The sequence below is a fragment of the Salmo salar genome, chromosome ssa18 (genome assembly GCF_905237065.1).
Source record: "Salmo salar chromosome ssa18, Ssal_v3.1, whole genome shotgun sequence".
Classification (NCBI taxonomy): domain Eukaryota; kingdom Metazoa; phylum Chordata; class Actinopteri; order Salmoniformes; family Salmonidae; genus Salmo; species Salmo salar.
The window spans coordinates 48,256,933-48,326,046 of NC_059459.1; the positions used below are offsets into that span (position 1 = coordinate 48,256,933).

Genomic DNA, 69,114 nt, shown 5'->3' on the forward strand with positions numbered 1-69,114 from the left:
TGCTCCCAGTCCCAGATATAGCAGAGAGGCTGTTCAGTGCTCCCAGTCCCAGCTATAGTAGAGAGGCTGTTCAGTGCTCCCAGTCTCAGCTATAGTAGAGAGGCTGTTCAGTGCTCCCAGTCCCAGTCCCAGCTATAGTAGAGAGGCTGTTCAATGCTCCCAGTCCCAGCTATAGTAGAGAGGATGTTAAGTGCTCCCAGTCCCAGCTTAAGTAGAGAGGCTATTAAGTGTTCCCAGTCCCAGCTATAGCAGAGAGGCTGTTCAGTGCTCCCAGTCCCAGCTATAGTAGAGAGGCTGTTCAGTGCTCCCAGTCCCAGCTATAGCAGAGAGGCTGTTCAGTGCTCCCAGTCCCAGCTATAGTAGAGAGGCTGTTCAGTGCTCCCAGTCCCAGCTATAGTAGAGAGGCTGTTCAGTGCTCCCAGTCCCAGTCCCAGCTATAGTAGAGGCTGTTCAGTGCTCCCAGTCCCAGCTATAGTAGAGGTTGTTCAGTGCTCCAAGTCCCAGCTATAGTAGAGAGGCCCTTCAGGGCTCCCAGTCCCAGTCCCAGCTATAGTAGAGAGGCTGTTCAGTGCTCCCAGTCCCAGCTATAGTAGAGAGGCTGTTCAGTGCTCCCAGTCCCAGCTATAGTAGAGAGGCTGTTCAGTGCTCCCAGTCCCAGTCCCAGCTATAGTAGAGAGGCTGTTCAGTGCTCCCAGTCCCAGCAATAGTAGAGAGGCTGTTCAGTGCTCCCAGTCCCAGGCTCAGCTATAGTAGAGAGGCTGTTCAGTGCTCCCAGTCCCAGCTATAGTAGAGGCTGTTCAGTGCTCCCAGTCCCAGCTATAGTAGAGAGGCTGTTCAGTGCTCCCAGTCCCAGCTATAGTAGAGAGGCTGTTCAGTGCTCCCAGTCCCAGCTATAGTAGAGAGGCTGTTCAGTGCTCCCAGTCCCAGATATAGCAGAGGGGCTGTTCAGTGCTCCCAGTCCCAGCTATAGTAGAGAGGTTGTTCAGTGCTCCCAGTCTCAGCTATAGTAGAGAGGCTGTTCAGTGCTCCCAGTCCCAGCTATAGCAGAGAGGCTGTTCAGTGCTCCCAGTCCCAGCTATAGTAGAGAGGCTGTTCAGTGCTCCCAGTCCCAGCTATAGTAGAGAGGCTGTTCAGTGTTCCCAGTCCCAGTCCCAGCTATAGTAGAGGCTGTTCAGTGCTCCCATTCCCAGCTATAGTAGAGGTTGTTCAGTGCTCCAAGTCCCAGCTATAGTAGAGAGGCCCTTCAGGGCTCCCAGTCCCAGTCCCAGCTATAGTAGAGAGGCTGTTCAGTGCTCCCAGTCCCAGCTATAGTAGAGAGGCTGTTCAGTGCTCCCAGTCCCAGCTATAGTAGAGAGGCTGTTCAGTGCTCACAGTCCCAGGCTCAGCTATAGTGGAGAGGCTGTTCAGTGCTCCCAGTCCCAGCTATAGTAGAGAGGCTGTTCAGTGCTCCCTGTCCCAGCTATAGTAGAGGCTGTTCAGTGCTCCCAGTCCCAGCTATAGTAGAGAGGCTGTTCAGTGCTCCCAGTCCCAGTCCCAGCTATAGTAGAGCCTGTTCAGTGCTCCCAGTCCCAGCTATAGTAGAGGCTGTTCAGTGCTCCCAGTCCCAGCTATAGTAGAGATGCCCTTCAGTGCTCCCAGTCCCAGTCACAGCTATAGTAGAGAGGCTGTTCAGTGCTCCCAGTCCCAGCTATAGTAGAGGCTGTTCAGTGCTCCCAGTCCCAGCTATAGTAGAGGCTGTTCAGTGCTCCCAGTCCCAGCTATAGTAGAGAGGCTGTTCAGTGCTCCCAGTCCCAGCTATAGTAGAGAGGCTGTTCAGTGCTCCCAGTCCCAGATATAGCAGAGAGGCTGTTCAGTGCTCCCAGTCCCAGCTATAGTAGAGAGGCTGTTCAGTGCTCCCAGTCTCAGCTATAGTAGAGAGGCTGTTCAGTGCTCCCAGTCCCAGTCCCAGCTATAGTAGAGAGGCTGTTCAATGCTCCCAGTCCCAGCTATAGTAGAGAGGATGTTAAGTGCTCCCAGTCCCAGCTTAAGTAGAGAGGCTATTAAGTGTTCCCAGTCCCAGCTATAGCAGAGAGGCTGTTCAGTGCTCCCAGTCCCAGCTATAGTAGAGAGGCTGTTCAGTGCTCCCAGTCCCAGCTATAGCAGAGAGGCTGTTCAGTGCTCCCAGTCCCAGCTATAGTAGAGAGGCTGTTCAGTGCTCCCAGTCCCAGCTATAGTAGAGAGGCTGTTCAGTGCTCCCAGTCCCAGTCCCAGCTATAGTAGAGGCTGTTCAGTGCTCCCAGTCCCAGCTATAGTAGAGGTTGTTCAGTGCTCCAAGTCCCAGCTATAGTAGAGAGGCCCTTCAGGGCTCCCAGTCCCAGTCCCAGCTATAGTAGAGAGGCTGTTCAGTGCTCCCAGTCCCAGCTATAGTAGAGAGGCTGTTCAGTGCTCCCAGTCCCAGCTATAGTAGAGAGGCTGTTCAGTGCTCCCAGTCCCAGTCCCAGCTATAGTAGAGAGGCTGTTCAGTGCTCCCAGTCCCAGCAATAGTAGAGAGGCTGTTCAGTGCTCCCAGTCCCAGGCTCAGCTATAGTAGAGAGGCTGTTCAGTGCTCCCAGTCCCAGCTATAGTAGAGAGGCTGTTCAGTGCTCCCAGTCCCAGTCCCAGCTATAGTAGAGGCTGTTCAGTGCTCCCAGTCCCAGCTATAGTAGAGAGGCTGTTCAGTGCTCCCAGTCCCAGTCCCAGCTATAGTAGAGGCTGTTCAGTGCTCCCAGTCCCAGCTATAGTAGAGGCTGTTCAGTGCTCCCAGTCCCAACTATAGTAGAGAGGCCCTTCAGTGCTCCCAGTCCCAGTCACAGCTATAGTAGAGATTCTGTTCAGTGCTCCCAGTCCCAGCTATAGTAGAGGCTGTTCAGTGCTCCCAGACCCAGCTATAGTAGAGGCTGTTCAGTGCTCCCAGTCCCAGTCCCAGCTATAGTAGAGAGGCTGTTCAGTGCTCCCAGTCCCAGCTATAGTAGAGAGGCTGTTCAGTGCTCCCAGTCCCAGGCTCAGCTATAGTAGAGAGGCTGTTCAGTGCTCCCAGTCCCAGCTATAGTAGAGAGGCTGTTCAGTGCTCCCAGTCCCAGTCCCAGCTATAGTAGAGGCTGTTCAGTGCTCCCAGTCCCAGCTATAGTAGAGAGGCTGTTCAGTGCTCCCAGTCCCAGTCCCAGCTATAGTAGAGGCTGTTCAGTGCTCCCAGTCCCAGCTATAGTAGAGGCTGTTCAGTGCTCCCAGTCCCAACTATAGTAGAGAGGCCCTTCAGTGCTCCCAGTCCCAGTCACAGCTATAGTAGAGATTCTGTTCAGTGCTCCCAGTCCCAGCTATAGTAGAGGCTGTTCAGTGCTCCCAGACCCAGCTATAGTAGAGGCTGTTCAGTGCTCCCAGTCCCAGTCACAGCTATAGTAGAGAGGCTGTTCAGTGCTCCCAGTCCCAGCTATAGTAGAGGCTGTTCAGTGCTCCCAGTCCCAGCTATAGTAGAAGCTGTTCAGTGCTCCCACTCCCAGCTATAGTAGAGAGGCTGTTCAGTGCTCCCAGTCCCAGCTATAGTAGAGAGGCTGTTCAGTGCTCCCAGTCCCAGATATAGCAGAGAGGCTGTTCAGTGCTCCAAGTCCCAGCTATAGTAGAGAGGCTGTTCAGTGCTCCCAGTCTCAGCTATAGTAGAGAGGCTGTTCAGTGCTCCCAGTCCCAGTCCCAGCTATAGCAGAGAGGCTGTTCAGTGCTCCCAGTCCCAGCTATAGTAGAGAGGCTGTTCAGTGCTCCCAGTCCCAGCTATAGTAGAGAGGCTGTTCAGTGCTCCCAGTCCCAGTCAAAAGCTATAGTAGAGGCTGTTCAGTGCTCCCAGTCCCAGCTATAGTAGAGGTTGTTCAGTGCTCCAAGTCCCAGCTATAGTAAAGAGGCCCTTCAGGGCTCCCAGTCCCAGTCCCAGCTATAGTAGAGAGGCTGTTCAGTGCTCCCAGTCCCAGCTATAGTAGAGAGGCTGTTCAGTGCTCCCAGTCCCAGCTGTAGTAGAGAGGCTGTTCAGTGCTCCCAGTCCCAGTCCCAGCTATAGTAGAGAGGCTGTTCAGTGCTCCCAGTCCCAGCTATAGTAGAGAGGCTGTTCAGTGCTCCCAGTCCCAGGCTCAGCTATAGTAGAGAGGCTGTTCAGTGCTCCCAGTCCCAGCTATAGTAGAGAGGCTGTTCAGTGCTCCCAGTCCCAGTCCCAGCTATAGTAGAGGCTGTTCAGTGCTCCCAGTCCCAGCTATAGTAGAGAGGCTGTTCAGTGCTCCCAGTCCCAGTCCCAGCTATAGTAGAGGCTGTTCAGTGCTCCCAGTCCCAGCTATAGTAGAGGCTGTTCAGTGCTCCCAGTCCCAACTATAGTAGAGAGGCCCTTCAGTGCTCCCAGTCCCAGTCACAGCTATAGTAGAGATTCTGTTCAGTGCTCCCAGTCCCAGCTATAGTAGAGGCTGTTCAGTGCTCCCAGACCCAGCTATAGTAGAGGCTGTTCAGTGCTCCCAGTCCCAGCTATAGTAGAGAGGCTGTTCAGTGCTCCCATTCCCAGCTATAGTAGAGAGGCTGTTCAGTGCTCCCAGTCCCAGATATAGCAGAGAGGCTGTTCAGTGCTCCCAGTCCCAGCTATAGTAGAGAGGCTGTTCAGTGCTCCCAGTCCCAGCTATAGTAGAGAGGCTGTTCAGTGCTCCCAGTCCCAGATATAGCAGAGAGGCTGTTCAGTGCTCCCAGTCCCAGCTATAGTAGAGAGGCTGTTCAGTGCTCCAAGTCCCAGTCCCAGCTATAGTAGAGAGGCTGTTCAGTGCTCCCAGTCCCAGCTATAGTAGAGAGGCTATTAAGTGTTCCCAGTCCCAGCTATAGCAGAGAGGCTGTTAAGTGCTCCCAGTCCCAGCTATAGCAGAGAGGCTGTTCAGTGCTCCCAGTCCCAGCTATAGCAGAGAGGCTGTTCAGTGCTCCCAGTCCCAGCTATAGTAGAGAGGCTGTTCAGTGCTCCCAGTCCCAGCTATAGTAGAGAGGCTGTTCAGTGCTCCCAGTCCCAGCTATAGTAGAGAGGCTGTTCAGTGCTCCCAGTCCCAGGCTCAGCTATAGTAGAGAGGCTGTTCAGTGCTCCCAGTCCCAGCTATAGTAGAGAGGCTGTTCAGTGCTCCCAGTCCCAGTCCCAGCTATAGTAGAGGCTGTTCAGTGCTCCCAGTCCCAGCTATAGTAGAGAGGCTGTTCAGTGCTCCCAGTCCCAGTCCCAGCTATAGTAGAGGCTGTTCAGTGCTCCCAGTCCCAGCTATAGTAGAGGCTGTTCAGTGCTCCCAGTCCCAACTATAGTAGAGAGGCCCTTCAGTGCTCCCAGTCCCAGTCACAGCTATAGTAGAGATTCTGTTCAGTGCTCCCAGTCCCAGCTATAGTAGAGGCTGTTCAGTGCTCCCAGACCCAGCTATAGTAGAGGCTGTTCAGTGCTCCCAGTCCCAGCTATAGTAGAGAGGCTGTTCAGTGCTCCCATTCCCAGCTATATTAGAGAGGCTGTTCAGTGCTCCCAGTCCCAGATATAGCAGAGAGGCTGTTCAGTGCTCCCAGTCCCAGCTATAGTAGAGAGGCTGTTCAGTGCTCCCAGTCCCAGCTATAGTAGAGAGGCTGTTCAGTGCTCCCAGTCCCAGATATAGCAGAGAGGCTGTTCAGTGCTCCCAGTCCCAGCTATAGTAGAGAGGCTGTTCAGTGCTCCCAGTCCCAGTCCCAGCTATAGTAGAGAGGCTGTTCAGTGCTCCCAGTCCCAGCTATAGTAGAGAGGATGTTAAGTGCTCCCAGTCCCAGCTTAAGTAGAGAGGCTATTAAGTGTTCCCAGTCCCAGCTATAGCAGAGAGGCTGTTCAGTGCTCCCAGTCCCAGCTATAGTAGAGAGGCTGTTCAGTGCTCCCAGTCCCAGCTATAGCAGAGAGGCTGTTCAGTGCTCCCAGTCCCAGCTATAGTAGAGAGGCTGTTCAGTGCTCCCAGTCCCAGCTATAGTAGAGAGGCTGTTCAGTGGTCCCAGTCCCAGCTATAGTAGAGAGGCTGTTCAGTGCTCCCAGTCCCAGGCTCAGCTATAGTAGAGAGGCTGTTCAGTGCTCCCAGTCCCAGCTATAGTAGAGAGGCTGTTCAGTGCTCCCAGTCCCAGTCCCAGCTATAGTAGAGGCTGTCCAGTGCTCCCAGTCCCAGCTATAGTAGAGAGGCTGTTCAGTGCTCCCAGTCCCAGTCCCAGATATAGTAGAGGCTGTTCAGTGCTCCCAGTCCCAGCTATAGTAGAGGCTGTTTAGTGCTCCCAGTCCCAGCTATAGTAGAGAGGCCCTTCAGTGCTCCCAGTCCCAGTCGCAGCTATAGTAGAGAGGTTGTTCAGTGCTCCCAGTCCCAGCTATAGTTGAGGCTGTTCAGTGCTCCCAGTCCCAGCTTTAGTAGAGGCTGTTCAGTGCTCCCAGTCCCAGTCCCAGCTATAGTAGAGGCTGTTCAGTGCTCCCAGTCCCAGCTATAGTAGAGAGGCTGTTCAGTGCTCCCAGTCCCAGCTATAGTAGAGAGGCTGTTCAGTGCTCCCAGTCCCAGCTATAGCAGAGAGGCTGTTCAGTGCTCCCAGTCCCAGCTATAGTAGAGAGGCTGTTCAGTGCTCCCAGTCTCAGCTATAGTAGAGAGGCTGTTCAGTGCTCCCAGTCCCAGTCCCAGCTATAGTAGAGAGGCTGTTCAGTGCTCCCAGTCCCAGCTATAGTAGAGAGGCTGTTAAGTGCTCCCAGTCCCAGCTTAAGTAGAGAGGCTGTTAAGTGTTCCCAGTCCCAGCTATAGCAGAGAGGCTGTTCAGTGTTCCCAGTCCCAGCTATAGTAGAGAGGCTGTTCAGTGCTCCCAGTCCCAGCTATAGCAGAGAGGCTGTTCAGTGCTCCCAGCCCCAGCTATAGTAGAGAGGCTGTTCAGTGCTCCCAGTCCCAGCTATAGTAGAGAGGCTGTTCAGTGCTCCCAGTCCCAGTCCCAGCTATAGTAGAGGCTGTTCAGTGCTCCCAGTCCCAGCTATAGTAGAGGTTGTTCAGTGCTCCAAGTCCCAGCTATAGTAGAGAGGCCCTTCAGGGCTCCCAGTCCCAGTCCCAGCTATAGTAGAGAGGCTGTTCAGTGCTCCCAGTCCCAGCTATAGTAGAGAGGCTGTTCAGTGCTCCCAGTCCCAGGCTCAGCTATAGTAGAGAGGCTGTTCAGTGCTCCCAGTCCCAGCTATAGTAGAGAGGCTGTTCAGTGCTCCCAGTCCCAGTCCCAGCTATGGTAGAGGCTGTTCAGTGCTCCCAGTCCCAGCTATAGTAGAGAGGCCCTTCAGTGATCCCAGTCCCAGTCCCAACTATAGTAGAGAGGCTGTTCAGTGCTCCCAGTCCCAGCTATAGTAGAGAGGCTGTTCAGTGCTCCCGGTCCCAGCTATAGTAGAGAGGCTGTTCAGTTCTCCCAGTCCCAGCTATAGTAGAGAGGCTGTTCAGTGCTCCCAGTCCCAGCTATAGTAGAGAGGCTGTTCAGTGCTCCCAGTCCCAGTTATAGTAGAGAGGCTGTTCAGTGCTCCCAGTCCCAGTCCCAGCTATAGTAGAGAGGCTGTTCAGTGCTCCCAGTCACAGTTATAGTAGAGAGGCTGTTCAGTGCTCCCAGTCCCAGCTATAGTAGAGAGGCTGTTCAGTGCTCCCAGTCCCAGCTATAGTAGAGAGGCTGTTCAGTGCTCCCAGTCCCAGCTATAGTAGAGAGGCTGTTCAGTGCTCCCAGTCCCAGCTATTGTAGAGAGGCTGTTCAGTGCTCCCAGTCCCAGCTATAGTAGAGAGGCTGTTCAGTGCTCCCAGTCTCAGCTATAGTAGAGAGGCTGTTCAGTGCTCCCAGTCCCAGTCCCAGCTATAGTAGAGAGGCTGTTCAGTGCTCCCAGTCCCAGCTATAGTAGAGAGGCTGTTAAGTGCTCCCAGTCCCAGCTTAAGTAGAGAGGCTGTTCAGTGTTCCCAGTCCCAGCTATAGTATAGAGGCTGTTCAGTGCTCCGAGTCCCAGCTATAGTAGAGAGGATGTTCAGTGTTCATTTGCAGAATGCTGTGTTGTTTTGATGTGTTGTCATCTTATATGCATGGAAAAAGCTCATTGCTTCCCATTAATTTCAAATTGCTGTGGCTCATATCTCACTTATCAATGTTTAGATGAGACAGTTACTTTACAGAATTTGAATACAGTTTACCGATACAGTATATAATTTCTGCACAATATATTTACCTTGTTGTCAATACCACTTCAGTTATAACTTAATCATATGTTTACATTCTGTATAACATATTTCTCTATAATGATAAACATGTCTCCTATATTCACAGAGAGCGTCGGTGGAAACGCTCAGCTCAGCATCGTCCCTCCCTGCCTGGTCTCTCTCTTTCTCCAGCGGGAGAGGATATACAGACAAGCCTGGTGCCCACATGGATGATGGATGTTGCGCAGCGTTAAAGTGTCGAGTGAGTGCGTGTGGAGACAAATGGATTCGGTTCAGAAGGTCGTCCTGATAAACCCTTCCGGTAAAGTTTAGCAACAGAAGCAGCATGGCACTAGTTCAAACTTGTAAAAGAAAGTGATGTTTATTTCGATGGGCGAGGGAGAAATAACTTGTAGTATTGATCACCATCTTGAATTTGTTCCATCCCACTTGATTTTATTACAGGTAGGATAGCAGCCTACACGATACATACCTTGTAATACTGGTAGTAACCGTCGGGGTGTCACCATGATACAGTCTACACTGCTCAATGGGGAGAGTTTGCGCTGCAAGCCGACATCACAACATTTTTTTATTTAACCTTAATTTAATTAGGCTAGACAGTTATATAATCACGGCCTGCCCAGGCCAAACCTGGACGACACTGGGCCAAATGTGCGCCGCCCTATGGGACTCCTATCACGGCCGGATGTGATACAGCCTGGGCCAAATGTGCGCCGCCCTATGGGACTCCTATCACGGCCGGATGTGATGCAGCCTGGGCCAAATGTGCGCCGCCCTATGGGACTCCTATCACGGCCGGATGTGATACAGCCTGGGCCAAATGTGCGCCGCCCTATGGGACTCCTATCACGGCCGGATGTGATGCAGCCTGGGCCAAATGTGCGCCGCCCTATGGGACTCCTATCACGGCCGGATGTGATACAGCCTGGGCCACATCAGTGTCATCGCTCCCACTGGAGATGGAAGTAGCTGGATATAGTGTAGCCAATATCAGGCCAGGGTGAAAGATAAAGCACATTGTACAACTATGGCATTAATATCGATCTAAAGAGACATTTTTGTAAAAATAAATAAATAAATAATACTATTACTCCGATATAACGGAATGATCCTGAACTCTCCCACGTCCCAATTTCGGCAGACACGTTTCAAATGATCACTGACATTTCTAGACATAAACACAAACCAGATAACTGGGAATCAGAACGACTGACTGAACCGAATCAGTTTGTCTCCACTCGACTCTCACTGCGAGACAAAACGTCATGAATGTCGGCATCGGGCGTGCCGGTATAACCTCTCCGGTCGCGGGCTGAACCACCTTGTTTTTTGTTGTTGTTGAATGAAACCGTAGCTCGCCTCGCGCTATAAATAGAAACTGACGGGCGTTGACGTCACCGTGGAAGCCGCATCACGTCGTTTTATTCGGTGCTGTGTGGCTGCAGATTATTTCTTTCTCCGGTAGCGCTTTCGGATGGGGACGGACAGAGTACTTCTGAAGGCAGCCCGTGAACAACCCAGCTAGATGCATAGTGGTGGTTATTGTTACATTGGGGAAGGGAGGAAAAAGGATTTAACGTTCAACAAGCTGGGCCGTGATACCAGTTAGGAAATGATCTTGCAGTATTTGCCAAAGCTAGCGGCGAGCAGTTCTTATTTTGTACAGTAGCCATCGAGCTACCTGCAATTATTGAATCGCACTGTGAACTCCTGACTGTAGTTTTGGGTTTGACCAGATTCACACTCACTCAGCCCTAGAGAACGGTAGGTGCTTCTGTTATGACATCTTGGCCAACTGGGACAAAGCCCAGGATGGTGGTGTCTGTCCTCTCTCTCTCTCTCTCTCTCTCTCTCTCTCTCTCTCTCTCTCTCTCTCTCTCTCTCTCTCTCTCTCTCTCTCTCTCTCTCTCTCTCTCTCTCTCTCTCTCTCTCTCTCTCTCTCTCTCTCTCTCTCTCTCTCTCTCTCTCTCTCTCTCTCTCTCTCTCTCTCTCTGTCTCTGTCTCTGTCTGTGTTATTTCATGGACAGAGCTGTGCTTGGCACTTTACACTGTAGTTGAGTCGAGATGCCACTTTTTTAACTCATTTTAATGTGGATCCAAATTATATCATGCAATGATATTATTCTTGTTACGTTATTTGATTGATATCATTATTTGAGTCCATTAAGAGTAAACTACAGCTGTCTGGTTGTAACAACACATTGTGGAGGTTTGGAAACATTTCAAGACTTTTTTTGTTGAAGCGCAAATAAATGACATCAGAGTGATTTATGACAAGCAGCAGACTCCCATCACCTACCTTATGAAGTTATTAACGAGTCAAGTATAATTATAAAACATGTCTGTAGCTAATTAGATTAGTTTTATTAGTCACATGCACAGGGTCGCAAATGTAAATGCAGAGTACAGTGATATTCTTAACCTCTGGTACACTCAGGCCCGTTTCCTTCTCTTTCAGAGTAGCGCCACTGGTGTTGACTGGGCCCGTTTCCTCCTCTTTCAGAGTAGCATCACTGGTGTTGACTGGGCCTGTTTCCTCCTCTTTCAGAGTAGCGCCACTGGTGTTGACTGGGCCCGTTTCCTCCTCTTTCAGAGTAGCGCCACTGGTGTTGATTGGGCCTGTTTCCTCCTCTTTCAGAGTAGCATCACTGGTGTTGACTGGGCCCGTTTCCTCCTCTTTCAGAGTAGCGTCACTGGTGTTGACTGGGCCCGTTTCCTCCTCTTTCAGAGTAGCGTCACTGGTGTCGACTGGGCCCGTTTCCTCCTCTTTCAGAGTAGCGTCACTGGTGTCGACTGGGCCCGTTTCCTCCTCTTTCAGAGTAGCATCACTGGTGTCGACTGGGCCTGTTTCCTCCTCTTTCAGAGTAGCGCCACTGGTGTTGACTGGGCCCGTTTCCTCCTCTTTCAGAGTAGCGTCACTGGTGTCGACTGGGCCCGTTTCCTCCTCTTTCAGAGTAGCGTCACTGGTGTCGACTGGGCCCGTTTCCTCCTCTTTCAGAGTAGCGTCACTGGTGTCGACTGGGCCCGTTTCCTCCTCTTTAAGAGTAGCGTCACTGGTGTTGACTAGGCCCGTGCCCCTCTTTACCCCAGCCCTTTCAGCTGGCCCCTCTTTACCTGAGTCCTATCAGCTGGCCCCTCTTTACCCGAGACCATTCAGCTGGCCCCTCTTTACCCGAGCCCTTTCAGCTGGCCCCTCTTTACCCGAGCCCTTTCAGCCGGCCCCTCTTTACCAGAGCCCTCTCAGCTGGCCCCTCTTTACCCGAGCCCTTTCAGCTGGCCCCTCTTTACCCGAGCCCTTTCAGCTGGCCCCTCTTTACCCGAGCCCTTTCAGCTGGCCCCTCTTTACCCGAGCCCTTTCAGCCGGCCTCTCTTTACCCGAGCCCTTTCAGCCGGCCCCTCTTTACCCGAGCCCTTTCAGCCGGCCCCTCTTTACCCGAGCCCTTTCAGCCGGCCCCTCTTTACCCGAGCCCTTTCAGCCGGCCCCTCTTTACCCGAGCCGGCCCCTCTTTACCCAGCCGGCCCCTCTTTACCCCAAGCCCTTTCAGCCGGCCCCTCTTTACCCCGAGCCCTTTCAGCTGGCCCCTCTTTACCCCGAGTCCTTTCAGCTGGCCCCTCTTTACCCCGAGTCCTTTCAGCTGGCCCCTACTAAACAACAAGTGTACATTTTAACAGTAGTGTAACGGCTGAAACAAACACAAAGCTTGTTTGGTCAAGAGTCCCTACTCTGTTGAAGAGCTGAACTGATTTGTTTTGGATGCAGGGCTGCGGATTAGAGCCAGTTTCCTCCTCCTCCTCCTCCTCTTCCTCCTCCCTCTATTCCCTGACCTCTGGATGTGGTTCTGCAGCAGCAGAGTGACAGATTAGTGGACCTCAGTGTTAATACTGTCCTGTTGCCATGTCATCACTATAGTAATAAGAATGTGAATAGCTGCTTATTAGAACCTCTTTCAGGGTTTTTTTGTTGTTGTTGAATAAACTGAGTGAAAATGAAGTCTTTAATTGAAATGTGTACCTACGTTAAGTTGTTCGTCTGTGTCGTTTAGGCTATCTACTACCTGACGTTGTATTATCATCCATTGCGATTTCAGCCTATTTTCTCTCCTGTCACACAGGGCCCTGAACAGCAGTATGGACTACGAGAGACCCAATGTTGAGACCATTAAGTGTGTAGTGGTGGGGGACAACGCCGTAGGGAAAACACGGCTGATCTGCGCTCGGGCCTGCAACACCACTCTGAACCAGTACCAGCTACTGGCCACACACGTCCCTACAGTCTGGGCTATAGACCAGTACAGAGTCTGTCAAGAGGTACAATACTTAACCCTTAACCCCTAACCCCAACACACATCCCTACGGTCTGGGCTGTAGACCAATACAGTCTGTCACTACCTGTCTCTCTACACTGCAGATCAAACAGCCCCACCTGTCGTTAAACAGCCCCACCCGTCATCAAACAGCCCCACCCGTCGTCAAACAGCCCCACCCGTCGTCAAACAGCCCCACCCGTCGTCAAACAGCCCCACCCGTCGTCAAACAGCCCCACCCATCATTAAACAGCCCCACCTGTCGTCAACGTTAAACAGCCCCACCTGTCACCAAACAGCCCCGCCTGTCATCGCCCACCCCACCTGTATTCTATGTAGAGTATTTAAATGGATCTGTATGAGTTCTAATATGTGTCTCTCTGTGTGACCCGCTGTAGGTGTTGGAGCGCTCCAGGGATGTGGTGGATGAGGTCAAATATGTCTCTCTCTCTGTGAGCCGCTGTAGGTGTTGGAGCGCTCCAGGGATGAGGTCTAATATGTGTCTCTGTGTGACCCGCTGTAGGTGTTGGAGCGCTCCAGGGATGTGGTGGATGAGGTCTAATATGTGTCTCTCTGTGTGACCCGCTGTAGGTGTTGGAGCGCTCCAGGGATGTGGTGCATGAGGTCTAATATGTGTCTCTCTGTGTGACCCGCTGTAGGTGTTGGAGCGCTCCAGGGATGTGGTGGATGAGGTCTAATATGTGTCTCTCTGTGTGACCCGTTGTAGGTGTTGGAGCGCTCCAGGGATGTGGTGGATGAGGTCTAATATGTGTCTCTGTGTGACCCGCTGTAGGTGTTGGAGCGCTCCAGGGATGTGGTGGATGAGGTCTAATATGTGTCTCTGTGTGACCCACTGTAGGTGTTGGAGCGCTCCAGGGATGTGGTGGATGAGGTCTAATATGTGTCTCTCTGTGTGACCCGCTGTAGGTGTTGGAGAGCTCCAGGGATGTGGTGCATGAGGTCTAATATGTGTCTCTCTGTGTGACCCGCTGTAGGTGTTGGAGCGCTCCAGGGATGTGGTGGATGAGGTCTAATATGTGTCTCTCTGTGTGACCCGCTGTAGGTGTTGGAGCGCTCCAGGGATGTGGTGGATGAGGTCTAATATGTGTCTCTCTGTGTGACCCGCTGTAGGTGTTGGAGCGCTCCAGGGATGTGGTGGATGAGGTCTAATATGTGTCTCTCTGTGTGACCCGCTGTAGGTGTTGGAGCGCTCCAGGGATGTGGTGGATGAGGTCTAATATGTGTCTCTCTGTGCGACCCGCTGTAGGTGCTGGAGCGCTCCAGGGATGTGGTGGATGAGGTCTAATATGTGTCTCTCTGTGTGACCCGCTGTAGGTGTTGGAGCACTCCAGGGATGAGGTCTAATATGTGTCTCTGTGTGACCCGCTGTAGGTGTTGGAGCGCTCCAGGGATGTGGTGGATGAGGTCTAATATGTGTCTCTCTGTGTGACCCGCTGTAGGTGTTGGAGTGCTCCAGGGATGTGGTGGATGAGGTCTAATATGTGTCTCTCTGTGTGACCCGCTGTAGGTGTTGGAGCGCTCCAGGGATGTGGTGGATGAGGTCTAATATGTGTCTCTCTGTGTGACCCGCTGTAGGTGTTGGAGCGCTCCAGGGATGTGGTGGATGAGGTCTAATATGTGTCTCTCTGTGTGACCCGCTGTAGGTGTTGGAGCGCTCCAGGGATGTGGTGGATGAGGTCTAATATGTGTCTCTGTGTGACCCGCTGTAGGTGTTGGAGCGCTCCAGGGATGTGGTGGATGAGGTCTAATATATGTCTCTCTGTGACCCGCTGTAGGTGTTGGAGCACTCCAGGGATGTGTTGGATGAGGTCTAATATGTGTCTCTCTGTGTGACCCGCTGTAGGTGTTGGAGCGCTCCAGGGATGTGGTGGATGAGGTCTAATATGTGTCTCTCTGTGTGACCCGCTGTAGGTGTTGGAGCGCTCCAGGGATGTGGTGGATGAGGTCTAATATGTGTCTCTCTGTGTGACCCGCTGTAGGTGTTGGAGCGCTCCAGGGATGTGGTGGATGAGGTCTAATATGTGTCTCTCTGTGTGACCCGCTGTAGGTGTTGGAGCGCTCCAGGGATGTGGTGGATGAGGTCTAATATGTGTCTCTCTGTGTGACCCGCTGTAGGTGTTGGAGCGCTCCAGGGATGTGGTGGATGAGGTCTAATATGTGTCTCTCTGTGTGACCCGCTGTAGGTGTTGGAGCGCTCCAGGGATGAGGTCTAATATGTGTCTCTGTGTGACCCGCTGTAGGTGTTGGAGCGCGCCATGGATGTGGTGGATGAGGTCTAATATGTGTCTCTCTGTGTGACCCTCTGTAGGTGTTGGAGCGCTCCAGGGATGTGGTGGATGAGGTCTAATATGTGTCTCTCTGTGTGACCCGCTGTAGGTGTTGGAGCGCTCCAGGGATGTGGTGGATGAGGTCTAATATGTGTCTCTCTGTGTGACCTGCTGTAGCTGTTGGAGCGCTCCAGGGATGAGGTCTAATATGTGTCTCTGTGTGACCCGCTGTAGGTGTTGGAGCGCTCCATGGATGTGGTGGATGAGGTCTAATATGTGTCTCTGTGTGACCCGCTGTAGGTGTTGGAGCGCTCCAGGGATGTGGTGGATGAGGTCTAATATGTGTCTCTCTGTGTGACCCGCTGTAGGTGTTGGAGCGCTCCAGGGATGTGGTGGATGAGGTCTAATATGTGTCTCTCTGTGTGACCCGCTGTAGGTGTTGGAGCGCTCCAGGGATGTGGTGGATGAGGTCTAATATGTGTCTCTCTGTGTGACCCGCTGTAGGTGTTGGAGCGCTCCAGGGATGTGGTGGATGAGGTCTAATATGTGTCTCTCTGTGTGACCCGCTGTAGGTGTTGGAGCGCTCCAGGGATGTGGTGGATGAGGTCTAATATGTGTCTCTCTGTGACCCGCTGTAGGCGTTGGAGCGCTCCAGGGATGTGGTGGATGAGGTCTAAAATGTGTCTCTCTGTGTGACACGCTGTAGGTGTTGGAGCGCTCCAGGGATGAGGTCTAATATGTGTCTCTCTGTGTGACCCGCTGTAGGTGTTGGAGCGCTCCAGGGATGTGGTGGATGAGGTCTAATATGTGTCTCTCTGTGTGACCCGCTGTAGGTGTTGGAGCGCTCCAGGGATGTGGTGGATGAGGTCAAATATGTGTCTCTCTCTGTGAGCCGCTGTAGGTGTTGGAGCGCTCCAGGGATGAGGTCTAATATGTGTCTCTGTGTGACCCGCTGTAGGTGTTGGAGCGCTCCTTGGATGTGGTGGATGAGGTCTAATATGTGTCTCTCTGTGTGACCCGCTGTAGGTGTTGGAGCGCTCCAGGGATGTGGTGCATGAGGTCTAATATGTGTCTCTCTGTGTGACGCGCTGTAGGTGTTGGAGCGCTCCAGGGATGTGGTGGATGAGGTCTAATATGTGTCTCTCTGTGTGACCCGTTGTAGGTGTTGGAGCGCTCCAGAGATGTGGTGGATGAGGTCTAATATGTGTCTCTGTGTGACCCGCTGTAGGTGTTGGAGCGCTCCAGGGATGTGGTGGATGAGGTCTAATATGTGTCTCTGTGTGACCCACTGTAGGTGTTGGAGCGCTCCAGGGATGTGGTGGATGAGGTCTAATATGTGTCTCTCTGTGTGACCCGCTGTAGGTGTTGGAGCGCTCCAGGGATGTGGTGCATGAGGTCTAATATGTGTCTCTCTGTGTGACCCGCTGTTGGTGTTGGAGCGCTCCAGGGATGTGGTGGATGAGGTCTAATATGTGTCTCTCTGTGTGACCCGCTGTAGGTGTTGGAGCGCTCCAGGGATGTGGTGGATGAGGTCTAATATGTGTCTCTCTGTGTGACCCGCTGTAGGTGTTGGAGCGCTCCAGGGATGTGGTGGATGAGGTCTAATATGTGTCTCTCTGTGTGACCCGCTGTAGGTGTTGGAGCGCTCCAGGGATGTGGTGGATGAGGTCTAATATGTGTCTCTCTGTGAGACCCACTGTAGGTGCTGGAGCGCTCCAGGGATGTGGTGGATGAGGTCTAATATGTGTCTCTCTGTGTGACCCGCTGTAGGTGTTGGAGCACTCCAGGGATGAGGTCTAATATGTGTCTCTGTGTGACCCGCTGTAGGTGTTGGAGCGCTCCAGGGATGTGGTGGATGAGGTCTAATATGTGTATCTCTGTGTGACCCGCTGTAGGTGTTGGAGCGCTCCAGGGATGTGGTGGATGAGGTCTAATATGTGTCTCTCTGTGTGACCCGCTGTAGGTGTTGGAGTGCTCCAGGGATGTGGTGGGTGAGGTCTAATATGTGTCTCTCTGTGTGACCCGCTGTAGCTGTTGGAGCGCTCCAGGGATGTGGTGGATGAGGTCTAATATGTGTCTCTCTGTGTGACCCGCTGTAGGTGTTGGAGCGCTCCAGGGATGTGGTGGATGAGGTCTAATATGTGTCTCTCTGTGTGACCCGCTGTAGGTGTTGGAGCGCTCCAGGGATGTGGTGGATGAGGTCTAATATGTGTCTCTGTGTGACCCGCTGTAGGAGTTGGAGAGCTCCAGGGATGTGGTGGATGAGGTCTAATATATGTCTCTCTATGACCCGCTGTAGGTGTTGGAGCACTCCAGGGATGTGGTGGATGAGGTCTAATATGTGTCTCTCTGTGTGACCCGCTGTAGGTGTTGGAGCGCTCCAGGGATGTGGTGGATGAGGTCTAATATGTGTCTCTCTGTGACCCGCTGTAGGTGTTGGAGCGCTCCAGGGATGTGGTGGATGAGGTCTAATATGTGTCTCTCTGTGTGACCCGCTGTAGGTGTTGGAGCGCTCCAGGGATGTGGTGGATGAGGTCTAATATGTGTCTCTCTGTGTGACCCGCTGTAGGTGTTGGAGCGCTCCAGGGATGTGGTGGATGAGGTCTAATATGTGTCTCTCTGTGTGACCCGCTGTAGGTGTTGGAGCGCTCCAGGGAAGTGGTGGATGATGTCTAATATGTGTCTCTCTGTGTGACCCGCTGTAGGTGTTGGAGCGCTCCAGGGATGTGGTGGATGAGGTCTAATATGTGTCTCTCTGTGACCCGCTGTAGGTGTTGGAGCGCTCCAGGGATGTGGTGGATGAGGTCTAATATGTGTCTCTCTGTGTGACCCGCTGTAGGTGTTGGAGCGCTCCAGGGATGTGGTGGATGAGGTCTAATATGTGTCTCTCTGTGTGACCCGCTGTAGGTGTTGGAGCGCTCCAGGGATGAGGTCTAATATGTGTCTCTGTGTGACCCGCTGTAGGTGTTGGAGCGCTCCATGGATGTGGTGGATGAGGTCTAATATGTGTCTCTCTGTGTGACCCTCTGTAGGTGTTGGAGCGCTCCAGCGATGTGGTGGATGAGGTCTAATATGTGTCTCTCTGTGTGACCCGCTGTAGGTGTTGGAGCGCTCCAGGGATGTGGTGGATGAGGTCTAATATGTGTCTCTCTGTGTGACCTGCTGTAGGTGTTGGAGCGCTCCAGGGATGAGGTCTAATATGTGTCTCTCTGTGTGACCCGCTGTAGGTGTTGGAGAGCTCCAGGGATGTGGTGGATGAGGTCTAATATGTGTCTCTCTGTGTGACCCGCTGTAGGTGTTGGAGCGCTCCAGGAATGTGGTGGATGAGGTCTAATATGTGTCTCTCTGTGTGACCCGCTGTAGGTGTTGGAGAGCTCCAGGGATGTGGTGGATGAGGTCTAATATGTGTCTCTCTGTGTGACCCGCTGTAGGTGTTGGAGCGCTCCAGGGATGTTGTGGATGAGGTCTAATATGTGTCTCTCTGTGTGACCCGCTGTAGGTGTTGGAGCGCTCCAGGGATGTGGTGGATGAGGTCTAATATGTGTCTCTGTGTGACCCGCTGTAGGTGTTGGAGCGCTCCAGGGATGTGGTGGATGAGGTCTAATATGTGTCTCTCTGTGTGACCCGCTGTAGGTGTTGGAGCGCTCCAGGGATGTGGTGGATGAGGTCTAATATGCGTTTCTCTGTGTGACCCGCTGTAGGTGTTGGAGCGCTCCAGGGATGAGGTCTAATATATGTCTCTCTGTGTGACCCGCTGTAGGTGTTGGAGTGCTCCAGGGATGTGGTGGATGAGGTCTAATATGTGTCTCTGTGTGACTCGCTGTAGGTGTTGGAGCGCTCCAGGGATGTGGTGGATGAGGTCTAATATGTGTCTCTCTGTGACCCGTTGTAGGTGTTGGAGCGCTCCAGGGATGTGGTGGATGAGGTCTAATATGTTTCTCTCTCTGTGTGACCCGCTGTAGGTGTTGGAGCGCTCCAGGGATGTGGTGGATGAGGTCTAATATGTGTCTCTGTGTGACCCGCTGAAGGTCTTGGAGCGCTCCAGGGATTTGGTGGATGAGGTCAATATGTGTCTCTCTGTGTGACCCACTGTAGGTGTTGGAGTGCTCCAGGGATGTGGTGGATGAGGTCTAATATGTTTCTCTCTGTGTGACCCGCTGTAGGTGTTGGAGCGCTCCAGGGATGTGGTGGGTGGATGAGGTCTAATATGTGTCTCTCTGTGTGACCCGCTGTAGGTGTTGGAGCGCTCCAGGGATGAGGTCTAATATGTGTCTCTCTGTGTGACCCGCTGTAGGTGTAGGAGCGCTCCAGGGATGTGGTGGTTGAGGTCTAATATGTGTCTCTGTGTAACCCGCTGTAGGTGTTGGAGCGCTCCAGGGATGTGGTGGATGAGGTCTAATATGTGTCTCCTTGTGACCCGTTGTAGGTGTTGGAGCGCTCCAGGGATGTGGTGGATGAGGTCTAATATGTTTCTCTCTCTGTGTGACCCGCTGTAGGTGTTGGAGCGCTCCAGGGATGTGGTGGATGAGGTCAATATGTGTCTCTCTGTGTGACCCGCTGTAGGTGTTGGAGTGCTCCAGGGATGTGGTGGATGAGGTCTAATATGTGTCTCTCTGTGTGACCCGCTGTAGGTGTTGGAGCGCTCCAGGGATGTGGTGGATGAGGTCTAATATGTGTCTCTCTGTGTGACCCGCTGTAGGTGTTGGAGCGCTCCAGGGAAGTGGTGGATGATGTCTAATATGTGTCTCTCTGTGTGACCCGCTGTAGGTGTTGGAGCGCTCCAGGGATGTGGTGGATGAGGTCTAATATGTGTCTCTCTGTGACCCGCTGTAGGTGTTGGAGCGCTCCAGGGATGTGGTGGATGAGGTCTAATATGTGTCTCTCTGTGTGACCCGCTGTAGGTGTTGGAGCGCTCCAGGGATGTGGTGGATGAGGTCTAATATGTGTCTCTCTGTGTGACCCGCTGTAGGTGTTGGAGCGCTCCAGGGATGAGGTCTAATATGTGTCTCTGTGTGACCCGCTGTAGGTGTTGGAGCGCTCCATGGATGTGGTGGATGAGGTCTAATATGTGTCTCTCTGTGTGACCCTCTGTAGGTGTTGGAGCGCTCCAGCGATGTGGTGGATGAGGTCTAATATGTGTCTCTCTGTGTGACCCGCTGTAGGTGTTGGAGCGCTCCAGGGATGTGGTGGATGAGGTCTAATATGTGTCTCTCTGTGTGACCTGCTGTAGGTGTTGGAGCGCTCCAGGGATGAGGTCTAATATGTGTCTCTCTGTGTGACCCGCTGTAGGTGTTGGAGTGCTCCAGGGATGTGGTGGATGAGGTCTAATATGTGTCTCTGTGTGACCCGCTGTAGGTGTTGGAGCGCTCCAGGGATGTGGTGGATGAGGTCAGTGTGTCTCTCAGGCTGTGGGACACCTTCGGAGATCATCATAAAGACAGACGCTTCGCATACGGAAGGTAAGACTCACACCTGGGGCGGGGCTGGGGCTGGGGATGGGGCTGGGGATGGGCTGGGGATGGGCTGGGACTGGGGCTGAGCTGGGGCTGGGACTGGGGATGGGCTGGGACTGCGGCTGGGGCTGGGGATGGGCTGAGCTGGGGCTGGGACTGCGGCTGGGGCTGAGGCTGAGCTGGGGCTGAGGCTGAGCTGGGGCTGAGGTTGAGCTGGGACTGAGGCTGAGCTGGGGCTGGGACTGGGGATGTGACTGGGTCTGGGGATGGGCTGGGACTGGGGATGGCCTGGGACTGGGACTGGGACTGGGGCTGGAACTGGGGCTGGGACTGGGACTGGGGATGGGATGGATGGGTTGAGGAGTATTTTTCTGGAATGGCTAAGGATGAGTAGGGGTGGGATGGGTAATGATGGGATGGGTATGGATGGGATGGGTATGGATGGGATGGGATGGGTATGGATGGGATGGGTATGGATGGAATGGGATGGGTATGGATGGGTATGGATGGGATGGGATGGTAAGGATGGGATGGGTATGGATGGGATGGGATGGTAAGGATGGGATGGGATGGGTAGGGATGGGATGGGATGGGTAAAGATGGGATGGGTAAGGATGGGATGGGTAAGGATGGGTAAGGATGGGTAAGGATGGGATGGGTAAGGATGGGTATGGATGGGATGGGTAAGGATGGGTAAAGATGGGATGGGTAAGGATGGGATGGGTAAGGATGGGATGGGTTAGGTAAGGATGGGTAAGGATGGGATGGGATAGAATGGGTAAGGATGGGATGGGTAAGGATGGGATGGGTAAGGATGGAAAGCGATGGGTAAGGATGGGATGGGATAGGTAAGGATGGCATGGGATGGGTAAGGATGGGATGGGATAGGTAAGGATGGGATGGGATGGGTCGGCCATTCTACTGGAGCTCTGTTCTACTCTGTTAGATGATGGGCCATATGGCTCCACTAGCAATATTGTATGGACAGAACCTGTAGACAGAATACTGTATGGACAGAACATGTATACAGAATACTGAATTGACAGAACCTGTGGACAGAACTTGTAGACAGAATATTGTTTGGGCAGAACCTGTAGACAGAATACTGTATGGACAGAATACTGTATGGACAGAACCTGTATTTAGAATACTGTATGGGCAGAACCTGTAGACAGAATACTGTATGGGCAGAACCTGTAGGCAGAATACTGTATGGGCAGAACCTATAGGCAGAATACTGTATGGACAGAACATGTAGGCAGAATACTGTATGGACACAACCTGTAGACAGAATACTGTATGGACAGATCCTGTACACAGAATACTGTATGGGCAGAATACTGTATGGGCAGAACCTGTAGACAGAAGTCCCTCTAGTCCTGCTAGGATAGGAAGTCCCTCTACTCCTGCTAGGTTAGGAAGTCCCTCTAGTCCTGCTAGGTTAGGTAGTCCCTCTAGTCCTGCTAGGTTAGGTAGTCCCTCTAGTCCTGCTAGGTTAGGTAGTCCCTCTAGTCCTGCTTGGTTAGGAAGTCCCTCTAATCCTGCTAGGTTAGGAAGTCCCTCTAGTCCTGCTAGGTTAGGAAGTCCCTCTAGTCCTGCTAGGTTAGGAAGTCCCTCTAGTCCTGCTAGGTTAGGAAGATACAATCTTCGGCAAAATCATTCGCAAGGAGATTCCTGCAAAAATATTATTTGAAGACTACATGTAACTGTTAAGAATAACAGTTACATGTAGTGGAGTTACTTTTAGTCATTTCCATATTAATTCAACATTTACCAATATTTTTTTTGGCAACATCCATATATGTCATTTTCATTCATGTTATAATATATTAACATTAAGATTCATATGTAAACAGAGCTTATCAAAAATTTTACTGAGTTACAATTCATTTAAGGAAATCAGTCAATTGATATTAATTAATTATCAATATTTGATACATTATGAATATGGTATTCAGGTGAGGTTATCTATGAGATTATCGGTTTACTGTTGTGCGCATTCAGTTTGCCTAGTCCTGCTAGTCCTGCTAGGTTAGGAAGTCCCTCCAGTCCTGCTAGGTTAGGAAGTCCTGCTAGGTTAGGAAGTCCCTCTAGTCCTGCTAGGTTAGGAAGTCCCTCTAGTCCTGCTAGGTTAGGAAGTCCCTCTAGTCCGGCTAGGTTAGGAAGTCCCTCCAGTCCTGCTAGGTTAGGAAGTCCTTCCAGTCCTGCTAGGTTAGGAAGTCCTTCCAGTCCTGCTAGGTTAGGAAGTACTTCCAGTCCTGCTAGGTTAGGAAGTCCCTCTAGTCCTGCTAGGTTAGGAAGTCCCTCTAGTCCTGCTAGGTTAGGAAGTCCCTCTAGTCCTGCTAGGTTAGGCAGTCCCTCCAGTCCTGCTAGGTTAGGAAGTCCCTCTAGTCCTGCTAGTTTAGGAAGTCCCTCTAGTCCTGCTAGGTGAGGAAGTCCCTCTAGTCCTGCTAGGTTAGGAAGTCCCTCCAGTCCTGCTAGGTTAGGAAGTCCTGCTAGGTTAGGAAGTCCCTCTAGTCCTGCTAGGTTAGGAAGTCCCTCTAGTCCTGCTAGGTTAGGAAGTCCCTCTAGTCCTGCTAGGTTAGGAAGTCCCTCCAGTCCTGCTAGGTTAGGAAGTCCTGCTAGGTTAGAAAGTCTTGCTAGGTTAGGAAGTCCCTCTAGTCCTGCTAGGTTAGGAAGTCCCTCTAGTCCTGCTAGGTTAGGAAGTCCTGCTAGGTTAGGAAGTCCTGCTAGGTTAGGAAGTCCTGCTAGGTTAGGAAGTCCCTCTAGTCCTGCTAGGTTAGGAAGTCCCTCTATTCCTGCTAGGTTAGGAAGTCCCTCTAGTCCTGCTAGGTTAGGAAGTCCCTCTAGTCCTGCTAGGTTAGGAAGTCCTGCTAGGTTAGGAAGTCCCTCTAGTCCTGCTAGGTTAGGAAGTCCCTCTAGTCCTGCTAGGTTAGGAAGTCCCTCCAGTCCAGCTAGGTTAGGAAGTCCTGCTAGGTTAGGAAATCCCTCTAGACCTGCTAGGTTAGGAAGTCCCTCTAGTCCTGCTAGGTTAGGAAGTCCCTCTAGTCCTGCTAGGTTAGGAAGTCCCTCTAGTCCTGCTAGGTTAGGAAGTCCCTCTAGTCCTGCTAGGTTAGGAAGTCCCTCCAGTCCTGCTAGGTTAGGAAGTCCTGCTAGGTTAGGAAGTCCTGCTAGGTTAGGAAGTCCCTCTAGTCTTGCTAGGTTAGGAAGTCCCTCTAGTCCTGCAAGGTTAGGAAGTCCTGCTAGGTTAGGAAGTCCTGCTAGGTTAGGAAGTCCCTCTAGTCCTGCTAGGTTAGGAAGTCCCTCTAGTCCTGCTAGGTTAGGAAGTCCCTCTAGTCCGGCTAGGTTAGGAAGTCCCTCTAGTCCTGCTAGGTTAGGAAGTCCCTCTAGTCCTGCTAGGTTAGGAAGTCCCTCTAGTCCTGCTAGGTTAGGAAGTCCCTCCAGTCCTGCTAGGTTAGGAAGTCCTGCTAGGTTAGGAAGTCCCTCTAGTCCTGCTAGGTTAGGAAGTCCCTCTAGTCCTGCTAGGTTAGGAAGTCCCTCTAGTCCGGCTAGGTTAGGAAGTCCCTCCAGTCCTGCTAGGTTAGGAAGTCCTTCCAGTCCTGCTAGGTTAGGAAGTCCTTCCAGTCCTGCTAGGTTAGGAAGTACTTCCAGTCCTGCTAGGTTAGGAAGTCCCTCTAGTCCTGCTAGGTTAGGAAGTCCCTCTAGTCCTGCTAGGTTAGGAAGTCCCTCTAGTCCTGCTAGGTTAGGCAGTCCCTCCAGTCCTGCTAGGTTAGGAAGTCCCTCTAGTCCTGCTAGTTTAGGAAGTCCCTCTAGTCCTGCTAGGTGAGGAAGTCCCTCTAGTCCTGCTAGGTTAGGAAGTCCCTCCAGTCCTGCTAGGTTAGGAAGTCCTGCTAGGTTAGGAAGTCCCTCTAGTCCTGCTAGGTTAGGAAGTCCCTCTAGTCCTGCTAGGTTAGGAAGTCCCTCTAGTCCTGCTAGGTTAGGAAGTCCCTCCAGTCCTGCTAGGTTAGGAAGTCCTGCTAGGTTAGAAAGTCTTGCTAGGTTAGGAAGTCCCTCTAGTCCTGCTAGGTTAGGAAGTCCCTCTAGTCCTGCTAGGTTAGGAAGTCCTGCTAGGTTAGGAAGTCCTGCTAGGTTAGGAAGTCCTGCTAGGTTAGGAAGTCCCTCTAGTCCTGCTAGGTTAGGAAGTCCCTCTATTCCTGCTAGGTTAGGAAGTCCCTCTAGTCCTGCTAGGTTAGGAAGTCCCTCTAGTCCTGCTAGGTTAGGAAGTCCTGCTAGGTTAGGAAGTCCCTCTAGTCCTGCTAGGTTAGGAAGTCCCTCTAGTCCTGCTAGGTTAGGAAGTCCCTCCAGTCCAGCTAGGTTAGGAAGTCCTGCTAGGTTAGGAAATCCCTCTAGACCTGCTAGGTTAGGAAGTCCCTCTAGTCCTGCTAGGTTAGGAAGTCCCTCTAGTCCTGCTAGGTTAGGAAGTCCCTCTAGTCCTGCTAGGTTAGGTAGTCCCTCTAGTCCTGCTAGGTTAGGAAGTCCCTCTAGTCCTGCTAGGTTAGGTAGTCCCTCTAGTCCTGCTTGGTTAGGAAGTCCCTCTAATCCTGCTAGGTTAGGAAGTCCCTCTAGTCCTGCTAGGTTAGGAAGTCCCTCTAGTCCTGCTAGGTTAGGAAGTCCCTCTAGTCCTGCTAGGTTAGGAAGATACAATCTTCGGCAAAATCATTCGCAAGGAGATTCCTGCAAAAATATTATTTGAAGACTACATGTAACTGTTAAGAATAACAGTTACATGTAGTGGAGTTACTTTTAGTCATTTCCATATTAATTCAACATTTACCAATATTTTTTTGGCAACATCCATATATGTCATTTTCATTCATGTTATAATATATTAACATTAAGATTCATATGTAAACAGAGCTTATCAAAAATTTTACTGAGTTACAATTCATTTAAGGAAATCAGTCAATTGATATTAATTAATTATCAATATTTGATACATTATGAATATGGTATTCAGGTGAGGTTATCTATGAGATTATCGGTTTACTGTTGTGCGCATTCAGTTTGCCTAGTCCTGCTAGTCCTGCTAGGTTAGGAAGTCCCTCCAGTCCTGCTAGGTTAGGAAGTCCTGCTAGGTTAGGAAGTCCCTCTAGTCCTGCTAGGTTAGGAAGTCCCTCTAGTCCTGCTAGGTTAGGAAGTCCCTCTAGTCCGGCTAGGTTAGGAAGTCCCTCCAGTCCTGCTAGGTTAGGAAGTCCTTCCAGTCCTGCTAGGTTAGGAAGTCCTTCCAGTCCTGCTAGGTTAGGAAGTACTTCCAGTCCTGCTAGGTTAGGAAGTCCCTCTAGTCCTGCTAGGTTAGGAAGTCCCTCTAGTCCTGCTAGGTTAGGAAGTCCCTCTAGTCCTGCTAGGTTAGGCAGTCCCTCCAGTCCTGCTAGGTTAGGAAGTCCCTCTAGTCCTGCTAGTTTAGGAAGTCCCTCTAGTCCTGCTAGGTGAGGAAGTCCCTCTAGTCCTGCTAGGTTAGGAAGTCCCTCCAGTCCTGCTAGGTTAGGAAGTCCTGCTAGGTTAGGAAGTCCCTCTAGTCCTGCTAGGTTAGGAAGTCCCTCTAGTCCTGCTAGGTTAGGAAGTCCCTCTAGTCCTGCTAGGTTAGGAAGTCCCTCCAGTCCTGCTAGGTTAGGAAGTCCTGCTAGGTTAGAAAGTCTTGCTAGGTTAGGAAGTCCCTCTAGTCCTGCTAGGTTAGGAAGTCCCTCTAGTCCTGCTAGGTTAGGAAGTCCTGCTAGGTTAGGAAGTCCTGCTAGGTTAGGAAGTCCTGCTAGGTTAGGAAGTCCCTCTAGTCCTGCTAGGTTAGGAAGTCCCTCTATTCCTGCTAGGTTAGGAAGTCCCTCTAGTCCTGCTAGGTTAGGAAGTCCCTCTAGTCCTGCTAGGTTAGGAAGTCCTGCTAGGTTAGGAAGTCCCTCTAGTCCTGCTAGGTTAGGAAGTCCCTCTAGTCCTGCTAGGTTAGGAAGTCCCTCCAGTCCAGCTAGGTTAGGAAGTCCTGCTAGGTTAGGAAATCCCTCTAGACCTGCTAGGTTAGGAAGTCCCTCTAGTCCTGCTAGGTTAGGAAGTCCCTCTAGTCCTGCTAGGTTAGGAAGTCCCTCTAGTCCTGCTAGGTTAGGAAGTCCCTCTAGTCCTGCTAGGTTAGGAAGTCCCTCCAGTCCTGCTAGGTTAGGAAGTCCTGCTAGGTTAGGAAGTCCTGCTAGGTTAGGAAGTCCCTCTAGTCTTGCTAGGTTAGGAAGTCCCTCTAGTCCTGCAAGGTTAGGAAGTCCTGCTAGGTTAGGAAGTCCTGCTAGGTTAGGAAGTCCCTCTAGTCCTGCTAGGTTAGGAAGTCCCTCTAGTCCTGCTAGGTTAGGAAGTCCCTCTAGTCCGGCTAGGTTAGGAAGTCCCTCTAGTCCTGCTAGGTTAGGAAGTCCCTCTAGTCCTGCTAGGTTAGGAAGTCCCTCTAGTCCTGCTAGGTTAGGAAGTCCCTCCAGTCCTGCTAGGTTAGGAAGTCCTGCTAGGTTAGGAAGTCCCTCTAGTCCTGCTAGGTTAGGAAGTCCCTCTAGTCCTGCTAGGTTAGGAAGTCCCTCTAGTCCGGCTAGGTTAGGAAGTCCCTCCAGTCCTGCTAGGTTAGGAAGTCCTTCCAGTCCTGCTAGGTTAGGAAGTCCTTCCAGTCCTGCTAGGTTAGGAAGTACTTCCAGTCCTGCTAGGTTAGGAAGTCCCTCTAGTCCTGCTAGGTTAGGAAGTCCCTCTAGTCCTGCTAGGTTAGGAAGTCCCTCTAGTCCTGCTAGGTTAGGCAGTCCCTCCAGTCCTGCTAGGTTAGGAAGTCCCTCTAGTCCTGCTAGTTTAGGAAGTCCCTCTAGTCCTGCTAGGTGAGGAAGTCCCTCTAGTCCTGCTAGGTTAGGAAGTCCCTCCAGTCCTGCTAGGTTAGGAAGTCCTGCTAGGTTAGGAAGTCCCTCTAGTCCTGCTAGGTTAGGAAGTCCCTCTAGTCCTGCTAGGTTAGGAAGTCCCTCTAGTCCTGCTAGGTTAGGAAGTCCCTCCAGTCCTGCTAGGTTAGGAAGTCCTGCTAGGTTAGAAAGTCTTGCTAGGTTAGGAAGTCCCTCTAGTCCTGCTAGGTTAGGAAGTCCCTCTAGTCCTGCTAGGTTAGGAAGTCCTGCTAGGTTAGGAAGTCCTGCTAGGTTAGGAAGTCCTGCTAGGTTAGGAAGTCCCTCTAGTCCTGCTAGGTTAGGAAGTCCCTCTATTCCTGCTAGGTTAGGAAGTCCGTCTAGTCCTGCTAGGTTAGGAAGTCCCTCTAGTCCTGCTAGGTTAGGAAGTCCTGCTAGGTTAGGAAGTCCCTCTAGTCCTGCTAGGTTAGGAAGTCCCTCTAGTCCTGCTAGGTTAGGAAGTCCCTCCAGTCCAGCTAGGTTAGGAAGTCCTGCTAGGTTAGGAAATCCCTCTAGACCTGCTAGGTTAGGAAGTCCCTCTAGTCCTGCTAGGTTAGGAAGTCCCTCTAGTCCTGCTAGGTTAGGAAGTCCCTCTAGTCCTGCTAGGTTAGGAAGTCCCTCTAGTCCTGCTAGGTTAGGAAGTCCCTCCAGTCCTGCTAGGTTAGGAAGTCCTGCTAGGTTAGGAAGTCCTGCTAGGTTAGGAAGTCCCTCTAGTCTTGCTAGGTTAGGAAGTCCCTCTAGTCCTGCAAGGTTAGGAAGTCCTGCTAGGTTAGGAAGTCCTGCTAGGTTAGGAAGTCCCTCTAGTCCTGCTAGGTTAGGAAGTCCCTCTAGTCCTGCTTGGTTAGGAAGTCCATCTAGTCCTGCTAGGTGAGGAAGTCCCTCTAGTCCTGCTAGGTGAGGAAGTCCCTCTAGTCCTGCTAGGTGAGGAAGTCCCTCTAGTCCTGCTAGGTGAGGAAGTCCCTCTAGTCCTGCTAGGTGAGGAAGTCGCTCTAGTCCTGCTAGGTTAGGAAGTCCTGCTAGTCCTGCTAGGTTAGGAAGTCCTGCTAGGTTAGGAAGTCCCTCTAGTCCTACTAGGTGAGGAAGTCCCTCTAGTCCTGCTAGGTTAGGAAGTCCCTCTAGTCCTGCTAGGTGAGGAAGTCCCTCCAGTCCTGTTAGGTAAGGAAGTCCCTCTAGTCCTGCTAGGTGAGGAAGTCCCTCTAGTCCTGCTAGGTGAGGAAGTCCCTCTAGTCCTGCTAGGTGAGGAAGTCCCTCTAGTCCTGCTAGGTGAGGAAGTCCCTCTAGTCCTGCTAGGTGAGGAAGTCCCTCTAGTCCTGCTAGGTGAGGAAGTCCCTCTAGTCCTGCTAGGTGAGGAAGTCCTTCTAGTCCTGCTAGGTTAGGAAGTCCTGCTAGGTTAGGAAGTCCCTCTAGTCCTGCTAGGTTAGGTAGTCCCTCTAGTCCTGCTAGGTTAGGTAGTCCCTCTAGTCCTGCTAGGTTAGGTAGTCCCTCTAGTCCTGCTAGGTTAGGTAGTATCTACTACTCTGCTAGGGTCTGGTTTGGTGTAGTCAGCTACAGTGTAGCATAAGAGACGTGAGTCCTGATGTTTTTGGCATGGACTGATGGCTGCATGCATAGTGTAGTGATCCTGTCTAATGAGCCGTGTTACATGTTAACCCTATTGGTGCGATGCCAGCGACCTGGGTTCCCTTCTCTGGCCCTCGGGACACTAAAATATTCATCTTGTTTTGATTTCCTGTAAATTAGTTATGTCGATCTTAGTATCCGACTGTGTGATCCTTAAATGATGCCCCAGACGGTCTTAATGGAACTGGTGCCTCCGAAGAGGTTTCATTGATTGGTCGATTGATCGTTGTCAAGCTGCCATCATCGTAACATCTCTGTTGATGTCAGCGGGACATGAGGTCTGTCTGTCTGTTTACATAGAAGGCAGTTTAAACCCACATCCCTCTAATCATTCATTATAACCTCTGTTATAACTGCTCACTACCTGACACATTGATCTGTCTGTCTGTTTACCTAGAAGGCTCTAATCATTCATTATAACCTCTGTTATAACTGCTCACTACCTGACACATTGATCGGTCTGTCTGTTTATCTAGAAGGCAGTTTAAACCCACACCCCTCTAATCATTCATTATAACCTCTGTTATAACTGCTCACTACCTGACACATTGATTTCTGACTCTAATCAAGGTGTACTGGTTCTAGACCCCATTTATAAGTTCTGTTTTGGCACCTGAGCCCAGGTTTGAGTGAGAGGGGACTTGGTTAGCACTTGTTTGCCTTAGTTCCTGTCTTAAGACTTAAATCTTTGTACTTAAAGGCACAGGCACATCGTGTTATGATGTGAAAACACGATATTCAACAACACCTCAAGAATATGAGTTGTCCCTAAATATTCCAGAGGCCAAATTGTACCTGTTTGGTTATAGGGTTAGTATAGTATCTAACCCTAACCCTAGTACTATTGTTGTGTTCTGTACCTGTTTGGTTATAGGCCTTCTACAGTATGATCTTAATGCAGGCCTTGGCCATGACAATACACTGTGGCCTTGGCAGTGAGTAGGTCCAGGGTATGACTGTGGCAGTGAGTAGATCCAGGGTATGACTGTGGCAGTGAGTAGATCCAGGGTATGACTGTGGCAGTGAGTAGGTCCAGGGTATGACTGTGGCAGTGAGTAGGTCCGGAGAGATGTTGGACAAAACCCACTGAGTCCATGATGGCTCCGAAAGCCTTTTGGAGTGGGTCTGTGGACTTTTCCATGTGAATATTAAAGTCACCAAAAACTAGAATATTATCTGCCCTGACTACCAGGTCTGATAGGAATTCAGGGAACTCAGTGAGGAACGCTGCATATGGCCCAGGAGGCCTGTAAACAGTAGCTTTCTGTGTGACTCTCTGCCTCTGATTGTCTGGTGTGTCTCTCTGCCTCTGATTGTCTGGTGTGTCTCTCTGCCTCTGATTATCTGGTGTGTCTCTCTGCCTCTGATTGTCTGGTGTGTCTCTCTGCCTCTGATTGTCTGGTGTGTCTCTCTGCCTCTGATTGTCTGGTGTGTCTCTCTGCCTCTTGATTGTCTGGTGTGTCTCTCTGCCTCTTGATTGTCTGGTGTGTCTCTCTGCCTCTTGATTGTCTGGTGTGTCTCTCTGCCTCTTGATTGTCTGGTGTGTCTCTCTGCCTCTTGATTGTCTGGTGTGTCTCTCTGCCTCTTGATTGTCTGGTGTGTCTCTCTGCCTCTTGATTGTCTGGTGTGTCTCTCTGCCTCTTGATTGTCTGGTGTGTCTCTCTGCCTCTTGATTGTCTGGTGTGTCTCTCTGTCTCTCTGATTATCTGGTGTGTCTCTCTGATTATCTGGTGTGTCTCTCTGCCTCTGATTTATCTGGTGTGTCTCTCTGCCTCTGATTTATCTGGTGTGTCTCTCTGGTTCCCGTCTGTTCTCTACAGGTCTGACGTGGTTGTGCTGTGTTTCTCCATCGCCAACCCCAACTCTCTGCATCACGTCAAGACCATGTGGCACATGGAGATCAAACACTTTTGTCCCAGGACGCCTGTCATCCTGGTGGGTTGTCAGCTGGACCTGCGTTATGCTGATCTGGAGGCTGTCAACAGGGCCAGGAGGCCGCTAGCCAGGTATAGAATCAGCATTACGTCATCATGTGGCTGTCGACAGGGCCAGGAGGCCGCTAGCCAGGTATAGAATCAGCATTATGTCATGTGGCTGTCGACAGGGCCAGGAGGCCGCTAGCCAGGTATAGAATCAGCATTACGTCATCATGTGGCTGTCGACAGGGCCAGGAGGCCGCTAGCCAGGTATAGAATCAGCATTACGTCATCATGTGGCTGTCGACAGGGCCAGGAGGCCGCTAGCCAGGTATAGAATCAGCATTACGTCATCATGTGGCTGTCGACAGGGCCAGGAGGCCGCTAGCCAGGTATAGAATCAGCATTACATCACCATGTGGCTGTCGACGGCCAGGAGGCCGCTGGCCAGGTATAGAATCAGCATTACGTCATCATGTGGCTGTCGACAGGGTCAAGAGGCCGCTAGCCAGGTATAGAATCAGCATTACGTCATCATGTGGCTGTCGACAGGGCCAGGAGGCCGCTAGCCAGGTATAGAATCAGCATTACGTCATGTGGCTGGTTTTGATTGACTAGATCTATACATTTTAGTTTTAGTTGACACTCTATGTGCAGTAACTACTGACATTTTAGTCTATTAAGCAAACTGGTTTACATACATTTAATAAAATAATTACTTTGTATTGTTCCGTATTGAGAATAGCTGTTATTTCCTCCCCACCAGGCCTATAAAGCCAGGAGACATCCTTCCTCCAGAGACTGGCCGGGAGGTGGCCAAGGAGCTGGGCATCTCCTACTATGAGACCAGTGTTTTCGACCAATTTGGCGTCAAGGACATCTTCGACAACGCCATTCGAGCAGCGCTCATCTCCCGTCGACACCTGCAGTTCTGGAAGTCCCATCTCCGGAAGGTCCAGAAGCCACTCCTCCAGGCGCCCTTCCTGCCACCCAAAGCACCGCCCCCTCTCATCAAGATTCCAGAGTGTTTCGTCAACAACAGGGAGGGTCCTGGCCTCCTATTGGACAGTCCTCTGTGTGCTGACGTCATGTTCATCCTCCAGGACCACATCCACATCTTCGCCCACAAGATCTACCTCTCCACCTCCTCCTCCAAGTTTTATGACCTGTTCCAGGTAGTGTCTCTTTGCCTGGTTCCTCTCTAGGTTCCTCTCTAGGTTCCATCCTTCTAGGTTTTGATTCCTAGCCACTGTGCTTCTGCCTCTGCATTTCTTGCTCTCTGTGGTTTCCGGCTGGGTTTCTGTAGAGCACTGTGTGACATAAAAGAAAAACGTTATAAATGTGATTGTTTCCAGATGGACTTCAGTGACGAGTCCCAGTGCCTGGTGGTGACGGAGCGACATGCCCGGGACTCTCTCCTCAGGACCCTTAGTCTGGACACAGATGAGGACGTGGCTGTGCTCCCCAACCACTCCCCCTGCTCCCTCAGGGCCTCTAAGAGTGACGGCACCCTGAAGATGATGAGCTTCTCTGGTAAGCACCGTCGCACCAAGCTGTCCTTGGCCTCCTGGAGCAAGGCCTTCTACAGCATCCACAAGGAGAGCGTGACCAACCCCGTGACGGGCTCCCCGGCTCACATGACGGTGGTGAAGATGGACTACTCCATCCAGCTGGGTCCGTTCAGTGCCGTGTTGAAGTTCCTCTACACTGGGGAGCTGGATGAAGAGGAGCGGGATCTGATGAAGATCGCCCAGATCGCGGAGGTCCTGGAGGTGTTTGACCTGAGGATGATGGTGGAGAACATCATGAACCGTGAGGGCTTCATGAACCAGGAGATCACCAAGGCCTTCCACGTCAGGAAATCCAACCGCATCAAGGAGTGTCTCAACAAGAACACCTTCACAGGTAAACCATGCTGCATCATAGATCAAAGTGTTTTGTGTTCTTGATGAGAGAGAATGTATCTGTTGCTTTTGAAATGTATTGACTAGGAAGTTATCATGTGTTTGGAACTTTGGATGGGGTTGATGTGATGTGTTCTGTTGTGTTTCTCTGGCGAACATGTCACCTTCAGGTTGTTGTTATAATGTCTCAGATGTCACCTTCAGGTTGTTGTTATAATGTCTCAGACGTCACCTTCAGGTTGTTGTTATAACGTCTCAGACATCACCTTCAGGTTGTTGTTATAATATCTCAGATGTCACCTTCAGGTTGTTGTTATAATGACTCAGACGTCACCTTCAGGTTGTTGTTATAATGTCTCAGACGTCACCTTCAGGTTGTTGTTATAATGTCTCAGACGTCACCTTCAGGTTGTTGTTATAATGTCTCAGACGTCACCTTCAGGTTGTTGTTATAATGTCTCAGATGTCACCTTCAGGTTGTTGTTATCCTGTTATGGCTAGGGGGCAGTATTTTCACGGCCGGAAAAAAAACATACCCGATTTAATCTGATTATTATTCCTGCCCAGAAACTAGAATATGCATATAATTATTGGCTTTGGATAGAAAACACCCTAAAGTTTCTAAAACTGTTTGAATGGTGTCTGTGAGTATAACAGAACTCATATGGCAGGCAAAAACCTGAGAAGATTCCATACAGGAAGTGACCTGTCTGACAAGTTCTTGTTCATCTTGGCTCTTTTTATTGAAGACTGAGGATCTTTGCTGTAACGTGACACTTCCTACGGCTCCCATAGGCTCTCAGAACCCGGGAAAAAGCTGAATGATATCGAGGCAGCCTCTGGCTGAAACACATTATCGCCTTTGGTAAGTGGCCGATCAGAGGACAATGGGCTTAGGCGCGTGCACGAGTCGACCCCATGCTTTATTTTCTTTCGTCTTTTTACCTAAACGCAGATTCCCAGTCGGAATATTATCGCTTTTTTACGAGAAAATTGGCATAAAAATTGATTTTAAACAGCGGTTGACATGCTTCGAAGTACGGTAATGGAATATTTAGAATTCTTTTGTCACTAAATGATCGTGCTCGTCACCCTTCTTTACCATTCGGATAGTGTCTTGAACGCACGAACAAAACGCCGCTATTTGGATATAACAATGGATTATTTGGGACCAAACCAACATTTGTTATTGAAGTAGAAGTCCTGGGAGTGCATTCTGACGAAGAACAGCAAAGGTAATAACATTTTTCTTATAGTAAATCTGACTTTGGTGAGTGCTAAACTTGCTGGGTGTCTAAATAGCTAGCCCTGTGATGCCGGGCTATCTACTGAGAATATTGCAAAATGTGCTTTCACCGAAAAGCTATTTTAAAATCGGACATAGCGAGTGCATAGAGGAGTTCTGTATCTATAATTCTTAAAATAATTGTTATGTTTTTTGTGAACGTTTATCGTGAGTAATTTAGTAAATTCACCGGAAGTTTGCGGGGGGTATGCTAGTTCTGAACGTCACATGCTAATGTTAAAAGCTGGTTTTTGATATAAATATGAACTTGATTGAACAAAACATGCATGTATTGTATAACATAATGTCCTAGGGGTGTCATCTGATGAAGATCATCAAAGGTTAGTGCTGCATTTAGCTGTGGTTTGGATTTATGTGACATTATATGCTAGCTTTCTGGCTGGGTACTCTGCTGACATAATCTAATGTTTTGCTTTCGTTGTAAAGCCTTTTTGAAATCAGACAGTGTGGTTAGATAAAGGAGAGTCTTGTCTTTAAAATGGTGTAAAATAGTCATATGTTTGAAAAATTGAAGTTTTTGTATTTTTGAGGAATTTGTAATTCGCGCCACGCCCATCATTGGCTATTGGAGCAGGTGTTCCGCTAGCGGAACGTCTAGATGTAAGAGGTTATAATGTCTCAGACGTCACCTTCAGGTTGTTATAACGTCTCAGACGTCACCTTCAGGTTGTTGTTATAACGTCTCAGACGTCACCTTCAGGTTGTTGTTATAACGTCTCAGACGTCACCTTCAGGTTGTTGTTATAACGTCTCAGACGTCACCTTCAGGTTCTTGTTATAACGTCTCAGACGTCACCTTCAGGTTCTTGTTATAACGTCTCAGACGTCACCTTCAGGTTGGTGTTATGTCTCTGTCTCAGACGTCACCTTCAGGTTGTTGTTATGTCTCTCTGTCTCAGACGTCACCTTCAGGTTGGAGGATGGAACCATCAATGCTCACAGACCTCTGCTCATCTCCTCCTGTGATTGGATGGCTGCTGTGTTCGGAGGGTCCTTCATGGAGAGTGCCAACAACGAGGTGAGTCTACGGCACAGAGTAATATCTAGTGTTGGGGTTCGGCTGCTGTGTTGGGTGGATCCTTCATGGAGAGTTAACGAGTCTACAGCACAGTCTGGGTTAGGGATATGTTTGTCCCAAATGGCACCCTATTCCATATGTAGTAATCTACTTTTCACCAGGGTCTTTTACTTACAAGCAAACACTAAAACAGGAAGTACCAGTCAGGAGTTTAACACATCAGCCACTGGCTTCATTAATAATTACATTGACTAAGTCATCCCCACGGTGACAGTATGTAGATATCCCAACCAGAAGCCATGGATTACTGGCAGCATGCAAACTGAGTTTAAGGCTAGAGCTGCCGCTTTCAAGGAGCGGGACACTAACCTGGACGCTTATAAGAAATCCCGCTACGAACCATCAAACAGCCACAGCGTAAATGGAGGACTAAAATCGAATCCTACTACACCGGCTCTGACGCTTGTCGGATGTGGCAGGGTTTGCAAAGTATCACGGATTACAAAGGGTAAACCCAGCCGCGAGCTGTCCAGTGACGCCTACCAGACAAGCGAAATACCTTCTATGGTCACTTTGAGGAAAGTAACGCTGAACCATGCATGAGAGCACCAGCTGTTCCCGACAACTGTGTGATCACGCCCTCCGTAGCCGATGTGAGTAAGACCTTTTAAACAGGTTAACATTCAGACGGATTACCAGGACTCAGAGCATTCGCTGACCAACTGGCAAGTGTCTTCACTGATATTGTCAACCTCTCCCAGAACCAGTCTGTAATACCTTTTTATTTATTTATTTCACCTTTATTTAACCAGGTAGGCAAGTTGAGAACAAGTTTTCATTTACAATTGCGACCTGGCCAAGATAAAGCAAAGCAGTTCGACAACATACAACAACACAGAGTTACACATGGAGTAAAACAAACATACAGTCAATAATACAGTATAAAAATAAGTCTATATACAATGTGAGCAAATGAGGTGAGATAAGGGAGGTAAAGGCAAAAAAATCCATGGTGGCAAAGTAAATACAATATAGCAAGTAAAACACTGAAATGGTAGATTTGTAGTAGAAGAAAGTGCAAAGTAGAAATAGAGATAATGGGGTGCAAAGGAGCAAAATAAAATAAATACAGTAGGGGAAGAGGTAGTTGTTTGGGGTAAATTATAAATGGGCTATGTACAGGTGCAGTGATCTGTGAGCTGCTCTGACAGCTGGTGCTTATACCTACAGTGCCTTCAGAAAGTATTCACACCCCTTGACTTTTTCCACAGTTTGTTGTGAATTAAAATGGATTAAATTTAGATGTTGTCACTGGCCTAAACACAAAATCCCATAATGTCGAAGTGGAGTAATGTTTTTAGAAATGTTTATACATTTAATTAAAGACGAAAAGCTGAAATGTATCAATAAGTATTAAACCCCTTTTGTTAAAGAAATTATAATTCAAATTAAATGAAAGCTGTAACAACAATCTGGAATAAGTCAATGGGGTATGAATACTTTCTGAAGGCACTGTGCATGTTTCAAACAGACCACCATAGTCCCTGTACCCAAGAATGCCAAGGTAACCTGCACTCACATTCGTAGCCATGAAGTGCTTTGAAGGGCTGTTCATGGCTCATATCAACACCATCATCATAGAAACCCTAGACCCACTCCACACTGCCCTCTCCCACCCGGACAAAAGGAACACCCACAGTGCTTTCGGAAAGTATTCAGACCCCTCGACTTTTTACACTTTTTTGTTACGTTAAATAATGTTTTTCCTCATCAATCTACACACAATATCCTATAATGACAAAAGCGAAAATAATATTTTTTATTTATTTTATTGCACATTTATACAAAATTAAATATAGAAATACCTTATTTACATAAGTATTCAGACCCTTTGCTATGAAACTCGAAATTGAGCTCAGGTGCATCCTGTTTGCATTGATCATCCTTGAGATTTTTCTACAACTTGATTGGAGTCCACCTGTGGTAAATTCAATTGATTGGACATGATTTGGAAAGCCACACACCTGACCAGGATCCATAGGTAATACCAGGATCCATAGATAATATAGGGAATGGGATGTTGTCTCCAGTTGACCAGGATCCATAGGGAATATGGGATGTTGTCTCCAGTTGACCAGGATCCATAGGGAATATGGGATTTTGACCAGGATCCATAGGGAATATAGGGAATGGGATGTTGTCTCCAGTTGACCAGGATCCATAGTGATTATGGGATGTTGACCATGATCCATAGGGAATATGGTATGTTGACCACGATCCATAGGGAATATGGGATGTTGTCTCCAGTTGACCAGGATCCATAGGGAATATGGGATGTCTCCAGTTGACCAGGATCAATAGGGAATATGGGATGTTGTCTCCAGTTCACCAGGATCCATAGGGAATGTGGGATGTTGACCAGGATCCATAGGGAATAGGGGATGTTGACCAGGATCCATAGGGAATAGGGGATGTTGTCTCCAGTTGACCAGGATCCATAGGGAATATGGGATGTTGACCAGGATCCATAGGGAATATGGAATGTTTTCTCCCGTTGACCAGGATCCATAGGGAATATGGGATGTTGACCAGGATCCATAGGGAATAGGGGATGTTGACCAGGATCCATAGGGAATAGGGGATGTTGTCCAGGATCCATAGGGAATAGGGGATGTTGTCTCCAGTTGACCTGGATCCATAGGGAATAGGGGATGTTGACCAGGATCCATAGGGAATAGGGGATGTTGACCAGGATCCATATGGAATGGGGGATGTTGTCTCCAGTTGACCAGGATCCATAGGGAATAAGGGATTTTGACCAGGATCCATAGGGGATGTTGACCATGATCCATAGGGGATGTTGACCAGGATCCATAGGGAATATGGGATATTGACCAGGATCCATAGGGAATATGGGATGTTTTCTCCAGTTGACCAGGATCCATAGGGAATATGGGATGTTGTCCAGGATCCATTGGGAATATGGGATGTTGACCAGGATCCATAGGGAATATGGGATGTTGACCAGGATCCATAGGGAACAGGGGATGTTGCCCAGGATCCATAGGGGATGTTGACCAGGATCCATAGGGAATAGGGGAGGTTGTCCAGGATTCATAGGGAATAGGGGATGTTGTCCAGGATCCATAGGGAATAGAGGATGTTGTCTCCAGTTGACCAGGATCCATAGGGAATATGGGATGTTGACCAGGACCCATAGGGAATAGGGGATGTTGACCAGGATCCATAGGGAATAGGGGATGTTGACCAGGATCCATAGGGAATAGGGGATGTTGACCAGGATCCATAGGGAATATGGGATGTTGACCAGGATCCATAGGGAATAAGGGATGTTGTCTCCAGTTGACCAGGATCCATAGGGAATATTGGATGTTGACCAGGATCCATAGGGAATATGGGATGGTGTCTCCAGTTGACCAGGATCCATAGGGAATAGGGGATGTTGTCCAGGATCCATAGGGAATATGGGATGTTGACCAGGATCCATAGGGAATAGGGGATGTTGTCCAGGATCCATAGGAAAAATGGGATGTTGTCTCCAGTTGACCAGGATCCATAGGGAATACGGGATGTTGACCAGGATCCATAGGGAATTGGGGATGTTGACCAGGATCCATAGGGAATAGGGGATGTTGACCAGGATCCATAAGGAATAGGGGATGTTGACCAGGATCCATAGGGAATAGGGGATGTTGACCAGGATCCATAGGGAATAGGGGATGTTGACCAGGATCCATAGGGAATAGGGGATGTTGACCAGGATCCATAGGGAATAGGGGATGTTGACCAGAATCCATAGGGAATAGGGGATGTTGACCAGGATCCATAGGGAATATGGGATGTTGTCTCCAGTTGACCAGGATCCATAGGGAATAGGGGATGTTGACCAGGATCCATAGGGAATAGGGGATGTTGTCCAGGATCCATAGGGAATAGGGGATATTGTCTCCAGTTGACCAGGATCCATAGGGAATAGGGGATGTTGACCAGGATCCATAGGGAATAGGGGATGTTGACCAGGATCCATAGGGGATAGGGGATGTTGTCTCCAGTTGACCAGGATCCATAGGGAATAGGGGATGTTGACCAGGATCCATAGGGAATATGGGATGTTGACCAGGATCCATAGGGAATAGGGGATGTTGTCTCCAGTTGACCAGGATTCATAGGGAATATGGGATTTTGACCAGGGTCCATAGGGAATATGGGGTGTTGACCAGGATCCATAGGGAATATGGGATGTTGACCAGGATCCATAGGTAATAGGGGATGTTGACCAGGATCCATAGGGAACATGGGATGTTGACCAGGATCCATAGGGATAAGGGGATGTTGTCCAGGATCCATAGGGGATGTTTTCCAGGATCCATAGGGAATAGGGGATGTTGTCCAGGATCCATAGGGAATATGGGATGTTGTCCAGGATCCATAGGGAATAGGGGATGTTGTCCAGGATCCATAGGGAATAGGGGATGTTGACCAGGATCCATAGGGAATAGGGGATGTTGACCAGGATCCATAGGGAATATGGGATGTTGACCAGGATCCATAGGGAAAAGGGGATGTTGTCCAGGATCCATAGGGGATGTTTTCCAGGATCCATAGGGAATAGGGGATGTTGTCCAGTATCCATAGGGAATATGGGATGTTGTCCAGGATCCATAGGGAATAGGGGATGTTGTCCAGGATCCATAGGGAATAGGGGATGTTGACCAGGATCCATAGGGAATATCGGATGTTGTCTCCAGTTGACCAGGATCCATAGGGAATAGGGGATGTTGACCAGGATCCATAGGGAATATGGGATGTTGTCTCCAGTTGACCAGGATCCATAGGGAATATGGGATGTTGACCAGGATCCATAGGGAATATGGGATGTTGACCAGGATCCATAGGGAATATGGGATGTTGACCAGGATCCATAGGGAATATGGGATGTTGTCCAGGATCCATAAGGAATAGGGATGTTGTCTCCAGTTGACCAGGATCCATAGGGAATAGGGGATGTTGTCTCCAGTTGACCAGGATCCATAGGGAATAGGGGATGTTGTCTCCAGTACATTGATTAAACCCCAGGTAGCAGTAAGAACAGTGACATGACAGGTTCATCAGAGTAACGAGTAAAAATAGACGTCATTTAGAGATCTTTAAATAGCCATTAGGACAAGGACACCGTCTGAACACAGAGTCCTGTTCTGTTACACTGCTAACAGGCTAACAGGCTAACACTACCTCTCTCTGAACACAGAGTCCTGTTCTGTTTCACTGCTCTCAGGCTAACAGGCTAACAGGCTAACACTACCTCTCTCTGAACACAGGCTAACAGGCTAACACTACCTCTCTCTGAACAGAGTCCTGTTCTGTTTCACTGCTCTCAGGCTAACAGGCTAACAGGCTAAAACTACCTCTCTCTGAACACAGTCCTGCCTGTTCTGTTTCACTGCTCTCAGGCTAGCAGGCTAACAGGCTAACACTACCTCTCTCTTTGACCATGGGGACATCTTTATTTTAGTGTGGTAGCTAGCTACAACCCGGCATCCTAGTTTCTACAGAGCCTCTGTAGTCTCTGCTGCTAGTCTTTACAGAGCCTCTGTAGTCTCTGCTGCTAGTCTTTACAGAGCCTCTGTAGTCTCTGCTGCTAGTCTTTACAGACCCTCTGTAGTCTCTGCTGCTAGTCTTTACAGAGCCTCTGTAGACTCTACCGCTAGTCTTTACAGAGCCTCTGTAGTCTCTACTGCTAGTCTTTACAGAGCCCCTGTAGTCTCTACTGCTAGTCTTTACAGACCCTCTGTAGTCTCTCCTGCTAGTCTCTAAAGAGCCTCTGTAGTCTCTACTGCTAGTCTTTACAGAGCTTCTACTGCTAGTCTTTACAGAGCCTCTGTAGTCTCTAATGCTAGTCTTTACAGAGCCTCTGTAGTCTCTACTGCTAGTCTTTACAGACCCTCTGTAGTCTCTACTGCTAGTCTTTACAGAGCCTCTGTAGTCTCTACTGCTAGTCTTTACAGACCCTCTGTAGTCTCTACTGCTAGTCTTTACAGACACTCTGTAGTCTCTACTGCTAGTCTTTACAGAGCCTCTGTAGGCTCTACTGCTAGTCTCTACAGAGCATCTGTAGTCTCTACTGCTAGTCTTTACAAACCCTCTGTAGTCTCTACTGCTAGTCTCTACAGAGCCTCTGTAGTCTCTACTGCTAGTTTCTACAGAGCCTCTGTAGTCTCTACTGCTAGTCTCTCCAGAGCCTCTGTAGTCTCTACTGCTAGTCTCTACAGACCCTCTGTAGTCTCTGCTGCTAGTCTTTACAGAGCCTCTGTAGTCTCTACCGCTAGTCTTTACAGAGCCTCTGTAGTCTCTACCGCTAGTCTTTACAGAGCCTCTGTAGCCTCTACTGCTAGTCTTTACAGACCCTCTGTAGTCTCTACTGCTAGTCTTTACAGACCCTCTGTAGTCTCTACTGCTAGTCTTTACAGACCCTCTGTAGTCTCTACTGCTAGTTTTACAGAGCCTCTGTAGTCTCTACTGCTAGTCTCTACAGAGCATCTGTAGTCTCTACTGCTAGTCTCTACAGAGCATCTGTAGTCTCTACTGCTAGTCTTTACAAACCCTCTGTAGTCTCTCCTGCTAGTCTCTACAGAGCCTCTGTAGTCTCTACTGCTAGTCTTTACAGAGCCTCTGTAGTCTCTACTGCTAGACTCTACAGAGCCTCTGTAGTCTCTACTGCTAGTCTTTACAAACCCTCTGTAGTCTCTCCTGCTAGTCTCTACAGAGCCTCTGTAGTCTCTACTGCTAGTCTTTACAGAGCCTCTGTAGTCTCTACTGCTAGACTCTACAGAGCCTCTGTAGTCTCTACTGCTGGTCTTTACAAACCCTCTGTAGTCTCTACTGCTAGTCTTTACGTAGCCTCTGTGGTCTCTACTGCTAGTCTTTACTGACCCTCTGTAGTCTCTACTGCTAGTCTTTACAGACCCTCTGTAGTCTCTGCTGCTAGTCTTTACAGACTCTCTGTAGTCTCTACCGCTAGTCTTTACTGACCCTTTGTAGTCTCTACTGCTAGTCTTTACAGAGCCTCTGTAGTCTCTACCGCTAGTCTTTACAGAGCCTCTGTAGTCTCTACTGGTAGTCTCTACCGCTAGTCTCTACAGAGCCTCTGTAGTCTCTACTGCTAGTCTCTACAGAGCCTCTGTAGTCTCTACTGCTAGTCTCTACAGAGCCTCTGTAGTCTCTACTGCTAGTCTCTACAGAGCCTCTGTAGTCTCTACCGCTAGTCTTTACAGACACTCTGTAGTCTTTACTGACAGTGTAACAGGGCATTTAGATGTTGTCAAATGATTTGTCTCTGTTCTTTCCTGTGTCTGTGTGTGTTTGTGTGTCTGTCTGCCTGTGTGTGTGTATCTGTGTGTGTATCTGTGTGTTTAGGTCTCGTTCCCAGGCACCAGTAGGGTGTGTATGCAGGCTGTTCTGGAGTATCTCTACACCAATCAGCTTTGTCCCATGGCAGAGCTGGACCCTATGGAGCTGACGGCCCTGGCTGACAGACTCTGTCTCCCCAGACTGACCGCTCTGACAGGTACTGACCATAACCCTGGTTAACAGACTGTCTCCCCCAGACTGACCATAACCCTGGTTAACAGACTGTCTCCCCAGACTGACCATAACCCTGGTTAACAGACTGCCTCCCCAGACTGACTGCTCTGCCCAGAACCATCTGTTTAGAGATTTGGGCTTTTAGAATGTAGAATATTGTTCTAATACTAGACCCTCAGTTACATAGCATTCAATATCCCCATGTAATGTCAATGGGGAGATAACATGGCTGCTGTGCATCACAATGCAGAACTCCCATGTTCCTAACTCACTAAGGGGGTGTTCCTACATTGGCTCCAATGTGTGAATGCGCTCAGTGCAGTCTGGGTCATTCATAAATTCATAGCGTCTAAATCCACTGGCTGAGGAGCAGGGTTGATCAGGACACTGGCTGAGGAGCAGGGTTGATCAGGACACTGGCTGAGGAGCAGGGTCGATCAGAACGCTGGCTGAGGAGCAGGGTCGATCAGGGGACACTGGCTGAGGAGCAGGGTCAATCAGGGGACACTGGCTGAGGAGCAGGGTCGATCAGGGGACACTGGCTGAGGAGCAGGGTCGATCAGGGGACACTGGCTGAGGAGCAGGGTCGATCAGGGGACACTGGCTGAGGAGCAGGGTCGATCAGGGGACACTGGCTGAGGAGCAGGGTCGATCAGGGGAGGGTCGATCAGGGGACACTGGCTGAGGAGCAGGGTCGATCAGGGGACACTGGCTGAGGAGCAGGGTCGATCAGGGGACACTGGCTGAGGAGCAGGGCCGATCAGGGGACACTGGCTGAGGAGCAGGGCCGATCAGGGGACACTGGCTGAGGAGCAGGGCCGATCAGGGGACACTGGCTGAGGAGCAGGGCCGATCAGGGGACACTGGCTGAGGAGCAGGGCCGATCAGGGGACACTGGCTGAGGAGCAGGGCCGATCAGGGGACACTGGCTGAGGAGCAGGGTCGATCAGGGGACACTGGCTGAGGAGCAGGGTCGATCAGGGGACACTGGCTGAGGAGCAGGGTCGATCAGGGGACACTGGCTGAGGAGCAGGGCCGATCAGGGGACACTGGCTGAGGAGCAGGGCCGATCAGGACACTGGCTGAGGAGCAGGGCCGATCAGGACACTGGCTGAGGAGCAGGGCCGATCAGGACACTGGCTGAGGAGCAGGGCCGATCAGGACACTGGCTGAGGAGCAGGGCCGATCAGGACACAGGCTGAGGAGCAGGGCCGATCAGGGGACACAGGCTGAGGAGCAGGGCCGATCAGGGGACACTGGCTGAGGAGCAGGGCCGATCAGGGGACACTGGCTGAGGAGCAGGGCCGATCAGGGGACACTGGCTGAGGAGCAGGGCCGATCAGGGGACACTGGCTGAGGAGCAGGGCCGATCAGGGGACACTGGCTGAGGAGCAGGGCCGATCAGGGGACACTGGCTGAGGAGCAGGGCCGATCAGGGGACACTGGCTGAGGAGCAGGGTCGATCAGGGGACACTGGCTGAGGAGCAGGGTCGATCAGGGGACACTGGCTGAGGAGCAGGGTCGATCAGGGGACACTGGCTGAGGAGCAGGGTCGATCAGGGGACACTGGCTGAGGAGCAGGGCCGATCAGGGGACACTGGCTGAGGAGCAGGGCCGATCAGGGGACACTGGCTGAGGAGCAGGGCCGATCAGGACACTGGCTGAGGAGCAGGGCCGATCAGGACACTGGCTGAGGAGCAGGGCCGATCAGGACACTGGCTGAGGAGCAGGGCCGATCAGGGGACACTGGCTGAGGAGCAGGGCCGATCAGGGGACACTGGCTGAGGAGCAGGGCCGATCAGGGGACACTGGCTGAGGAGCAGGGCCGATCAGGACACAGGCTGAGGAGCAGGGCCGATCAGGGGACACTGGCTGAGGAGCAGGGCCGATCAGGGGACACTGGCTGAGGAGCAGGGTCGATCAGGGGACACTGGCTGAGGAGCAGGGTCGATCAGGGGACACTGGCTGAGGAGCAGGGTCGATCAGGGGACACTGGCTGAGGAGCAGGGTCGATCAGGGGACACTGGCTGAGGAGCAGGGTCGATCAGGGGACACTGGCTGAGGAGCAGGGCCGATCAGGGGACACTGGCTGAGGAGCAGGGCCGATCAGGGGACACTGGCTGAGGAGCAGGGCCGATCAGGGGACACTGGCTGAGGAGCAGGGCCGATCAGGGGACACTGGCTGAGGAGCAGGGTCGATCAGGGGACACTGGCTGAGGAGCAGGGTCGATCAGGGGACACTGGCTGAGGAGCAGGTTCGATCAGGGGACACTGGCTGAGGAGCAGGGTCGATCAGGGGACACTGGCTGAGGAGCAGGGCCGATCAGGACACTGGCTGAGGAGCAGGGCCGATCAGGACACTGGCTGAGGAGCAGGGCCGATCAGGACACTGGCTGAGGAGCAGGGCCGATCAGGACACTGGCTGAGGAGCAGGGCCGATCAGGACACAGGCTGAGGAGCAGGGCCGATCAGGGGACACTGGCTGAGGAGCAGGGCCGATCAGGGGACACTGGCTGAGGAGCAGGGCCGATCAGGGGACACTGGCTGAGGAGCAGGGCCGATCAGGGGACACTGGCTGAGGAGCAGGGCCGATCAGGGGACACTGGCTGAGGAGCAGGGCCGATCAGGGGACACTGGCTGAGGAGCAGGGCCGATCAGGGGACACTGGCTGAGGAGCAGGGTCGATCAGGGGACACTGGCTGAGGAGCAGGGTCGATCAGGGGACACTGGCTGAGGAGCAGGGTCGATCAGGGGACACTGGCTGAGGAGCAGGGTCGATCAGGGGACACTGGCTGAGGAGCAGGGTCGATCAGGGGACACTGGCTGAGGAGCAGGGCCGATCAGGGGACACTGGCTGAGGAACAGGGCCGATCAGGACACTGGCTGAGGAGCAGGGCCGATCAGGACACTGGCTGAGGAGCAGGGCCGATCAGGACACTGGCTGAGGAGCAGGGCCGATCAGGACACTGGCTGAGGAGCAGGGCCGATCAGGGGACACTGGCTGAGGAGCAGGGCCGATCAGGGGACACTGGCTGAGGAGCAGGGCCGATCAGGGGACACTGGCTGAGGAGCAGGGCCGATCAGGGGACACTGGCTGAGGAGCAGGGCCGATCAGGGGACACTGGCTGAGGAGCAGGGCCGATCAGGGGTACTGGCTGAGGAGCAGGGCCGATCAGGGGACACTGGCTGAGGAGCAGGGCCGATCAGGGGACACTGGCTGAGGAGCAGGGTCTATCAGGGGACACTGGCTGAGGAGCAGGGTCGATCAGGGGACACTGGCTGAGGAGCAGGGCCGATCAGGGGACACTGGCTGAGGAGCAGGGCCGATCAGGGGACACTGGCTGAGGAGCAGGGTCGATCAGGGGACACTGGCTGAGGAGCAGGGTCGATCAGGGGACACTGGCTGAGGAGCAGGGTCGATCAGGGGACACTGGCTGAGGAGCAGGGTCGATCAGGGGACACTGGCTGAGGAGCAGGGTCGATCAGGGGACACTGGCTGTGGAGCAGGGTCGATCAGGGGACACTGGCTGAGGAGCAGGGTCGATCAGGGGACACTGGCTGAGGAGCAGGGCCGATCAGGGGACACTGGCTGAGGAGCAGGGTCGATCAGGACACACTGGCTGAGGAGCAGGGCCGATCAGGACACTGGCTGAGGCGCAGGGTCCTTTGTCTCCTAGCTCTGTGTACTTTGTGTACTCTGACTCTGCACCAGTTGGGAGATTCAGACGTGTATTTGTACCTGTCTCATTTGTAGTTAGGGTATTACTACAGTATTAAAACTGTAAGTACAGTGCTGCGTTAGCTGGGATTGCATACTGCTGGAGTGAACCCTTTTTTAAGCCCTTCTGTATTGTTTTTCTTGCGTGCCTTGTGACCGTGAAGCATCATCTATAGAATATTGCTTTCAACTCGGGTTCTGAAACTCTGTATAGTTTTTTTATAAAGGTTGTCTGAAGATGTTTCTACTGTCTGCTCCACAGAACACTATGCTGTGAGTGAGCTGGTGAAAGCCTCCAAAGATGGACAGGATATAGACGGCGAGGTACTCACCTATCTGGAACTGGCTCAGGTTGGTTTACTAGAACAGGATATAGAAAGAGAGGTACTTACCTATCTGGCTCAGGTTGGTTTACTAGAACAGGATATAGACGGAGAGGTACTCACCTATCTGGAACTGGCTCAGGTTGGTTTACTAGAACAGGATATAGACAGAGAGGTACTCACCTATCTGGCTCAGGTTGGTTTACTAGAACAGGATATAGACGGAGAGGTACTCACCTATCTGGAACTGGCTCAGGTTGGTTTACTAGAACAGGATATAGAAAGAGAGGTACTTACCTATCTGGCTCAGGTTGGTTTACTAGAGCAGGATATAGACGGAGAGGTACTCACCTATCTGGAACTGGCTCAGGTTGGTTTACTAGAACAGGATATAGACAGAGAGGTACTCACCTATCTGGCTCAGGTTGGTTTACTAGAACAGGATATAGACGGAGAGGTACTCACCTATCTGGAACTGGCTCAGGTTGGTTTACTAGAACAGGATATAGACGGAGAGGTACTCACCTATCTGGAACTGGCTCAGGTTGGTTTACTAGAACAGGATATAGACGGAGAGGTACTCGCCTATCTGGAACTGGCTCAGGTTGGTTTACTAGAACAGGATATAGACAGAGAGGTATTCACCTATCTGGCTCAGGTTGGTTTACTAGAACAGGATATAGACAGAGAGATACTCACCTATCTGGCTCAGGTTGGTTTACTAGAACAGGATATACACAGAGAGGTATTCACCTATCTGGAACTGGCTCAGGTTGGTTTACTAGGACATGATATAGACGGAGAGGTACTCACCTATCTGGAACTGGCTCAGGTTGGTTTACTAGAACAGGATATAGAAAGAGAGGTACTTACCTATCTGGCTCAGGTTGGTTTACTAGAGCAGGATATAGACGGAGAGGTACTCACCTATCTGGAACTGGCTCAGGTTGGTTTACTAGAACAGGATATAGACAGAGAGGTACTCACCTATCTGGCTCAGGTTGGTTTACTAGAACAGGATATAGACGGAGAGGTACTCACCTATCTGGAACTGGCTCAGGTTGGTTTACTAGAACAGGATATAGACGGAGAGGTACTCACCTATCTGGAACTGGCTCAGGTTGGTTTACTAGAACAGGATATAGACGGAGAGGTACTCACCTATCTGGAACTGGCTCAGGTTGGTTTACTAGAACAGGATATAGACGGAGAGGTACTCGCCTATCTGGAACTGGCTCAGGTTGGTTTACTAGAACAGGATATAGACGGAGAGGTACTCGCCTATCTGGAACTGGCTCAGGTTGGTTTACTAGAACAGGATATAGACGGAGAGGTACTCACCTATCTGGAACTGGCTCAGGTTGGTTTACTAGAACAGGATATAGACGGAGAGGTACTCGCCTATCTGGAACTGGCTCAGGTTTGTTTACTAGAACAGGATATAGACAGAGAGGTATTCACCTATCTGGCTCAGGTTGGTTTACTAGAACAGGATATAGACAGAGAGATACTCACCTATCTGGCTCAGGTTGGTTTACTAGAACAGGATATACACAGAGAGGTATTCACCTATCTGGAACTGGCTCAGGTTGGTTTACTAGGACATGATATAGACGGAGAGGTACTCACCTATCTGGAACTGGCTCAGGTTGGTTTACTAGAACAGGATATATACAGAGAGGTACTCACCTATCTGTCTCAGGTTGGTTTACTAGAACAGGATATAGACAGAGAGGTACTCACCTATCTGGAACTGGCTCAGGTTGGTTTACTAGAACAGGATATAGGTGAGTACCTCTGTCTATCTGGCTCAGGTTGGTTTACTAGAACAGGATATAGACAGAGAGGTACTCACCTATGATTGTTCTGCAGTTTACATTTGGGGATGATTGTTCTACCGTTTTAAATGCATTTTCCTTTGTTTTTCTTCCAGTTCCATAATGCTAATCAGTTAGCAGCTTGGTGCTTACATCACATCTGCACTCACTACAACAATGTCTGTGCCAACTATCGCAAAGAGATCAAGGCCAAATCTGCAGGTGAGTTAATCGTCCGTTGGTTCTGATCAGCACACAACCGGCCATCACAATCAATGAAAGCTGAACACTGAACAATATGGTTTTGAACTTTTATTAATGTGTTTCCTGTCAGATAGTAAGGCATCATTGACTGTCTGCTGTTTTTTTTGTTATTACCTTTCAATTTGTGATTAACCTCTTGGGGCTATGTGGGACGCTAGCGTGCCACCCGCGGTGCACCCTATCAACAGCAGGTGCATTTCAAGAGCGGCAAATTTGAAACCAAATAAATGTCAAAATTCAAATTTTTCAAACATACAACTATCTTACACCCTTTGAAAGATAAACATCTCCTTAATCTAACCACGTTGTCCGATTTCAAAAAGGTTTTACGGCGAAAGCATAAAGTTAGATTATGTTAGGAGAGTACATTGACAATAGCTGTGTGTAATGTTTTGTCAATTCAAAGACAGGCGTCACCAAAACCATAAAACCAGCTAAAATGATGCACTAACCTTTGACAATCTCCATCAGATGACACTCCTAGGACATTATGTTAGACAATGCATGCATTTTTTGTTCTATCAAGTTCATATTTATATCCAAAAACAGCGTTTTACTATGGCGTTGATGTTCAGGAAATCGTTTCCCTCCAATAACCGGCAGTCAAGTCAGCACCACAAATTAAATAATTAAAATTAGAAAACATTGGTAAAATATTATATTGTCATTTAAAGAATTATAGATTTACATCTCTTGAACGCAATCGACTTGCCAGATTTAAAAATAACCTTACTGGGAAATCACACTTTGCAATAATCTGAGCACTGCGCCCAGAAAAATACGCTTTGCGATACAGACTGACCGCCATGTTGGAGAGATCTAAAATCGAAAATACTATGTAAATAATCCATTACCTTTGATTCTCTTCATCAGATGTCACTTCCAGGTATCCCAGGTCCATAAAGAATGTAATTTTGTTCAAAAAAGCTCATAATTTATGTCCAAAAAGCTCCGTGTTGTTAGCACATGATCTAAGCCCGCCGGACTTCACTTCATGAACGAGGGGAAAAAATATATTTACGTTCGTTCAAACATGTCAAACGTTGTATAGCATATATCATTAGTGCCTTTTTTAACTAGAACATGAATAATATTCAAGGTGGACGAATGCATTCTCTTTTAAAACGTATTGGAACGAGGGTACCCAACATGACCACGCGCGCCAGAGTCTAATCGGCCATCACCGTTCCAAGGCTCTTGTTCGGTCAGATCTCACAGTAGAAGACTCAAAACACTTTGTAAAGGCTGGTGACATCTAGTGGAAGCAATAGGAAGTGCCAAAACATTAATAAGCCCCTGTGTGTTTCAATGGCATAGGCTTAAAGGTAATTCAACACATCTGGTATCCACTTCCTGTCAGAATCTGTCTCAGGGTTTTGCCTGCCAAATGAGTTCTGTTATACTCACAGACACCATTCAAACAGTTTTAGAAACTTTAGGGTGTTTTCTATCCATATATAATAAGTATATGCATATTCTAGTTACTGGGTAGGATTAGTAACCAGATTAAATCGGGTACGTTTATTTATCCAGCCGTGAAAATACTGCCCCCTAGCTTCAACAGGTTAATGAAGACCTATAAAACAAGGTGAGGGGACTTCCTAACTAACCAGTGACCTTAATGGATCAATCAAGTCCAAGGGACGAGTGAAAACCTTCTATGGAATGAGTTTGCCACCTGTGTTCTATACTACCCAGTCTGTGGTCGCTATGCTACATGTTGTCTGATGGTCTGTCGATGTTGTGTTTCCCTCCCAGAGAACCAGGAGTATTTTGAGAAGCACCGCTGGCCCCCGGTGTGGTACCTGAAGGAGGAGGACCACTACCAGCGGGTGAAGAAGGAGAGGGAGAAAGAGGACGTGGTTCTCAACAAACACCACAGCAGACGACGTTGGTGCTTCTGGAGCACCTCCCCTGCCGTGGCCTGAGGGGAGGTCTGAGGAGGGTCTGGCCCAGCCCCAAACCGCCCAGGGAATCTGCGTCTGCCTCCTGTCCTCGTGCTTCAGCTTCTAACCCTGCACCCCGCAAAGAGGTCCCAACAACACACGCTGTACCGATGTTTTACTGTTAGATCATCTGAGCATTAAGACAGAAATGACGATGCACTGTCAGGTCCTACCCTCTTCTCTCTTGATGCACTGTCAGGTCCTACCCTTCTTCTCTTGATAATACACTGTCAGGTCCTACACTGTCAGGTCCTACCCTCTTCTCTTGATGCACTGTCAGGTCCTACCCCTCTTCTCTCTTGATACACTGTCAGGTCCTACCCTCTTCTCTTGATGAACTGTCAGGTCCTACCCTTCTTCTCTTGATGCACTGTCAGGTCCTACCCTTCTTCTCTTGATGCACTGTCAGGTCCTATCCTTCTTCTCTTGATAATACACTGTCAGGTCCTACACTGTCAGGTCCTACACTGTCAGGTCCTACCCTCTTCTCTTTATACACTGTCAGGTCCTACCCTTCTTCTCTTGATGCACTGTCAGGTCCTACCCTCTTCTCTTGATACACTGTCAGGTCCTACCCTCTTCTCTTTATGCACTGTCAGGTCCTACCCTCTTCTCTCTTGATGCACTGTCAGGTCCTACCCTCTTCTCTTTATGCACTGTCAGGTCCTACACTGTCAGGTCCTACCCTCTTCTCTTTATACACTGTCAGGTCCTACCCTCTTCTCTTTATACACTGCCAGGTCTTACCCTTCTTCTCTTGATGATGCACTGTCAGGTCCTACCCTTCTTCTCTTGATGATGCACTGTCAGGTCCTACCCTCTTCTCTTTATGCACTGTCACGTCCTACCCTTTCTGCTTGGGTCCACATGAATAACCTCCACACGGCAGGGCTCTACAGAGGGTCCATATTACTTGCGTATGCGCCTAAATATTTAGCTGTGCAACCTGGAATTTGAATTTATGTTACAATCTTTGTCGTCTGAGGAGGAAGAATCATCGGACCAAAATGCAGCGAATAAAGTGCTCATCTTCATATTTATTAAAGAACCACACTTAAACACAAAAACAGTCCCGTAACGTGCACTGACTATACAAGGAAACAACTACCCACAAAACCCATGAAGAAAAAATCCCTACTTAAAAATGATCTCTAATCAGAGGCAACGAGGATCAGCTGCCTCCAATTAGAGATCACCCCAAACATACACAACATAGAAATAGAAGAACTAGAAAGGATAACATAGAAATGGATAACATAGATCAAACCCAAAATCCCAAAACAAACACACCCCTGCCATGCCCTGACTATACTATAATAACAAAATAACCTCTTTACTGGTCAGGACGTGACAGTACCCCCACCCCCCCAAAGGTGCAGACCCCGAATGCACCTAAAAAACAACAACCAACAAAAAGAAACCCAAACATAAAGGGAGGGAAGGGAGGGTGGCCACCGTCACCGACGGTTCTTGTGCTACACCCCCCCTTCCCAATACTGCTGTAAGTTCTGGGTCGCAGGGCGTCTCTGGCGGCTCCGAGTCACAGGGCGTCTCTGGCGGCTCCGGGTCGCCGGGCATCTCTGGCGGCTCCGGGTCGCCGGGCGGCTCCGGGTAGCCGGGCGTCTCTGGCGGCTCCGGGTCACATGGCGACTCTGGTGGCTCCGGACTGGAGGGCGTCTCTGGCGGCTCCGGGTCGCAGGGCGTCTCTGGCGGCTCCGGGTCGCCGGGCGTCTCTGGCGGCTCCGGGTCGCCGGGCGGCTCCGGGTAGCCGGGCGTCTCTGGCGGCTCCGGGTCACATGGCGACTCTGGCGGCTCCGGACTGGAGGGCGTCTCTGGCGGCTCCGGGTCGCAGGGCGACTCTGGCGGCTCCGGACTGGAGGGCGTTTCTGGCGGCTCCGGGTCGCAGGGCGACTCTGGCGGCTCCGGACTGGAGGGAGTCTCTGGCGGCTCCGGACTGGAGGGCGTCTCTGGAGGCTCTGGACTGGAGGGCGTCTCTGGCGGCTCCGGACTGGAGGGCGTCTCTGGCGGCTCCGGGTCGCAGGGTGACTCTGGCGGCTCCGGACTGGAGGGCGTCTCTGGCGGCTCCGGGTCGCCGGGCGGCTCCGGGTAGCCGGGCGTCTCTGGCGGCTCCGGGTCGCAGGGCGTCTCTGGCGGCTCCGGACTGGAGGGCGGCTCTGGCGGCTCCGGGTCGCAGGGCGTCTCTGGCGGCTCCGGACTGGAGGGCGTCTCTGGCGGCTCCGGACAGGAGGGCGTCTCTGGAGGCTCCGGACTGGAGGGCGTCTCTGGCGGCTCCGGACTGGAGGGCGTCTCTGGAGGCTCCGGACTGGAGGGCGTCTCTGGCGGCTCCGGACTGGAGGGCGTCTCTGGCGGCTCCGGGTCGCAGGGCGTCTCTGGCGGCTCCGGGTCGCCGGGCGTCTCTGGCGGTTCCGGGTCGCAGGGCGTCTCTGGCGGCTCCGGGTCGCAGGAACTCTCTGGCGGCTCCGGACTGGAGGGCGTCTCTGGCGGCTCCGGGTCGCAGGGCGACTCTGGCGGCTCCGGACTGGAGGGCGTCTCTGGCGGCTCCGGGTCGCAGGGCGTCTCTGGCGGCTCCGGGTTGCCGGGCGTCTCTGGCGGCTCCGGGTCGCCGGGCGGCTCCGGGTAGCCGGGCGACTCTGGCGGCTCCGGGTCACATGGCGACTCTGGCGGCTCCGGACTGGAGGGCGTCTCTGGCGGCTCCGGGTCGCAGGGCGTCTCTGGCGGCTCCCGGACTGAGGGCGTCTCTGGCGGCTCCGGACTGGAGGGCGTCTCTGGAGGCTCCGGACTGGAGGGCGTCTCTGGTGGCTCCGGACTGGAGGGCGTCTCTGGAGGCTCCGGACTGGAGGGCGTCTCTGGCGGCTCCGGACTGGAGGGCGTCTCTGGCGGCTCCTGGTCGCAGGGGCGTCTCTGGCGGCTCCAGGTCGCAGGGCGTCTCTGGTGGCTCCGGGTCGCAGGGCGGCTCCGTGTCGCCGGGCCTCTCTGGCGGCTCCGGGTCGCAGGGCGTCAATGGCGGCTCCCGGGTCGCAGGGGCGTCTCTGGCGGCTCCGTGTCGCCGGGCGTCTCTGGCGGCTCCGGGTCGCAGGGCGACTCTGGCGGCTCCCGGGCTGCAGGGCGTCTCTGGCGGCTCCGGGTCGCAGGGCGACTCTGGCGGCTCCCGGACTGGAGGACGTCTCTGGCGGCTCCGGACTGGAGGGCGTCTCTGGCGGCTCCGGGTCGCAGGGCGACTCTGGCGGCTCCCGGACTGGAGGGCGTCTCTGGCAGCTCAGGGTCGCAGGGCGACTCTGGCGGCTCCGGACTGGAGGGCGTCTCTGGCGGCTCTGGGTCGCAGGGCGACTCTGGCGGCTCCGGACTGGAAGGCGTCTCTGGCGGCTCAGGGTCGCAGGGCGACTCTGGCGGCTCCGGACTGGAGGGCGTCTCTGGCGGCTCCGGGTCACAGGGCGACTCTGGCGGCTCCGGGTCGCAGGGCGACTCTGGCGGCTCCGGACTGGAGGGCGTCTCTGGCGGCTCCGGGTCGCAGGGCGTCTCTGGCGGCTCCGGGTTGCCGGGCGTCTCTGGCGGCTCCGGGTCGCCGGGCGGCTCCGGGTAGCCGGGCGACTCTGGCGGCTCCGGGTCGCAGGGCGACTCTGGCGGCTCCGGACTGGAGGGCGTCTCTGGCGGCTCCGGGTCGCAGGGCGTCTCTGGCGGCTCCGGACTGGAGGGCGTCTCTGGCGGCTCCGGACTGGAGGGCGTCTCTGGAGGCTCCGGACTGGAGGGCGTCTCTGGTGGCTCCGGACTGGAGGGCGTCTCTGGAGGCTCCGGACTGGAGGGCGTCTCTGGCGGCTCCGGACTGGAGGGCGTCTCTGGCGGCTCCTGGTCGCAGGGCGTCTCTGGCGGCTCCAGGTCGCAGGGCGTCTCTGGTGGCTCCGGGTCGCAGGGCGGCTCCGTGTCGCCGGGCCTCTCTGGCGGCTCCGGGTCGCAGGGCGTCAATGGCGGCTCCGGGTCGCAGGGCGTCTCTGGCGGCTCCGTGTCGCCGGGCGTCTCTGGCGGCTCCGGGTCGCAGGGCGACTCTGGCGGCTCCGGGTTGCAGGGCGTCTCTGGCGGCTCCGGGTCGCAGGGCGACTCTGGCGGCTCCGGACTGGAGGGCGTCTCTGGCGGCTCCGGACTGGAGGGCGTCTCTGGCGGCTCCGGGTCGCAGGGCGACTCTGGCGGCTCCGGACTGGAGGGCGTCTCTGGCAGCTCAGGGTCGCAGGGCGACTCTGGCGGCTCCGGACTGGAGGGCGTCTCTGGCGGCTCTGGGTCGCAGGGCGACTCTGGCGGCTCCGGACTGGAAGGCGTCTCTGGCGGCTCAGGGTCGCAGGGCGACTCTGGCGGCTCCGGACTGGAGGGCGTCTCTGGCGGCTCCGGGTCACAGGGCGACTCTGGCGGCTCCGGACTGGAGGGAGTCTCTGGCGACTCCGGACTGGAGGGCATCTCTGGCGGCTCCGGACTGGAGGGCGTCTCTGGCGGCTCTCGGTCGCAGGGCGACTCTGGCAGCTCCGGACTGGAAGGCGTCTCCGGCGGCTCAGGGTCGCAGGGCGACTCTGGCGCCTCCAGACTGGAGGGCGTCTCTGGCGGCTCCGGGTCGCAGGGCGACTCTGGCGGCTCCGGACTGGAGGGAGTCTCTGGCGGCTCCGGACTGGAGGGCGTCTCTGGCGGCTCCGGACTGAAGGGCGTCTCTGGAGGCTCCGGACTGGAGGGCGTCTCTGGCGGCTCCGGACTGGAGGGCGTCTCTGGCGGCTCCGGGGCGCAGGGCGTCTCTGGCGGCTCCGGGTCGCAGGGCGTCTCTGGCGGCTCCGGGTCGCAGGGCGGCTCCGGGTCGCAGGGCGTCTCTGGCGGCTCTGGGTCGCAGGGCGTCTCTGGCGGCTCCGGGTCGCAGGGCGTCTCTGGCGGCTCCGGACTGGAGGGCGTCTCTGGCAGCTCAGGGTCGCAGGGCGACTCTGGCGGCTCCGGACTGGAGGGCGTCTCTGGCGGCTCTGGGTCGCAGGGCGACTCTGGCGGCTCCGGACTGGAAGGTGTCTCTGGCGGCTCAGGGTCGCAGGGCGACTCTGGCGGCTCCGGACTGGAGGGCGTCTCTGGCGGCTCCGGGTCGCAGGGCGTCTCTGGCGGCTCCGGGTCGCAGGGCGTCTCTGTCGGCTCCGGGTCGCAGGGCATCTCTGGCGGCTCCGGACTGGAGGGCGGCTCCGGGTCGCAGGGCATCTCTGGCGGCTCCGGACTGGAGGGCGTCTCTGGAGGCTCCGGACTGGAGGGCGTCTCTGGCGGCTCCGGACTGGAGGGCGTCTCTGGCGGCTCCGGGTCGCAGGGCAACTCTGGCGGCTCCGGACTGGAGGGCGTCTCTGGCGGCTCCGGACTGGAGGGCGTCTCTGGCGGCTCCGGGGCGCAGGGCGTCTCTGGCGGCTCCGGGTCGCAGGGCGACTCTGGCGGCTCCGGACTGGAAGGCGTCTCTGGCGGCTCAGGGTCGCAGGGCGACTCTGGCGGCTCCGGACTGGAGGGCGTCTCTGGCGGCTCCGGGTCGCAGGGCGACTCTGGCGGCTCCGGACTGGAGGGAGTCTCTGGCGGCTCCGGACTGGAGGGCATCTCTGGCGGCTCCGGAGTGGAGGGCGTCTCTGGCGGCTCCCGGTCGCAGGGCGACTCTGGCGGCTCCGGACTGGAAGGCGTCTCTGGCGGCTCAGGGTCGCAGGGCGACTCTGGCGGCTCCGGACTGGAGGGCGTCTCTGGCGGCTCCGGGTCGCAGGGCGACTCTGGCGGCTCCGGACTGAAGGGAGTCTCTGGCGGCTCCGGACTGGAGGGCGTCTCTGGCGGCTCCGGACTGGAGGGCGTCTCTGGAGGCTCCGGACTGGAGGGCGTCTCTGGCGGCTCCGGACTGGAGGGCGTCTCTGGCGGCTCCGGACTGGAGGGCGTCTCTGGCAGCTCAGGGTCGCAGGGCGACTCTGGCGGCTCCGGACTGGAGGGCGTCTCTGGCGGCTCCGGGTCGCAGGGCGACTCTGGCGGCTCCGGACTGAAGGGAGTCTCTGGCGGCTCCGGACTGGAGGGCGTCTCTGGCGGCTCCGGACTGGAGGGCGTCTCTGGAGGCTCCGGACTGGAGGACGTCTCTGGAGGCTCCGGACTGGAGGACGTCTCTGGCGGCTCCGGACTGGAGGGCGTCTCTGGCGGCTCCGGACTGGAGGGCGTCTCTGGCGGCTCCGGGTCGCAGGGCGTCTCTGGCGGCTCCGGACTGGAGGGCGTCTCTGGCAGCTCAGGGTCGCAGGGCGACTCTGGCGGCTCCGGACTGGAGGGCGTCTCTGGCGGCTCTGGGTCGCAGGGAGTCTCTGGCGGCTCCGGACTGGAGGGCGTCTCTGGCGGCTCCGGACTGGAGGGCGTCTCTGGCGGCTCTGGGTCGCAGGGAGTCTCTGGCGGCTCCGGACTGGAGGGCGTCTCTGGCGGCTCCGGACTGAAGGGCGTCTCTGGAGGCTCCGGACTGGAGGGCGTCTCTGGCGGCTCCGGGTCGCAGGGCGACTCTGGCGGCTCCGGACTGGAGGGAGTCTCTGGCGGCTCCGGACTGGAGGGCGTCTCTGGCGGCTCCGGACTGAAGGGCGTCTCTGGAGGCTCCGGACTGGAGGGCATCTCTGGCGGCTCCGGACTGGAGGGCGTCTCTGGCGGCTCCGGGGCGCAGGGCGTCTCTGGCGGCTCCGGGTCACAGGGCGGCTCCGGGTCGCAGGGCGTCTCTGGCGGCTCCGGGTCGCAGGGCGTCTCTGGCGGCTCCGGACTGGAGGGCGTCTCTGGCGGCTCCGGGTCGCAGGGCGACTCTGGCGGCTCCGGACTGGAGGGTCGCAGGGCGGCTCCGGGTCGCAGGGCGTCTCTGGTCTCGGGTTGCAGGGCGTCTCTGGCGGCTCCGGGTTGCAGGGCTTCTCTGGCGGCTCCGGGTCGCAGGGCGTCTCTGGCGGCTCCGGGTCGCAGGGCGTCTCTGTCGGCTCCGGGTCGCAGGGTATCTCTGGCGGCTCCGGACTGGAGGGCGTCTCTGGAGGCTCCGGACTGGAGGGCGTCTCTGGCGGCTCCGGACTGGAGTTCGTCTCTGGCGGCTCCGGGTCGCAGGGCGACTCTGGCGGCTCCGGGTCGCAGGGCGACTCTGGCGGCTCCGGACTGGAGGGAGTCTCTGGCGGCTCCGGACTGGAGGGCGTCTCTGGCGGCTCCGGACTGAAGGGCGTCTCTGGAGGCTCCGGACTGGAGGGCGTCTCTGGCGGCTCCGGACTGGAGGGCGTCTCTGGCGGCTCCGGGGCGCAGGGCGTCTCTGGCGGCTCCGGGTCGCAGGGCGGCTCCGGGTCGCAGGGCGTCTCTGGCGGCTCCGGGTCGCAGGGCGTCTCTGGCGGCTCCGGATCGCAGGGCGTCTCTGGCGGCTCCGGGTTGCAGGGCTTCTCTGGCGGCTCCGGGTCGCAGGGCGTCTCTGGCGGCTCCGGGTCGCAGGGCTTCTCTGGCGGCTCCGGGTCGCAGGGCGACCCTGGCGGCTCCGGGTCTCAGGGCGTCTCTGGCGGCTCCGGGTCGCAGGGCGACTCTGGCGGCTCCGGACTGGAGGACGTCTCTGGCGGCTCCGGACTGGAGGGCGTCTCTGGCGGCTCCGGGTCGCAGGGCGACTCTGGCAGCTCCGGACTGGAGGGCGGCTGCGGGTCGCAGGGCGTCTCTGGCGGCTCCGGGTCGCAGGGCGTCTCTGTCGGCTCCGGGTCGCAGGGCATCTCTGGCGGCTCCGGACTGGAGGGCGACTCTGGCGGCTCCGGACTGGAGGGCGACTCTGGCGGCTCCGGACTGGAGGGCGACTCTGGCGGCTCCAGACTGGAAGGCGACTCTGGCGGCTCCGGACTGTGCAGGCGCACTCGAGGCCTGATGCGTGGGGCTGGCTTTGGGGGTGCCAGACTAGTGACACGCACCTCAGGGCTACTGCGGGAAGCAGGAACAAGATACACTGGGTCCTGGAGACGCACTGGAGGTCTGGAGAGTACAGCCTGCACAACCATTCCTGGCTGAGTGCTCAACCTAGCCTGGCAACGCTGAGGAGCTTTCACCGATCGTACCGGGCTTTGAATGCGTCTGGGCAATACAGTGCGCATTTCCGCATAGCTCGGTGCTTTCTTGATGTGTCGCTCCCCATAATAAGCACCGGAAGTTGGCTCAGGACTCCAACCTGACTTAACCACACTCCCCGTGTGCCCCCCCAAAAAAATGTTTTGGGGCTGCCTCTCACACTTGCCAATCGGTGCGTATAACGCCTCGTAATGACGCCGCTCCGCCTTTGCTGCCTCCAGTTCCACCTTCAGTCTCTGGTACTCCCCAGCGTGCCTCCAGGGTCCTTTCCCGTCCAATATTTCCTCCCATGTCCACGACTCCAGATACCTCTCTCGCTGCTCCCTCTTCCGCTGCTTGGTCCCTGGTTGGTGGGTAGTTCTGTTATCAAGTTCGTCGTCTGAAGAGGAGGTATCATCGGACCAATATGCAGCGGTTATCTTGCTCATCTTCTTTTTATTAGAAGGAGAAAAATACTTATACAAAACAAACGACGAAAAACAGTCCCGTGAGATGCTCAGACTATACAAGGAAACAACTACCCACAAAACCCATGAAGAAAAAAACCCTACTTAAATATGATCTCTAATCAGAGGCAACGAGGATTAGCTGCCTTCAATTAGAGATCACCCCAAACATACACAACATAGAAATAGAAGAACTAGAAAGGAAAACATAGAAATAGATAACATAGATCAAACCCGAAACACACCAAACAAACACCCCCCTGCCACGCCCTGACCATACGATAACAAAATAACCTCTTTACTGGTCAGGACGTGACATTTTAGGAGCACCAGTGCACCTAGAAAAATGAAGGATTCTATCTACGTTGTTCAACCTGTCAACGTAGTGTGGTCTGTGCTTGCTGTTAGACATGTAACATTATGGATCTATATTGTGATTGTTGATGTTAGCTGCAGTCACTGAAACCAGCCCTGGATCTAAGTCTGAATCATAAATGATGCAAAAATAACTCTTAACATGATGAAACACAGGACCTGTTCATAGACAGGGCTTCATGCAGCCTTGGAATAACAACAACAACAACGTTGAAAGTACGTCTTGTGCTCACTGGGATACCGATACAACTCCGGGGAATAACAGAGCTCCTGATTGAATCGATCCCTAGGTCGGTATATTTAACCCAGATGGAGGTCTGTATTCTTCAACACCTGATGGTTCCTTTAACCCACCTGGTGATGGTAAAGGGGAAACTCTATACTTGAAATCAATGTGTTTTTATTCATCAGCTGTATAGTAGGCTTTCTTTAGTTAACCAAAGCCTTAACTAGTCAGTTTATCATATTTTAATATATATACCATGTGATTTATTTATTTGTTGGTGATATTTACTATAGAAACCCAGTGGCTGGTTCTCTTGGTTCCTACTGTCAAAGGTCTTTGATCTAGCTTCTCATCATCCTCCATCTTCTTTATAACCAAGTGGCTGGTTCTCTTGGTTCCTGCTGTCAAAGGTATTTGATCTAGCATCTCGTCATCCTCCATCTTCTTTATAACCAAGTGGCTGGTTCTCTTGGTTCCTGCTGTTAAAAGGTCTTTGATCTAGCATCTCGTCATCCTCCATCTTCTTTATAATCAAGTGGCTGGTTCTCTTGGTTCCTGCTGTTAAAAGGTCTTTGATCTAGCTGCTCGTCATCCTCCATCTTCTTTATAACCAAGTGGCTGGTTCTCTTGGTTCCTGCTGTTAAAAGGTCTTTGATCTAGCTTCTCGTCATCCTCCATCTTTTTTTTTCCTTTTTAAAGGGAATGTTGTTGAATAAATGATTGATTTTAGTTAATTGCTTTATTCTAGTTTTCCTTTGAACTGCCCAGTGTATTTCCTAGGGTCTGGACTGTTGGTCTAAAGGTTAATGCAGACAATATGTAATGTTTCAATCCTCAGACTGAGACGAGTCTGAGCGCCAGTCTGTTCCTGCTACTATGTTTGGCATGACAATTGCATAAGGAGTTGGCAAGAGAGCAGAAATGTTTGTTTCACATACCTATCAATAATACTATTTGAATCAAATTCACATGTAATGTTTGTTTCACATACCTATTAATAATGCTAATGTAATCATGGGTTTATGCTTTTGAGTGGAGCCCCGTCAGCTGAACCTGTCATGTAGAACAAGTTATTAAACTAGAGTTCAGTACAACACTGTAATTATAGAAGGATCTGTTGCTGTTATGAAAGGCTTCCGTGTAAACATCAGAGGGAAAGGTTTGGCAACAACCACTAGGCCTCACTCTGTCGGGAGAGGAGCGGAGCAGAGCAGCCTGTACCCAAGCTGTCACTCCGAGGAGCCAGACCAACACTGTATACTTAACAGACCTGGAACACAATGTCACATTCTATTGTTAGTAATGATCATTATTATATTGCCTGGTGATTCTATAACCAATGTCAACATGACTGTATTGTAATCAACTTCCAATAAAAGTTGTAGTTGCAGTATATGGACTGTATGGGCGTCTTCATTTCCTTCCTGTCTTAACAGTTGTTATTCATGTTAATATTCTAGAACATTGTTAACCTTCTAGAAGTTCTGCATTCCAGAACCTTGTTAACATTCTAGAACATCGATAACATTCTAGAATTTTGATAACATTCTAGAACTTTGATAACATTCTAGAACTTTGATGACATTATAGAATGTTGTCTGCATTATAGAATGTTGTCTGCATTATAGAATGTTGTCGGCATTATAGAATGTTGTCGGCATTATAGAATGTTGTCGGCATTATAGAATGTTGTCTGCGTTCTGGAACATTGTTGGCCCTTCTGATCTCTGCTTTGCACATCCCACAGTCATCCTGTGTTGTTTGTGAGAGAAGAGGAAACTCCTATTACATAAGAGGAGGGGGCACTGCCACTGACCGTGGATGTGGTGCTGGATTGTGTGTCAACTGGTCCCAGGCTTGGCAGGGTGAGAGGAGTTACGGCGGGACGCTGCCGGGATAAACCGCAGGAAGAGGAGCGATAATTACATTCTGAGCTGCTGGACGGAGCAGGGTGGTGTTAGGGTGGGACAGGGTGGTGTTAGGGTGGGACAGGGAGCAGGGAGGTGTTAGGGTGGGACAGGGAGCAGGGTGGTGTTGGGGTGGTGTTAGGGTGGGACAGGGAGCAGGGTGGTGTTATGGTGGTGTTAGGGTGGGACAGGGAGCAGGGTGGTGTTGGGGTGGTGTTAGGGTGGGGACAGGGAGCAGGGTGGTGTTAGGGTGGTGTTAGGGTGGTGTTAGGATGGAGCAGGGTGGTGTTAGGGTGGGACAAGGTGGTGTTAGGGTGGGACAGGGAGCTGGGTGGTGTTAGGGTGGGACAGGGCGCAGGGTGGTGTTAGGGTTGGACAGGGAGAAAGGTGGTGTTAGGGTGGGACAGGGAGCAGGGTGGTGTTAGGGTGGGACAGGGAGCAGGGTGGTGTTAGGGTGGGACAGGGGCAGGGTGGTGTTAGGGTGGTGTTAGGGTGGAACAGGGTGGTGTTAGGGTGGTGTTAGGGTGGGACAGGGAGCAGGGTGGTGTTAGGGTGGGACAGGGAGCAGGGTGGTGTTATGGTGGGACAGGGAGCAGGGTGGTGTTAGGGTGGTGTTAGGGTGGGACAGGGTGGACACAGGGAGCAGGGTGGTGTTAGGATGGGACAGGGAGCAGGGTGGTGTTAGGGTGGGACAGGGAGCAGGGTGGTGTTAGGGTGGGACAGGGAGCAAGATGGTGTTAGGGTGGTGTTAGGGTGGGACAGGGAGCAGGGTGGTGTTAGGGTGGGACAAGGAGCAGGGTGGTGTTAGGGTGGGACAGGGCACAGGGTGGTGTTAGGGTGGGGACAGGGAGCAGGGTGGTGTTAGGGTGGGACAGGGAGCAGGGTGGTGTTAGGGTGGGACAGGGAGCAGGGTGGTGTTAGGGTGGGACAGGGAGCAGGGTGGTGTTAGGGTGGGACAGGGAGCAGGGTGGTGTTAGGGTGGGACAGGGAGCAGGGTGGTGTTAGGGTGGGACAGGGAGCAGGGTGGTGTTAGGGTGGGACAGGGTGCAGGGTGGTGTTAGGGTGGGACAGGGTACAGGGTGGTGTTAGGGTGGGACAGGGAGAGGGTGGTGTTAGGGTGGGACAGGGAGCAGGGTGGTGTTAGGGTGGGACAGGGAGCAGGGTGGTGTTAGGGTGGGACAGGGAGCAGGGTGGTGTTAGGGTGGGACAGGGAGCAGGGTGGTGTTAGGGTGGGACAGGGAGCAGGGTGGTGTTAGGGTGGGAGAGGGAGCAGGGTGGTGTTAGGGTGGGACAGGGAGCAGGGTGGTGTTAGGGGTGGGACAGGGAGCCGGGTGGTGTTAGGGTGGGACAGGGAACAGGGTTGTGTTAGGGTGGGACAGGGAAGAGGGGTGTGTTAGGGTGGGACAGGGCGTAGGGTGGTGTTAGGGTGGGGACAGGGTGCAGGGTGGTGTTAGGTGGGACAGGGAGCAGGGTGGTGTTAGGGTGGGACAGGGAGCAGGGTGGTGTTAGGGTGGGGACAGGGAGTAGGGTGGTGTTAGGGTGGGACAGGGTGGTCAGGGTGGTGTTAGGGTGGGACAGGGAGGAGGGTGGTGTTAGGGTGGGACAGGGAGCAGGGTGGTGTTAGGGTGGGACAGGGAGCAGGGTGGTGTTAGGGTGGTGTTAGGGTGGGACAGGGAGCAGGGTGGTGTTAGGGTGGGACAGGGGGCAGGGTGGTGTTAGGGTGGGACAGGGCACAGGGTGGTGTTAGGGTGGGACAGGGAGAAGAGTGGTGTTAGGGTGGGACAGGGAGCAGGGTGGTGTTAGGGTGGTGATAGGGTGGGACAGGGAGCAGGGTGGTGTTAGGGTGGGACAGGGAGCAGGGTGGTGTTAGGGTGGGACAGGGAGCAGGGTGGTGTTAGGGTGGGTCAGGGAGCAGGGTGGTGTTAGGGTGGGACAGGGAGCAGGGTGGTGTTAGGGTGGGTCGGGGGCAGGGTGGTGTTAGGGTGGGACAGGGAGCCGGGTGGTGTTAGGGTGGGACAGGGAACAGGGTGGTGTTAGGGTGGGACAGGGAGTAGGGTGGTGTTAGGGTGGGACAGGGAGCAGGGTGGTGTTAGGGTGGGACAGGGTGCAGGGTGGTGTTAGTGGGACAGGGAGCAGGGTGGTGTTAGGATGGGACAGGGAGCAGGGTGGTGTTAGGGTGGGACAGGGGCAGGGTGGTGTTAGGGTGGGACAGGGGGAGGGTGGTGTTAGGGTGGGACAGGGAGCAGGGTGGTGTTAGGGTGGGACAGGGAGCAGGGTGGTGTTAGGGTGGGACAGGGTGGTGTTAGGGTGGGACAGGGAGCAGGGTGGTGTTAGGGTGGGACAGGGAGCAGGGTGGTGTTAGGGTGGTGTTAGGGTGGGACAGGGAGCAGGGTGGTGTTAGGGTGGGACAGGGTGGTGTTAGGGTGGTGTTAGGGTGGGACAGGGAGCAGGGTGGTGTTAGGGTGGGACAGGGAGCAGGGGTGGTGTTAGGGTGGGACAGGGAGCAGGGTGGTGTTAGGGGGACAGGGAGTAGGGTGGTGTTAGGGTGGGACAGGGAGCAGGGTGGTGTTAGGGTGGGACAGGGGGCAGGGTGGTGTTAGGGTGGGACAGGGAGCAGGGTGGTGTTAGGGTGGGACAGGGAGTAGGGTGGTGTGGGACAGGGAGCAGGGTGGTGTTAGGGTGGGACAGGGAGCAGGGTGGTGTTAGGGTGGGACAGGGAGCAGGGTGGTGTTAGGGTGGGACAGGGAGCAGGGTGGTGTTAGGGTGGGACAGGGAGCAGGGTGGTGTTAGGGACGGGGAGCAGGGTGGTGTTAGGGTGGTGTTAGGGTGGGACAGGGAGCAGGGTGGTGTTAGGGTGGGGACAGGGAGCAGGGTGGTGTTAGGGTGGGACAGGGAGCAGGGTGGTGTTAGGGTGGGACAGGGAGCAGGGTGGTGTTAGGGTGGGACAGGGAGCAGGGTGGTGTTAGGGTGGGACAGGGAGCAGGGTGGTGTTAGGTAGGGTGGGACAGGGAGCAGGGTGGTGTTAGGGTGGGACAGGGTAGGGGTGGTGTTAGGGTGGGACAGGGAGCAGGGTGGTGTTAGGGTGGGACAGGGAGCAGGGTGGTGTTAGGGTGGGACAGGGAGCAGGGTGGTGTTAGGGTGGGACAGGGAGCAGGGTGGTGCTAGGGTGGTGTTAGGGTGGGACAGGGAGCAGGGTGGTGTTAGGGTGGGACAGGGAGCAGGGTGGTGTTAGGGTGGGACAGGGAGCAGGGTGGTGTTAGGGTGGGACAGGGAGCAGGGTGGTGTTAGGGTGGGACAGGGGGTAGGGTGGTGTTAGGGTGGGACAGGGAGCAGGGTGGTGTTAGGGTGGGACAGGGAGCAGGGTGGTGTTAGGGTGGGACAGGGGAGGAGGGTGGTGTTAGGGTGGGACAGGGAGCAGGGTGGTGCTAGGGTGGTGTTAGGGTGGGACAGGGAGCAGGGTGGTGTTAGGGTGGGACGGGGAGCAGGGTGGTGTTAGGGTGGGACAGGGAGCAGGGTGGTGTTAGGGTGGGACAGGGAGCAGGGTGGTGTTAGGGTGGGACAGGGAGGAGGGGGTGGTGTTAGGGTGGGACAGGGAGCAGGGGTGGTGTTAGGGTGGGACGGGGAGCAGGGTGGTGTTAGGGGTGGGACAGGGAGCAGGGTGGTGTTAGGGTGGGACAGGGAGCAGGGTGGTGTTAGGGTGGGACAGGGAGCAGGGTGGTGTTAGGGTGGGACAGGGAGCAGGGTGGTGTTAGGGTGGGACAGGGAGCAGGGTGGTGTTAGGGTGGGACAGGGGGCAGGGTGGTGTTAGGGTGGTGTTAGGGTGGGACAGGGAGCAGGGTGGTGTTAGGGTGGGACAGGGGGTAGGGTGGTGTTAGGGGTGGGACAGGGAGCGGTGGTGGTGTTAGGGTGGGACAGGGAGCAGGGTGGTGTTAGGGTGGGACAGGGAGCAGGGTGGTGTTAGGGTGGGACAGGGAGCAGGGTGGTGTTAGGGTGGGAGGGTGGTGTTAGGGTGGGACAGGGAGCAGGGTGGTGTTAGGGTGGGACAGGGAGCAGGGTGGTGTTAGGGTGGGACAGGGAGCAGGGTGGTGTTAGGGTGGGACAGGGAGCAGGGTGGTGTTAGGGGTGGGACAGGGAGCAGGGTGGTGTTAGGGTGGGACAGGGAGCAGGGTGGTGTTAGGGTGGGACAGGGAGCAGGGTGGTGTTAGGGTGGGACAGGGAGCAGGGTGGTGTTAGGGTGGGACGGGGAGCAGGGGTGGTGTTAGGGTGGGACAGGGAGCAGGGTGGTGTTAGGGTGGTGTTAGGGTGGGACAGGGAGCAGGGTGGTGTTAGGGTGGGACAGGGAGCAGGGTGGTGTTAGGGTGGTGTTAGGGTGGGACAGGGAACAGGGTGGTGTTAGGGTGGGACAGGGGGCAGGGTGGTGTTAGGGGTGGGACAGGGAGCAGGGTGGTGTTAGGGTGGGACAGGGAGCAGGGTGGTGTTAGGGTGGGACAGGGAGCAGGGTGGTGTTAGGTGGTGTTAGGGTGGGACAGGGAGCAGGGTGGTGTTAGGGTGGGACAGGGAGCAGGGTGGTGTTAGGGTGGTGTTAGGGTGGGACAGGGAGCAGGGTGGTGTTAGGGTGGGACAGGGAGGGCAGGGTGGTGTTAGGGTGGGACAGGGAGCAGGGTGGTGTTAGGGTGGGACAGGGAGCAGGGTGGTGTTAGGGTGGTGTTAGGGTGGGACAGGGAGCAGGGTGGTGTTAGGGTGGGACAGGGAGCAGGGTGGTGTTAGGGTGGGACAGGGAGCAGGGTGGTGTTAGGGTGGGACAGGGAGCAGGGTGGTGTTAGGGGGGACAGGGGAGGAGGGTGGTGTTAGGGTGGGACAGGGAGCAGGGTGGTGTTAGGGTGGGACAGGGAGCAGGGTGGTGTTAGGGTGGGACAGGGAGCAGGGTGGTGTTAGGGTGGGACAGGGAGCAGGGTGGTGTTAGGGTGGTGTTAGGGTGGGACAGGGAGCAGGGTGGTGTTAGGGTGGGACAGGGAGCAGGGTGGTGTTAGGGTGGGACAGGGAGCAGGGTGGTGTTAGGGTGGGACAGGGGAGCAGGGTGGTGTTAGGGTGGGACGGGGAGCAGGGTGGTGTTAGGGTGGGACAGGGAGCAGGGTGGTGTTAGGGTGGGACAGGGGAGCAGGGTGGTGTTAGGGTGGGACAGGGAGCAGGGTGGTGTTAGGGTGGGACAGGGAGCAGGGGTGGTGTTAGGGTGGGAGAGGGAGCAGGGTGGTGTTAGGGTGGGACAGGGGAGCAGGGGGTGGTGTTAGGGTGGGACAGGGGAGCAGGGTGGTGTTAGGGTGGGACAGGGGGAGGGGTGGTGTTAGGGTGGGACAGGGGGACGGGGGGTGTTAGGGTGGTGTTAGGGTGGGACAGGGAGCAGGGTGGTGTTAGGGTGGGACAGGGAGCAGGGTGGTGTTAGGGTGGGACAGGGAGCAGGGTGGTGTTAGGGTGGGACAGGGAGCAGGGTGGTGTTAGGGTGGGACAGGGGGCAGGGTGGTGTTAGGGTGGGACAGGGAGCAGGGTGGTGTTAGGGTGGGACGGGGAGCAGGGTGGTGTTAGGGTGGGACAGGGAGCAGGGTGGTGTTAGGGTGGGACAGGGGGCAGGGTGGTGTTAGGGTGGTGTTAGGGTGGGACAGGGAGCAGGGTGGTGTTAGGGTGGGACAGGGAGCAGGGTGGTGTTAGGGTGGGACAGGGAGCAGGGTGGTGTTAGGGTGGGACAGGGAGCAGGGTGGTGTTAGGGTGGGACAGGGGGCAGGGGTGGTGTTAGGGTGGGACAGGGAGCAGGGTGGTGTTAGGGTGGGCAGGGTGGTGTTGGGTGGGACAGGGGAGCAGGGTGGTGTTAGGGTGGGACGGGGAGCAGGGTGGTGTTAGGGTGGGACAGGGGGCAGGGTGGTGTTAGGGGTGGTGGGACAGGGGCAGGGTGGTGTTAGGGTGGGACAGGGAGGGCAGGGTGGTGTTAGGGTGGGACAGGGAGCAGGGTGGTGTTAGGGTGGGAAGGCAGGGTGGTGTTAGGGTGGGACAGGGAGCAGGGTGGTGTTAGGGTGGGACAGGGAGCAGGGTGGTGTGGTGGGACAGGGAGCAGGGTGGTGTTAGGGTGGGACAGGGAGCAGGGGTGGTGTTAGGGTGGGACAGGGAGGAGGGTGGTGTTGGGGGGGGTGGTAGGGTGGTGTTAGGGTGGGACAGGGAGCAGGGTGGTGTTAGGGTGGGACAGGGAGCAGGGTGGTGTTAGGGTGGGACAGGGAGCAGGGTGGTGTTAGGGTGGGACGGGGAGCAGGGTGGTGTTAGGGGTGGGACAGGGAGCAGGGTGGTGTTAGGGTGGGACAGGGAGCAGGGTGGTGTTAGGGTGGGACAGGGAGCAGGGTGGTGTTAGGGTGGGACAGGGAGCAAGGGTGGTGTTAGGGTGGGACAGGGAGCAAGGTGGTGTTAGGGTGGTGTTAGGGTGGGACAGGGAGCAGGGTGGTGTTAGGGTGGGACAGGGGCAGGGTGGTGTTAGGGTGGGACAGGGAGCAGGGTGGTGTTAGGGTGGGACAGGGAGCAGGGTGGTGTTAGGGTGGGACAGGGAGCAGGGTGGTGTTAGGGTGGGACAGGGAGCAGGGTGGTGTTAGGGTGGGACAGGGGGCAGGGTGGTGTTAGGGTGGTGTTAGGGTGGGACAGGGAGCAGGGTGGTGTTAGGGTGGGACAGGGAGCAGGGTGGTGTTAGGGTGGGACAGGGGCAGGGTGGTGTTAGGGTGGGACAGGGAGCAGGGTGGTGTTAGGGTGGGACAGGGAGCAGGGTGGTGTTAGGGTGGGACAGGGAGCAGGGTGGTGTTAGGGTGGGACAGGGAGCAGGGTGGTGTTAGGGTGGGACAGGGAGCAGGGTGGTGTTAGGGTGGGACAGGGTGCAGGGTGGTGTTAGGGTGGGACAGGGGGCAGGGTGGTGTTAGGGTGGTGTTAGGGTGGGACAGGGAGCAGGGTGGTGTTAGGGTGGGACAGGGAGCAGGGTGGTGTTAGGGTGGGACAGGGAGCAGGGTGGTGTTAGGGTGGGACAGGGGAGCAGGGTGGTGTTAGGGCGGGACAGGGGGTAGGGTGGTGTTAGGGTGGGACAGGGAGCAGGGTGGTGTTAGGGTGGGACAGGGAGCAGGGTGGTGTTAGGGTGGGACAGGGAGCAGGGTGGTGTTAGGGTGGGACAGGGAGCAGGGTGGTGTTAGGGTGGGACAGGGAGCAGGGTGGTGTTAGGGTGGGAGGGTGGGACAGGGGCAGGGTGGTGTTAGGGTGGGACAGGGAGCAGGGTGGTGTTAGGGTGGGACAGGGAGCAGGGTGGTGTTAGGGTGGGACAGGGAGCAGGGTGGTGTTAGGGTGGGACAGGGTGGTGTTAGGGTGGTGTTAGGGTGGGACAGGGGAGAGGGTGGTGTTAGGTGGGACAGGGGCAGGGTGGTGTTAGGGTGGGACAGGGAGCAGGGTGGTGTTAGGGGTGG

The 69,114-nt window shown here is 53.6% G+C and overlaps 1 protein-coding gene across 1 annotated transcript; it reads left to right on the plus strand.

Annotated features, from left to right (window-relative positions):
- Positions 1-9,543: 9,543 nt before the first annotated feature.
- On the plus strand, positions 9,544-52,448 carry rhobtb1 (Rho related BTB domain containing 1). The gene is made up of 11 exons (XM_045701200.1): positions 9,544-9,977; positions 12,326-12,521; positions 20,161-20,264; positions 30,610-30,795; positions 31,472-31,880; positions 32,061-32,610; positions 34,815-34,933; positions 42,368-42,518; positions 46,516-46,604; positions 48,510-48,615; positions 50,416-52,448. Exons 2-11 carry the CDS (start codon positions 12,342-12,344, stop codon positions 50,583-50,585), a joined length of 2,064 nt encoding a protein of 687 aa, XP_045557156.1. The 5' UTR covers positions 9,544-9,977; positions 12,326-12,341; the 3' UTR covers positions 50,586-52,448.
- Positions 52,449-69,114: the final 16,666 nt, after the last annotated feature.

What these genes read in the sequence shown, in the direction of transcription:
- rhobtb1 (XM_045701200.1), top strand. Translation starts at nt 12,342, where the DNA reads ATGGACTACGAGAGACCCAATGTTGAGACCATTAAGTGTGTAGTGGTG. An exon ending in GCCAGGAGGCCGCTAGCCAG is followed by an intron (nt 30,796 to 31,471) that starts GTATAGAATCAG and finishes CCTCCCCACCAG; the next exon opens with GCCTATAAAGCCAGGAGACA. An exon ending in AGTTTTATGACCTGTTCCAG is followed by an intron (nt 31,881 to 32,060) that starts GTAGTGTCTCTT and finishes GATTGTTTCCAG; the next exon opens with ATGGACTTCAGTGACGAGTC.